This window comes from Pyrgilauda ruficollis, unplaced genomic scaffold (genome assembly GCF_017590135.1).
Source record: "Pyrgilauda ruficollis isolate IOZ18807 unplaced genomic scaffold, ASM1759013v1 scaffold228, whole genome shotgun sequence".
NCBI classification, from domain to species: domain Eukaryota; kingdom Metazoa; phylum Chordata; class Aves; order Passeriformes; family Passeridae; genus Pyrgilauda; species Pyrgilauda ruficollis.
The window spans coordinates 275246-344223 of NW_024522317.1; the positions used below are offsets into that span (position 1 = coordinate 275246).

General features: G+C 53.7%; 4 protein-coding genes across 5 annotated transcripts; all 4 read right to left on the reverse strand.

Annotated features, from left to right (window-relative positions):
* Nucleotides 1–720: 720 nt before the first annotated feature.
* On the reverse strand, nt 721–10696 carry FANCG (FA complementation group G). Its single transcript, XM_041468704.1, has 14 exons — nt 10556–10696; nt 10371–10452; nt 8732–8863; nt 7754–7947; nt 6973–7126; nt 5685–5815; nt 5186–5332; nt 4256–4416; nt 3962–4028; nt 3118–3455; nt 2905–2960; nt 2181–2318; nt 1248–1380; nt 721–978 (listed from the first exon to the last, which is right to left on the reverse strand). The coding sequence occupies exons 1-14, from the start codon at nt 10694–10696 to the stop codon at nt 861–863; spliced, it is 1992 nt and encodes a 663-aa protein (XP_041324638.1). The 3' UTR covers nt 721–860.
* Nucleotides 10697–11239: 543 nt separating this feature from the next.
* PIGO (phosphatidylinositol glycan anchor biosynthesis class O) lies at nt 11240–28195 on the reverse strand. Of its 2 annotated transcripts, XM_041468697.1 has the most exons (11): nt 28079–28195; nt 27125–27618; nt 25060–25203; nt 23828–23951; nt 22682–22841; nt 21331–21504; nt 17997–19566; nt 17283–17486; nt 16810–17012; nt 15979–16049; nt 11240–15385 (listed from the first exon to the last, which is right to left on the reverse strand). In XM_041468697.1, the coding sequence occupies exons 2-11, from the start codon at nt 27615–27617 to the stop codon at nt 15265–15267; spliced, it is 3264 nt and encodes a 1087-aa protein (XP_041324631.1). In that variant the 5' UTR covers nt 27618; nt 28079–28195; the 3' UTR covers nt 11240–15264. The 2 variants fall into 2 exon arrangements, with proteins under 2 accessions (XP_041324631.1, XP_041324632.1); XM_041468698.1 differs by lacking the exon at nt 28079–28195 and having other exon boundaries at nt 17283–17414; nt 27125–27688.
* A 544-nt stretch (nt 28196–28739) lies between these two features.
* Nucleotides 28740–36074, reverse strand: STOML2 (stomatin like 2). The gene is made up of 10 exons (XM_041468694.1): nt 35955–36074; nt 34125–34277; nt 33749–33848; nt 32789–32847; nt 32439–32540; nt 31680–31814; nt 30424–30568; nt 30021–30100; nt 29698–29826; nt 28740–29009 (listed from the first exon to the last, which is right to left on the reverse strand). The coding sequence occupies exons 1-10, from the start codon at nt 36003–36005 to the stop codon at nt 28878–28880; spliced, it is 1086 nt and encodes a 361-aa protein (XP_041324628.1). The 5' UTR covers nt 36006–36074; the 3' UTR covers nt 28740–28877.
* Nucleotides 36075–36208: 134 nt separating this feature from the next.
* FAM214B (family with sequence similarity 214 member B) lies at nt 36209–49500 on the reverse strand. The gene is given in 10 exon segments (XM_041468696.1): nt 36209–37957; nt 38257–38462; nt 38919–38965; nt 38968–38989; nt 40572–41831; nt 43421–43607; nt 44205–44297; nt 46510–46658; nt 48240–48331; nt 49134–49500. Coding segments are annotated over 5 exon segments (1524 nt in total). The 5' UTR covers nt 41667–41831; nt 43421–43607; nt 44205–44297; nt 46510–46658; nt 48240–48331; nt 49134–49500; the 3' UTR covers nt 36209–37803.
* Nucleotides 49501–68978: the final 19478 nt, after the last annotated feature.

Genomic DNA, 68978 nt, shown 5'->3' on the forward strand with positions numbered 1-68978 from the left:
CCTGCCCTGCTGCCCACGGGGCTCTGGATGCAGCCCAGGATATGCCAAGGTGTTTTCCTGTAGGAATTGCAGGTCGGAGCCCACCCAAAGCCCCTGTCTGTCCCTCCAGCGTTCACAGGAGGCTGCAGCAGCTCCTACCTCACAGAGTTCTGTCATGCCCTCTTTCCTCCCCCTCACTCCTTCGCCTTGCAGCTCCCAAGCACCCCTTCCTTCTTGTGGGAGGCAAGGCTTGCCAAAGGCTTGGGTAATGGGGTCAGGGGACCTTCCTCATCCAAAAAAAGCTCCACCAGACACGGGGCAGGGACATGTGCTCCTTCACCCCTGAGGGTGGGGGGCCTGGAGCTATGGCATTGGCACCGACCCTCAGGGCCACAGGTGTGGGTCTGGACCCTGCTGCTAGTGCAGCATTGTGAAATTTGGACCCCAGAGCTGTGTACCTCAGACAAAACCACTTCTCTGGGCTCCAAAGCACAGCAACCGAGCAAAGAGCTGGTACACAAAGCACAGGAAGGGCAGTCTGAGTGCAGAACCAGCCCTGCCATGCACAAGGCACAGAGGATGAAGGCACCTCTGCCCTTGATCTCTCACACATCCAGGGCACACAGCCCATGGGCTCTCAGTAGCTGGAGGCAGTGTCAAGGCCATGACTGCAACATTTTGCTCTGGAAAAAGAGCATGGAAAAACCCAAAGCTAAACTGAGTTGAGGTTTTTATTAGAAAAGGAGATCTATTCTGTTTCAGTCCTTTGGGAATCTAGCTTCATCACAGAGTAATCCTGAGTCTTGAAGGAGTTCTTAAAGGCCTTGTGCCAGCCAAGTGCAGGGAGACCTCAGCAGATGGGTATGGGGAGCATAACCAGGTCAGCTTGAGGTGTCGTGGGCTGCTGCCCTGAGGTAATCCTGTATGCTTCTGGCAAGAGGCTCACTGTCAGGGAACACTGCCTGCTCCAGACATGAAGCCAGGTACAAAGGGAGGGGCCTGAAAGGGAAGGGAGCATGGCAGCAGTGAGGACCGCAGCATTGCTTTGCCATGCCCTAACACATTTGTTCTGCAGGTCCCCCCGCTCTGCCTGCAGCTCTGCCCTGCCCATCTGGCTCCATGTCACCTCTTCTGTGCCCCAGGGAGTCCCAGCAGAGCCACAGCCTGCGGGCCCTTGGAGCAGTCATCAGGGGAAGCTCCTCAGACACCTCAGCTGCCCTTACAGCCTGACAGACTGCACTGCCGAGATCTCACCCCCCCCCACACACCTTCCCTGCCCTTGCTGCTGCCCATCCTCTCCAGGGGAGCTCTGCGAGAACTTCTGCCACTGAGCAGCCGCCTCCTGCTTCCGGTTCAGCTTCCACAGGGCCTGCACCAGGTAGGAGGCAGCAGCTGGGTCACCTGCAAGACAGGAAGAAGGATCAGCCCCTAGCAGAGGAGGAGTGGGTCCTCAGCACTGCTGTGGGTTGCAGGGTATTACAAAAGAAGCTGAGAAGCCAGACGAGGTCAGTGAGTGTAAGGAGAGGTGGTGTAATGGGGAGGAGGCTGTCCTGGCTGTGTCACAGGCTCTAATTAACCCCAGGGCTGGCAGCCAAGGCAGATGGCATCAGCCCTGGAGCACAGCCTGCCACACCTCTCTCTGCACACAGACTGGGTTCTCCTTGCAGGCACGTCCACACCCCCAGAGGGAGCAGCCACGGACACGACTGGGACCAGCAGGTCTGACAGATCCTGGTGAAGCTCACACCTCTTCAGCATGTCAGAGCACTCAACAGGAGAGAGCAGCCCTGTCAGCTGCACTAGCCATGGCTGAGCTCAAGACGTGAATGCTCCCTTTGCAGGCCTCTGTACTGCCAGGCATGCACATGCTGCTTCCTCAGGTAAGGAACAGCTCCTATACCTGCTGCTGCCAAACTGGGGTTGAGGCGGGAAGTTTCCAAGCTCTCTGAGGGCACAGATTATTGTCACGGTTCTGATACACTCCTCTGACAATAATTTTGGTTTGTTTCTCCATGGCAGTGAGCTGACCAGGCCCCACAGAAGGATCTCTTGTTTGTAACATTGCTAGTGGCCCTACTGTTGTTCTTGACACCTGAATAAATGTGGTATAAAGCATAAGAACTTCCTGCTGAATACAGCAAAGCAGCCCAGGACAAATTTGTGGAAATCCCTTGTGTTCCTCACCAAAATGAGCCTGTTACCTGGTGAGATCTGCAAACTGTGCTGGAAATCCAACAGGGCTTCTTTGTTCCTCCCCAGCTCCAGGAACTGCGTACCTCGCCCAATGAGAGAGAGCAACCTGATCTTCTGGAGCACCTCCACTTCTGGCTGGAGATTCTCTGCCACAGGAAGACACACACACCTGAAGACAGCATCCTCCAGACATTCTCTTCCCTGTTCCCAGCAGGCTGAGCCAGGTTAGCAGTCAGGACAGGCCAAGCTTTTACTTTGGGCTGCTCATCCTCCAGCTCTGGAGACAGATGGCAAAGCTCAGCCTCTCTGCCAGGCCGGAAGAGGTCGGGAAGCAGCAGAGGGGGAGAGTGAAGAATGTCAAGAGCCCAGAATGTTACATGGCTGTGGTGAACAGTAGCCTCAGCAGCAGCCTGGCCTTTGGCTGTCCCTTTGCACCACTGGCACGTATCTTTTCCCCAAAAACTGAATTGGAGAAGATTTCCAGTTCACAGCCCCTTTAACTGCTACCTAGGCAGTGAAGGAGGCAGAGCCAAGGCCAAACTCTGCTCCAAAAAACAACAGCCAGTCTCTTCAGAGGCTTCAGCATGGCCCAGAGCTTTGTACCCTGGGACAACTGCCTCTTGCCAGAGTGATGCCGTGCCCACCACCTTGGCCCTGTACCTGCTGCTGCCAAGCACACAGATCCTGACCCAGTCAAGGCCCCACACACGTCCCGCTTGTGTGGTGTCCTACCTGTCTGTTTGATGCCAGACCCATGAAGCTGGACACGCAGGAGATCACTGAGGCACCTGTGGGTGGGAGGCCAGAGGAGCTTTGGAGCCACTCCTGGGCTCTCAGGAGTGCCAAGTTATCGGGGCAGCCCCAGTGCCATGCTGTGTCCTGCCCTTGCCCCACCATCCACTGCTGCCTGCTGGGAGGCCCCTTCTCCCGGCAAGGCTTTATCACCTGCTGAACTGTGTTACAGCTTCCTTGCTCTCTCCCAGCTTGGCCCATGCCCAGCCCTGGTGCAGGTATCCAGCTGCTCTCCAGGCAAGGCAGCACAGGCTCTCCTTCTTCTGGGACAGGAGTGCACCCGCCAGTTCTGCCCCTGGCAACGAGGACTCCGGCTGCTCCAGCCTCTCCTCCACCCATAACACCCGTGGAATGAGGTCAGTTGTCTGGCTGATGACCTCCTCACACACAGTTATGGCATCCTGGTGCCTCCCAGCCTGCTCCAAGGCAGATGCTGCTTCCAGAAACACCTCTGGGATCCTGGGCAGAGCTGAGCTACTATCCAGGGGCACCTGGGGAGCAAAAGTGACATCAGTGCAGAAGTGCAGAGTTCTCTGCCAAGCAGCATGACTCTGTGCATACTGGAATATGGAACTGCTGCCCAGCAAAGCTCAAGGCCTCTCCCACAGTCATTGGAGCCTGGTGGAGCAGGCAGAAGATGGGAAGCACTCACAGCTCAGCAGAGTCAAGGCACCAAGTCCCTCCTCTGGAAGTGGAGGACATCCAAAATCAGGCTGACAGCTGCTCCCCAGAGGGAAGGGGAAACTGTCTCTCCAAACAGCAGAGGTGAGTGCCCTCTGGTGTGAATCCAAAGGCAGACATGCCACAGGTCGGGGGTGCCAGCCCCCACTTCATTTCCCTTACATCAGCCCCTATCTCATTTCCTTCACATCTCAAACTAGACACTGAAGCCTGGAGTCCAGGGCTGATGCCTGGGCCCAGCCCTTGGGACTCAGTTTGGATTCCTCCAACCCTCATCCTCCAAGTCACCAAGGGAGCTCTTTACCAGGACACCTACCTGCTGCTGCAGCCCCTCCTGAAGGAGAGACAGAAAATCCAGGTAATGTTCCACTGCATCAGCCACCCTGCAACAGGAACAGGACATGTGGTGGAAGGAGAAGTGCCATCAGCCAGGTGAAACCTGGATTGCCAGCCCGCAGTCTCTCCCCCTGCACCATATTCGCCCTGTTCACAATCTCCATGCTTTGAGCAGGCCTACAACAGCAGCACTGAACTGGATCATTTCCAGGAGCACAGGGAAAACTGCAGAGCCCAAACCAGCAGGGTGCAAGCAGACCAGAGGCACTGTTACCTCCCATCCTGGAGACACCGCTGTGCCAGAAGGTACTTCACTTCAGAGGGGTGGCGATGGCGAAGGAGGGAAGTGAGTACTGGTGTGTGGACAAGCAGCTCTATTTGCATTAGGAAATGGGGACTAGAGGAAGCAGCTGCTGGAGGGTTTTTTCCCAGAGCCTGTGAAACAGGAACAGAAAAGATGATCAACACCACACTGGTCAAGTCTCAGGCAGCTGCAATCTTTTGTCACTTCTGACATATGGAGATGCACACAGGCAAGCAGAAGTGCTGCACTTCACAAGCACAACTACATTGTTCTCACAATGGCTTCCAGCAAGAGCCATGAGAATCACACAAGGGCAGGCAGACTTCTGTTCTCCACATGGCACCAGGAGATATCCAAGATCACCCAGGTCACCTCAGTTTTTTAGCTGAGCTGCCTGGAACACCATCTCCCATTGCAGCCTCAGACCTAGTTAGACCATTTGTAAGGAAAGAGTTCCCTCTCCTCTCTGTATGTATCTGACAGTTTTCAAACAGCTGAAGAGATAATTCAGGGTCTACTGCTCTGTGTGACCTCTCCCAGGCAGGTTCACACAGCTAATGCACTCTGCCTCACTGCAGCCAAAATCTGCCCTTAAAAGTCTCTGTACTATTACATACTTTACTAAGAGATTGATACTTTCTGACCTGAGAGTATAACCTCCCAAGCCACCACGAACATGAACTAGGACCCAAGGTCTTGCCACATCCAAACGTGGTGCTGAGCAGGAATTTCAGATCTCATTGGACTCCTTCCTGCTCACTTGCTGAAGGCAGAACCATGCTATTTTGGGGACTCCTTCCAGGGTCAAACAGCCCCCAAAAAGGAAGAAGCCTGCTTTTGAAGCTCTGTGCAGACTCTGCTGGGCAAAACTCATCCCAGAACTACAGGAACCAGACAAACCTCGTAGAGTATGGTCAGGGCCTGCAGCTCAGCATCGGTCTCTCCCAGTTCATGGTACACTGCTGCCACGTGGGACAGGGCAGGAAGGCACTGGAAATCTACCTGGAGGGCCCGTTTCAGGTGCTGAAGGGCTGTCTGAGGCTTGCCCTAGGTGGATGGGAAGACATGCATGTTGAAAGCACATCCCGCTGAAGTCTTTACTGTTTGGTAGGACCCAGATTCTCGCTCTGCTTCCCCAAGAGATCCCCACTAAGCAGGGCAGCAATTTAGCCAAAAGCAGCCCTCCTCAGGTTGGTTTTTGAGCTTCTTTCTCTGCAGCTACACTTTGCAATCAGCCAAAATCTTGTCATGGATTTTGCAGCCTGTCCAAAGAGGCTGGGGCCACAAGGGCAACTTCTGCTCAAGGTCTTTCCTCCCTGAGAGGCCTTGGATCACACAGGCATTGTGAGCCTGAGCCTCCCCACCCCACAGCTGCCTTTCCCCTCTCTGCTGTCATTACCATTTGCTGAGCGCAGCAGCCAAGGCAGGTGTAGATCTGGGCCAGGATATTCTTGGAGCAGAATCCTCCTGCAGCTTCCTGAAGGAGGGAGAGGGCAGTGGGGAAATTCCCAGCCTCCAGCTCCTGCAGCCCTAGGACAGACCCAACATATTGGCTCTGCGGCTCACTTTTGTGTCCCACCTGGCCCCAAACAAGTGTGGTACCCTTTTCTTCCCAGAGCCATAGGGATTTGCCTGATCCCCTCCAAACCCAGTGATGCACAGCCCGACAATGCCAAGCTGCCATCTTTGCTTTAGTGGTTTTGCAAGAGAACAAGCCACTCAGTGGAAATGTCCAGCAGAAATAACAGCAGCTTCCAAGCCCAAGATGCTTCCTTTGGCCCAGAACTAGGACGGGGGCATGTGCTGGACAGGTTCACCTCTACATTCATCCACAATGACAGCAGTGTAGATAGGGAAGCACACACAGAACTTCAGAATTTTTTCAGCACATCTGGGTCATTTCCCAGCAGGATGCTTTGGGATATCAATTAATTAATATTTATTACAACTTGTTATTTGCCTTTTCTTCAGTCTCCTTTTCAGGCTTCCCTCTGAGGCTGCTCTCACATAGCAGCACCACACTCACATCTGCCACCTCCCTGCTGGAAGTGCTGGTACCACCCTTGACTAGTTGGCTCCAGCTCTGTGGGCCAGAGCTCCTGCCCTGCCTCCTGGCAGGAAGGCCCTGTAGGAGCCCAAGCACAGCAAGGCAGGGCTGGCTGTCCCTGGAGCTGCTATGGGGTTGTCAAAACAGTAAAGGAGAGAAAACATCCAGGATGGAACACAGCAGCCAGAGGAGATCCACTGCTTGCTGTGACACCGGGCTAGAAAGTCTCACAACAGCTTTGTGTGGCTCTTGCAGCACACAGTCTGACAGGAACAACATGCTTGCAACAAGACAAGTTCCAGAAGAAAAGAAAATCTTCATAAATTCCCTGCCAGCCTTCTGCTTTAAGGTCACTGCAGCGCCCAGACACCTCCCATACAGTCCCAGACAGGCAGAGGAACCCTGTGATAGTGCAGAGAAAGGATGAGCTGGGGAAAAGAAAAGCAGGGAAGCTTTTTGAATATGGAATGTAAAGGATGAGACTCAGAGGCTCAGCCCAGAACCTCTCCCAAAGGAACAGCCCGAAAAACCCCAAGGGCTAGTTTGCTTGGGAAGAGAAACCAGGATAAGGGCAGGGAAAGTGGTCCTGGGACACAGCAGCAGGAGACTATGCTGGCCTGAGTTCCTGCCCCCCACAAACCTTGCAGGAAGGCTGCTGCCGTGCAGAGGATTTCTTTCAGGTCCTTGGCGCTTTGTACAAGGGGCAGGGAGGCCCCCTCTGGAGGGACCTGCCATGCCTTGATCATGGAGAGGAGTTCGTTCTGCCCCTCACTGCAGTGAGCTCCTCCTGGGTCCTGTGAAGGAACAGAGGAGAGAGAGCAGGGAATGCTGAAGGGAAGCAGGAAACACTGGTCGAAGTGCACAGAGAAACAGGTCCCACCAAACCACTCAACACTGCTCCCTGCAGTGGGAGCAGACTAGGGAGCAATGTCCTACCATCTGTTCCTTTCAGCAACAACCCCTTACTGCAGTGATTCCTGCCTGCCCTGGGGCAGCACCTCCCCACCTCAGAGTGGGGTGCACCTCCAGAGCCGCCTGGCATGCAACAGAGAGCTGTTGGAGTGTATTCAGAAAAACAGGACCCATCAGCAGCCTTTTGATCAGCAGGGAAGGTTCTGCATCCCACTGCTGTTCCCTACAGAGTCTGCAAGTCCATCTGCAGCCCTCTTCCAGTGTGCCCAAGTCTCCTGTCTGACACACAGAGGTCCAGGGCCCACGCAGGCAGAATATTCTGTTATTCCATTAACACTCTCAGGGCCATCAGGCTATGCTGGGATGCCACGGGGCGGATTAGTCATGCTGACTGGGCAGCACTGATGGGTTCAGCTGTCCAAGTGCCACAACAGCATTTTGCAGAGTGAGTTTTATGACAAACATGGTATTTATGCCAGCTCTGCTGGCATCTGCCTGTGCCCAGTTACCTCAGCAGTGCTCAGGAGCTGGAAGAGGCCAGCAACACTTCCCAGCTGGCTGGCTGCCAGCCACCAGGCTGCTTGCAGGGCCCCGAGGTGGTGCAGAGGTGCCTGCAGCTCCTCCACTGTTACCTCCTGCAGCACCTTCTCCCACAGCTCCTCCGTGCCAAGATCCTGACCGCAGGCCCCACAAACCTCCAGAACTGAAAAAAAAAAAAACCCAAGCAAAAAGACAGCTGTGAGACAATGCGTTGGTGCCCTGTAACAGACACTCTGGATGCAAGAGGGAGAGAAAGCCTCAAGCAAGCACAGGCTCCTCATAGTGATGGAAAGAATGGGATTGCAGGGCTGGCCTGGCCTCAGCACAATGGAAAACAAGCTCTAAGAGAGTGGAGCTGACAGCAGCACACTCAGGAGACAACACACAGCACAACTCAGAGCTAGACTCCAGCTCTGCTGAGCCCTCTTGAAGTCATTTGCCCTCAGGTAAGCATGTGCCAACACTGCAGATCCACCTCTGAAGTGCAGCCTGTTTCAGTGAGCTTTCTTTGAAGCTAGCACACCATAATTAAAGAAAACAGTAATTTTCTACTGTCACTAAAACTTTGCTAGAGACTGGGCACCTTATACAGTAAAAACTCTTGTTTCCCTTGAAACCTCCAGCCCATCCCTGCAGGCAGGCAGCTGCACATTGTCCCTGGCCACATGCCACTCTACCTCCAGCTCTTACAGGCGGAGCCTGGATGTCTGCTCACAGTTCCCCCCATCTCCAGCCTTTCCAAGTGCAGCCAGGCGTGCCTGCCCACAGTTTCCAGGTGGAGCCAGGCATGTCTCCTCTCAGTTTCCCCCATCTCTGGCCTTCCCTAGCAGAACTAGGAGTGTCTGCTCACAGTTCCCACACCTTCAGCCAGTCACCAAGTATCTCCAGAGGAAAGAGAGTGCTCTCCGGACCCTGGGAACTCCCCAAACAAACCTCCATATCCTTACCCCTGAGGAGCCCCTGGCGTATTCCTTCTGCTTCTTCTTTGATGGCAGAGTCAGATGCTCCCACAGTGAAAAGCAGGGAGTTGTAGAGGACAGTGAGTTCCAGAGGCAGGGCAGGGAGGGCAGCCGGCAGCCCTGTGGGCACAGCCAACCCAACAAGAAATTCAGCTGGCTAAGAATAAACAGCTGTCCATGCTCAGGTGGCAACACCTGGCTTGGCGACAAGAGAAGTGGCTTGGCAAGAAGGTTTTAGTGACTGTGGTGCGATTTAGCCACCTGGGAACTGCAGCCCCAGACAGACAGCACGTGTCAGCACGCCAGGTGCCAACACTGCTTTAGACATCCATTCCCCATGCTGCAGTCCTCCAGGAATTAGGCCTTTCAGCTCTCCCAGAAGAGCATCAACAGCCTGCTCTGCTCCAGTACACAGCCACCCTTTCACACACTGTGTCTCTCTCCTTATCACAGAATCTCAGAATGGGTAGGGCTGGAAGTGACCAGAGTGGCTCATCTGGTCCAATCTCCCTGCTCAAGCAGGGCCGTCTTAGAGCACGTGGCAGAGGATTGCATCCAGATGGTTTTTGAGTAGTTCCAGTGAGGGAGACTCCACAACCTCTCGGGGAAATTTGTTCCGATGTGCAGTCACCAGGGTAAAGTTATTCTTCATGTCCAGGTGGAACTTCCTGTGCGTCAGTTTCTGCCCATTCCTTGTGTCTGCTGCTCAGCACCACCGAGCAGAGCCTGGTCCATCCTCTGACCCCTCCCTGCAGACACTCACAGGTATTAATGAGGTCTTCCCTCAGTCACCTTTGCTCCAGACTGAACAGGCCCAGATTGCTCAGGCTTTCCTTGTAGGAAAGATGTTCCACTCCCCTAGTTATCCTCATTTCCCTCTGCTGAACCCTCTCCAGGAGTTCTGTGTCTCTCTTGCATTGAGGAGCTGAGAAAACTGAAAGTAAAGCTGCCTCACATTGGGCTTTCCCTGCACCACACCTGTGTCAGAGCCTTTTCCCTGGCTTCCCACAGAAACATCTGTCTGACTTTTGCTTTACAGAAACCCCAAAGCTCTGCCCAGCAAGTTACGGTGCAGTCTGAGGCTGGACAGTAACCCTTTTGCTGGCCCAGGTCAGCATGGGGCAACAGAGATCATTTCACCTTGGCTTGTTTCCAGCACTGGGATACTGGAGCTGAAACCAGAGGAGCAATATCCATAAACTAAAACACAAGGAGCTCCACCTCAGCTTGAGGAAGAACTACTTTATGCTGAGGGTGGCAGAGCACTGAACAGCTGCCCAGGGAGGCTGTAGAGTTTGCCCCTCCGGAGACACCCAAACCCCAGCTGGATGTGCTCCCGTGTCACCTGCTCCAGGTGGCCCTGCCTTGGCAGGGGGGTTGCACTGGGTGATCAGAGATCCCTTCCAACCCTGATGATTCTGTCATTAACTCCTTTGCAGGCCCCGTTCAGCACTGGGCAGGGGAACCGTTTCACCCCGCCGCTTTTACGCGTTTGTTTCCAGCCCCGGGACACCGGAGCTGCATCCCGGTAAACAGAGCCGTCGGGGAGCCGGTGCTTCCACGCCCCCACGCTTCCGGCCCGGACAGCAGCGGGAGGCGAAGGCGGGGCACAGCGGTCGCCACTCACCGCGGATGCTCCGGAGCAGCTCCCGGAACTCGTCTCGCAGCTGCCGGCGCGCCTGCCGCGCCTCTCCGCCGCACCGCGCCGTCTGCAAGGGACGCACTTACCGCCGGCCCGGCTGCGCAGCGGCTCCGGCCGCAGCCCCGCGGCTCGGGGAGGGGGGGCGGGGGAAGGAAGAGGACGTGCCGCACCGTCCATCGCCCGACCAGCGCCCGGCTGTGGGCGGCCCAGGCCCGCAGACAGCCCTGCTCCGGCTCCGGCTCCGGCTCCGGCTCCGGCTCCGGCTCCGGCTCCGGCTCCATCCCGCGCCGCCGCTTCATGGCCGCCGCCATCTCCCACTGCCGCCTTTCCCGCCCTCGCCGCTGATTGGCGGGAAAAGCCGTCACCAAGGCAACAGGGAAGGGCGGGGCCGAGGGGGCGCGCGCCGGGAAGGGGGTGGCCGCGGACGGACAAAGCTCGGCGCAAGGCGAAGGCAGCAGTCCGAGCTGGCAGGGAGCGCCAGGTCAGCGAGTGGCAGCCCTGCCTCCGTGCAGGAACCCACAGGAACCACACACCTGCGCTGCCCGAGCGTTTACTGAACTCCGTCAGGCTTGTAGCTGAGACCCCTGCCCTGGGGAGCCTGTTCCAGTGCCCGACCACTCTCCTGGAGAAGTCTTTTCCTGAACCCGAGAGTCTCGGACCCCAGTTCAACCTAAACCTCCCCTGACGCAGGTTCAGGCCGTTCCTTCGGGTCCTGTTGCTGGTTTCTGCAGAGAAGAGATCAGAGCCTAACCCCCCATTTCCCCTCAGCAGGAAATTGTAGGTGAGGGTTCCCATGAAGGAGGCCCCAGACGGGGCGGGGAGTGGTTTGGAAGAATGAGACGACACAGCTCCCCTTGGCTCTCACCGTTTTATTTGCAGACATCATTCACAGCTGCCCAAGCCCCGTGCCACCCTTGGACAGCAAATCACGCCTCCCCGCTACTCCCGATTAATTAATTATGCAGTTTAACACCAGAGCAACCCCTTCCTGGCTGCCTCACCAGGGCACCAGGTGAACAAGCACAGCCAACTTGCCTGCTCTGGAGGGATTTTTGGAAAGAAGAAGGCTCTGCTTCCCTCAAGCAGAGACTGGAGCATGGCTTCCACCTTCCAGGTGTAGCTGCTGGATGTGAACGAAAGCATTGACAGCCAGATTTGCAGATACCCAGGAAAGTGTAGCACCATGCTGCATGCAGAGCTCCCAGGTTGCTTTCCACAACTGGGTTAATCCCCTTTTTTTTTTTTTTTTTTTTTTTTCCCCAAATGAGGGACTGAGGTACAAAGAGGTTAATAAAAAATTAAACAACAATCTTGCTCCAAGCCACATGGTGCACTGAGTCAGGGTTCAGAGGAGAGAGCAGGGCTCCCCAGCCCTGCTCCTCACACTGGCACTGCTGCTTCCTGAGGGGAAGGGGGGACATGCACACCGAGACTGGGACTGTGCCTTGGCATAAAAAAGCAGCCTGAAGAGTTGAGGGAAAAACAGGGAGAGATGGGACAGAGGAATGGCTGTGGGAACACAGCTGGAAAGAGCCCTGGGCTCCCCAAACAGTGCCATCCCTTGGGATCCGTGTTAGCCCCACGGACCAGAGCTGCAGGTGCTCCCAACACTCACAACTCTTCACAGTGGCCACAGCTTTTGGTCACTATTTTCTAGGCAGCAAAAAAGAGACACAAGTAAATTTTTTTTCTGTGCCAGGACCATGGGACACACCATGGGCCTGGGCCAGAGAAGTTTCCCAATGACTCTCCCCTGCCAAGAAACACATGCACAACACTTGCAAAGCCCAAAGTGCAGAAAGATTGTGGAGTGCAGGATGAAAACTGCTCAGCTGAGTACCCTGTCCCCTGTCACACCCTGCCCAGGGACACAGGGACCAGAAATAAACTGCCTGGAGTAACTTATCTAGGAGAGCCAAGTGGGACCCCTACAACAACCTCTTTGGAGGGATGTGGGGCAAAACCTACTCCCCAGCACTCCAGATTTCCCAAAGAGCCTTGGTTTGGACTAGGAAGCAACCCCCTCCTGGGGTTTTAAATCAGCAAACACAGCCCTGTCTGCTCCAGCATCAGCAGCATGATCTGCTTCCAAGGTTGCCAGGCCCTAGACTGGCATTAACTCTGTGATCCCCAGCAAGTTCAGAAGAATGGCAGCCAAATAATCAGCTTGAGGGCAGCTGAGGAAGGCTGACAAAGACTGAAACAGTCAATGAAACGAAGCAAGAGCATCTCCAGCCCTTGGAAAACTCATCTCCGTGAATCTGAAATCTTTGGTGTAGCAGCCAGTCTGCTGTATCCGAGCAGCCAGCACTCCATGGCATCTCTGCAGTGACAAGGATGCACTTGCAGCTCTTCTACTGCAAGTTTTGTTTAGTCTCTGGTGAGATAAGTGTGTCCTTTGATGACACAACAGCTCTGCTGTTCCTTCTGCTCTCCCTGGCCTCCTGGGACCACGAGCCCGCATGTGGCAGAGGGGTGGCATGGAGGGGTGAGGAGAGAAATCCCAAGCCCCGTGTGACTGCTCCAACCATGAACAGTGGGCATGGGAAGGCTCAGCTGCACTGGAGTGACCAGTGAAAAGAGAAACAAGTCCCAGAGATGGAAGCCAAGGGGCCTGGGTGGCAGCTGTGGGGACATCAGGGCCCAGTCCTACACTATCAGTGGCCACAGGGACTTCTGCCAGCACAAATACAGGCAGGCAGAAAGCTCCTGACCAGGTTGTGAGGTTACAACAAGTCCAATTTGAGCTCCAGCCTTGAGGTTTAGCAACATGTGTTATCCAGGTTAACCTCACACTAAATGAAAATTTACTGGGTAACTGCTACCTCCACCCCCTTCCTCCTCCCCCCACTGATGCACCCCTTGTTCCTTCAGAAGCACATGGCCACCAGGGAGTCAGCTTTCAGCAAATAACCTATTTTTAAGGGTGTGACTGCCTAAGCCCATTTTAATTGTGGGCTGATGCATTCCTGTAGCTTTCAGCTTCCCTCACTGTTTGCCCCTACCCCTTCCTTGTGCTAGCACTGGTGGTGTGCATCCAGGCAGCGAGGCAGGCTAGGGTGTGATGCCAGCTACAAACCAGTCCCTGCTTGTGACAGGTGAGATTGAGCAGGACCACAGAGCAGAGGACATGAGAGGCTGAGGTAGCAGAGCACAGCCAGCAGATCAGGAGCAGGCCAGGCAATGGAAACCTAATATAAGAATAGTTTAAGCCTTCCTGGAATTGCATCTGAACAACTGAGCAGGCATTTTGCAGGGGTAAATTATAAAATTCCACCTGCCCTCAAGAACCACAGCAACTGGGCACTTGGGAAAAATGGCAAGAAATGAAATAATGAGAGAGATTTTCCCTGGGACTCTGCAGGGCAGAGGAGAAGAGCCTGGAGTTATGCTAACAGTCTGCAGTAATGAACTCGAACAGAGGCAGTCATGGTGCATGAGTTAAAAATTAATGGGATCAGGCAAATATCATTGCAGAACTCCCAGGCAAGCAGTCCTTGTCTCTTTCCAGAGAGGAAAGAGACAAAAGTTTCATAGCACCAAGTAATGCCACACAGTGGTTCAGGGCAGTAAGGAACCCCAGCTCCAATGGAAACTGCAGGAGGAATTGAGCTGGGATGTGGCCAGGCACCATGGTCACCACCCTCTACCTATGCCCATAAAGAAAGAAACACCATGCCTCCTGACTGTGAGCAGTCAAGAGCATGTTTGGCATAGCTTACTTGTGACATGAAGTCTCACAGAGAATGCCAAGGCCAAGAGGGAGACAAGCCCCAAACATGGGATCATGGATGTGATTGACTGCATCTAGTCCACAGCACACACACACAGACACCAGTTAAGTTAAACCACTTCCCAAAAGAATTGGTGCCAGCTCCAGACTTTCAAGTAGCTCTTCTCAGGCTCTGGAGCTCACACCAAGGCTACTCCTGCAGCTGGGACACCTACTCCAGGTTCCCCTTTCCTGCTGGCCAGGCCCAGCATGGGTGTGAGCCCACATTCTGTCACTACATCCTCCTGCATCTTAACTGCTCACAGCCAACAGCCAGCATCCAGCAGCACACAGCCAGGAAGAGATCAAGAGCCTTGGCTGCTACCACCCAGCCCACAGGGACCCTGACAGGTTGAGAACAGAAGTGGAGAATTTCTTGGTCGTGCACACAGCTGTCCCTGCTACCACTGGCCCAAGCCTGATGTACAAGGCAGCCCAGAGTGCTCCCCACTGCACTTCACAGGGCTGAGGGGAACCAGGAAAGTGGGACTGAGTGTAGGGCAAGAGAGGCCTCACTACAGAGCAACTGACTGACTTTACAAAGGAGTAGCTGCCACCGAGGCTCCAGGAACCATCTGCATGGAACCATGTGCAGTGTGATTCCAGCGTGAAAACCGAGCATGTGAAAACAAGTGGAGGCTGTGGGACATTCCCTCCCCTTCCAACCTCCTCTCCCCTCCTCAGCTGGCTCCATCCTGTGAGTCTTTGCACAGTCAAGGTGACACCTTGCTGGCCACTGAAGCCTACTAGCTGCACATTGTGGCAGGTGTCAGGAAAGTACCAGCAAGATGCCCGTTGGTGTTTCTCCAGAGGAGCACTTCAGGACTCTTGCTTCTTGGGCTCCTGCAGCAGAGTCCTCCTGCTACCAGCAAAGGCCCAGCAAGAGCTCTGACCTCCTCTGCTGAGAAACACCATCCCCATGAACCAGGAACAATTGGCTCCAGTCCTTTTGTTCAGCACAGCAGCAGGGAGCTGGGCATAATCCCTGACTGCTGTCGGCAGGCACTCGTTTGCTGGCGGCTCGTGTGTCCCTCCCAGCCCGAGGGAGGCAAGGAGACAAGCACAGCCTGGGCCGACGAGCAGATCAGGCTCCCCACGTCTCCAAGGCTACCTCAGCCGAAGCTGGCTGAACCAGGTGCTGACGGCACAGTCCACACGCATCACCAGGGAGATCCCCAGCAAGAGGCAGATGCTGCTCACCACAAAGCCCAGCGACTCAAAGAGGAACCTGCAGGCACAACACATGCAGTTAAGGACACAACAGCCAGCATGACTACAGAGACAGGCTGCTACCCTCCAGCTGACTGATTTTCCTGACAATGAGAGGCCGGTAGCATCCTGCATCCTAAAACCTGAATTACATTCACTCCTCAGCAGTTGCTGCCTGTAACCTGTAAGCCAAGCACTCCTCTGATTTAGAGGCCACTCAGGACACATTGAGCCAGGATCGTGAATCCCTCAGAGGCTGAGGCCACCCTTCACACTGACTAGTTCAAAGGTTTGCTGGTTCAGCATTTCTGGGTTTATCACTTCTGGTCTGGTATCCTTACCTTTGACTCTCTGACTACAACATTCCCAGCTTCCTGGGGCGCTCTGTGTGTCCTTGGAAATTTAGATGAAGAGAAACTTCTAGGCTCTAGCTCAAGTCTAGCTTGTGAATTTCAAGAAGGAGTTAGTTAGGGATATTCCTACAACCAGTACTAGGCAACGAGTCAGAAGATCAGTCACAGAGTCTCTTCCAAAATTACTGTCTGTGAACTCTAGTCAAGGTGTCAGGGACATGAGTCTTAATCCAGCATCAGAGCAATTTCTGGGACTTACTTTGGGGCAAAGACCTTCCAAACCATGAGGTGTCTCCTGAGGATCATGGCTGCACAAACACAGGCCAGAAGCTGTGGGGAAGATCATGAAAAACAAGTTACAGGTGACTCTGGAGAGACCTCCTGGGCACTAGGTTCACATCTGAAGGTGGTACTAAACTGCACCTGAGAGGCTGGCACAGCACACATCAGGAATGAGCATCCTAAAGAGGACTCCCTTCCATGATGTCCTCAAGTCAGGAAACACAAGCAGCTTGAGTACGTGAAGGCCTTGTGGGGCCAGGCTGGGGCAGCACAGGGGAGGGTTCACACCATAGCTAACCTGACCTGTTTCACTGAGAGGGGTGCTGCTGCTTTCTGCTGCAGGGCTTGCCCCTTCCCTTGCACTGTCTCTGGTCTGACAACATAAGAGAATGATTTGAACAGATAAATCTCGGAAAACTATTCACTTCTTTCACAGGATTAAAATTTCTGGTGTTTAGCTTCCTATATAATCACAGTACATATGAAAACCAGAGCTGCTGTGAGATAGGAAGACAGGGAGTAGGATTACAACCCTGCAGCTCCTGTGTAGACATTCCCACTCTGGGCATATGGGTATGAAAAGCATCCTAATCCATATGGCAGCTTCCAGGCTGGAGCCCTTCCCAAAGCTCAGAGCAAATGGCATGGCTGAGAAGGGACTGCTCTTCCACCTGCAACCAGACACTCCACCCCAGGGCCTGTCTGTGTCCTGACGGACCCCTTTCTCTCATCAGAACGCCCCACAGTTGTCACAACACACCAGTTTCCTCCTAGACCTTTCCCACAGCCACCCTGCCTCTGCCCGTACCTGTGCCCCAAGGACAAAGAGATACTTCAATCCCAGCCGCAGCAGAGCAGTGGAGAACTCCTCTGGAGACTCCCGCAGCCTCATTTCCATCATGTGCTCCTCCACCTCCTGCAGCGCCTCCCGGGACTCCTTCTTGGGCTTCTTCCTCTGTGAGTTGGACATCTCACACACAAAGGGCCACAGCAGGAGCAGCGGGCAGCCAACTACCTCAAGGACAAAGGCACATGAAGTTATCAGAGCCCAGGAGGAGAGGAGCAGTCTAGGCTCTGCCATCCTGCCCTGCATGTGCAGGAAGCACATACCCCAGCTCCAGGCCAGGCTGCTGTGGCCCCACAAGGGGAACAGCAAGGATGCTGTTGCTCAGCTGGTGTGAAGCCTTTACCGCCCCGTGCTCAACCTGCAGAGCCCCAAGCAAGGCACTGCACTAATCTGTGTCTGCTCAGGCTCCAGAGCCCAGGAAGAAATTGATTTACCTGCAAAGAGGATATGGGAGGCAAAGGTGTTGGCTCCCACCAGGACAGCAGGCAGGACGTTCATGCTGTGGTCGAGGTGGAAGCCAACAAAGGCTGCATTCCAGTGGATGGCTGGGAAGATAGGCTGGTGGCCTGTGGAATAGAAGAACTGTGAAGCAGCAAGGAGCCAGGAGATCACTGCATACCACGGCACTGAAAACAGCTCTGAGAGAATAAAAGACAAAAACAGAGCAGGGGATGGGGATATCAGCATCAAGGAACAAGACAAATCCATGGTGAAAAAAAGCCTAGTGACTTTTTTTCCAGGTTCCCTTTTCATGTTGGCTCTTTTAAGAGACAAGAAACAGTCAGCTCCCCCCACAGATACAGCAAGGGGCCAGCATTCCCTCTGCTGGTGCCAGTAGCCTTGCTACTGCACTCTGTCAGAACCAGTGGAGTTAGGTGACTGTTCACACCCTGGGAAGAAGAGAGCTCCTTTCCCTGACCCAAGACACTCCTCCCCCTCCCATGTTCACATCCCTGCTGTACACATCTTTCTTCTACCAGAGGATTTAAGCAGCTCTAAAAAAGCTAAGAGTATCCTGAGGATCAGTGCACCACTATTTCCCAAGACTAGAAACTAGATCCTGTTTCTCCCACTGGAATTAAGGCAAGGTCACTGCAGGTTACCCCAGGTAACACATCCAGTGGTTGCTCTACTGAGCCCAGACTCACCAGCATCTCCAGCAAGGCCTCTGGCACATGTGTGGATGTGCAGCAGCACAAAGGCCTCCACGAAGAGGAGCAGGAAGGCAAAGCTCAGCCGCTCGCTGTGCAGAAGCATCAAGAGGAAGCCCAGCAGGGTGAGGGCTATGACCAGGGCTGCTGAGTACACGCTGCCCAGCCCGTATGCTGCAACAGTGGCCCTGCAGCTGCCCCGCTCCAGCCGGCTCTTCTGAGACTCCTGCATCCTCTTGTAGATCTGAGGGATGACGTGGAGGAAGTCGACTTCAGAGCCAGGGACCCCCAGGTAGGGAGTGACAATGGATCCTGCCGACTCCCGTGTGTCCTTTGCAAACACCGTCATGGGATTGCACAGCAGGAGCAGCAGTCCCACGGATGCTAGTCCATAGACAGCCCTGGGAAAGACAACAACTGCAACCTGCACCAGCTCCTGCAGCTTGCCAAGAGAGTCATCAGCACTGGAGGCAACGGCCCAGTAGCAGGCAATGCAAAGGACCACCAGTGGGAAACCCCAGCGCACGAAGAGCACGAGGGGGTCCGAGCTGTTCAGGTTGCCATAGTGCCTTAGCCAGCTCTGCACTGCATACACCAGCCCAGCCAGCAAGGCCACGCACAGGAGGTAGAAGAGGTTCTTGGCCCGCGTGTTTCTCAGGCTGGCAAGTGGGGAGAGGAAAACAGAGGGCCGGCACTGAGGGATTTCTTCGCGGCACTGGTGGAAGAAACTGGAGAGGCGCACGCAGACCAGGAGCATGGCCACGAGGCACAGCAGGTACCAGATCTCTCTCCGGTAAGAAGAAACGCCAAGGAGCTGCTGCTTGGGACCTTCTGGCACAGTCAGGTGGCCATCCCAGTGGAGCTTCCCTACTAGCAACATCACCAGGGAGGCCAGCAGGAATGGAGCCACCCGTGCCTCGGCCACAACAAAGCTGTCAGAGAACATAGCTCCACAGCGGAAGAACAGAATGCCCATGGGGAAGGCCAGCCCCAGCCATGCTCGCAGCCTCTGCCTGAGGCCACCACTGGCCAAGGGTGGCTGACTGCCTGTCAAACGGGCTCTCTTGAGATGCTGGCCCCACCAGTGCCAGAAAAAACCCAGCTGAGAAGCAGCGGCTGCCCATGACGACACCAGGAGCAGATCCAGCTCCTCCTGGGTGAAAACGTGAACCAGCCATAGCAGAGCAGCCCCCACAGGGCCCCAGAAGAGCGGGTACAGGAGGCAGCTGTGACAGAGAGATTGTGAGGACACGGCCAGCTCTGAGGCCATGTAGCAGAGCAAGCAAGAGGAAGCAATAAGGACGCAACCCCCCACCATACGCAGGGGGTGGAAGCGGGCCCAGGACTGGGTGCACACAGCCCGTGCCTCCCGCAAGTAGCGCTGGAAGCGACTGATGAGGCTTCCCAGCCTCGCCTTGAGCTCCGGAGGCACTGTCGTCCCCTGCACCTGGGTCAGGAGCTGCATGTGCTCCTCCACAGCACTGGAGAAGAGCTCCTGCAGGTGCTGGAGCTGCTCTGCTGGCAGGTCCTGAGCCACCAGAGAGTAGGACTGCAGGAAGCGATCCACCTACAGGACAGAAGACACAGGATCAGACAGCAGCACTGGAAAACTGGGAATGGGATTCAGTGCTTCACACTGCCCTTTCATAATGGAAACAACTACAATTTACCAAACCCTGCCAGGGCAGGCTTGTCCCTAGCCATATCACCCAAGGATGTCACCATCAGGAAATTCTGCCAAATCTCTCTGCCAAACTGACGTTCCTCTCAATAGATGCATCTTTAGTGACAGCCATAATGACTCCTGCAGCTACACCTCTGCTATTGCTGTGCATCACTAAGGGCTTTCATGGAGTCTTTAGCAGCAATAAGGCAAATGTCCTCCAGAAGGCCAAGTCATTACTATTAAAGACTTGTTGATCTGCGCCCCATGTTGAGTTTTATGGTTTTGTGTGAGGAAAAACATCACATTAAAAAAACTTATAGTGGATGAAACCAAACTGCTTCCCTTTGTTCAATAATAGCACGTTAATACACTGCACCATAGTGTAAGAAAAACTCATTCTTTTTGCTTTCTACTTCAAGATGACATGAAGAGAGGCAGCTATGATCCCAAAGTCAAGAAAGAAGTGTTACAGGGGCATTAGCAGGGCAGAGAACCAGCACACACATCCATCTGCTTAGATCTCTCCAGTCCTGAATTGCACCCGTAACTTCACACACCTTCCATTTGCCTCAGAGCACAGTCAGAATCAGTCTGCCCCTGCCCATGGATGGCACACACCTGCACTGGCTCTCTCACAGGCCTCCCTGGAATGTCACGGATTCTTCAACACCACTGTTATTGAGCCAGAAACCTCCTCAAACAATAAGTGCAAATATTTAAACAGGCACAGCTTGATAATGCTAATTCCTAACAAATGACAATTGATATCCTCAGTGATTAATGGACACTAACACACAGTATGATCTTTAAATGTCAGAGCACTCTGCTGCTCTATAATTACAGAGCTGAGTATTTCTGTCTTCCCATCAGCAATCATTCTCTCCAGCTCCTCACCGGCTTACACCAGTGGTGTCCAAGTGGCACTCCAAGGAGCTGGTTGAGCACTGGAGGAGTTATTCCTGTACTCTTTGCAATCCAGAGCCCCTCAAAGGCAGACTGGCCCTTAGCTGAGATGCATGCCTTGCAATGCCTGTGGCAAATTTGGCTCTGTGGCATGACCAACAGATGGTCCTCACATCATCCATAGAGGCTCTCACTTAGCCTGCTCCACTGCCTAGGCTTCTTTCATACCTGATGTAGAGACTCACATTCAAATTTTGTCAATTTTCTCCTGGGGTTCTGTATTTTGTTGCACTTTGTGTGAATTGTTCCTTCAGTATCCTACTTTAGTATTACCTGTTACATGGTTATTTTTTTTTATTTGGTCTTTCATTACTGTTTTCCTTCTTCCACTAATCTAGAATAGTTTTTTTTTTTTTTAACACTGTTTCCTCTTCAAAACTGAAGCAGCATCAAAATCTCCACTTTTACTTTCAAATCTCCAATCACAAGACTTGCCTCTGGTCATTTTCAGACTTGAGGAACCAGCATCCCCTATTACTTAATCCACTTCTGACCATCTGGGTCCAGCCACCCTCCACCTTCCCAGACAGTATTTTCCATACCACAGCACTAAACAGGTGGCTCTCGTTTCTCTTTAGGGAAAATGGGGCTGTCTTTTACTGGTGCAAACACTGCAAGGATGTAATGCTTCAAAATACCCCATGCTTAAAAACCCATTCCTTTTCCCCTCTAGGTCAATGGGAGGCTTACCACAGACCATACCTGCTTGGCATTGATGTGATAGACTGAGAGCTGCTGTAAGGCTGCAGACACAGCGTCACCGTCCCCAGCAAACAGCTCGGCCATCACCTCCCCAATATTACTGTAGGGGATGGGCACCCCCAGCAGCAGGGCCACAGTGGGCACCAGGTTCACTTGGGGAATGGTTTCAGGCTCCTGGAGAGACAGGGAAGGAATCAGAAATTCAGAGAGAACACAGCAATGGAGTTTTTCACTCATTTGAGAGGACAGTGGGGAAGACATCCCTGTTCAAAGGTGAATCCAGGCAGAGGCGCAGCTCTACTCTCCCCAAGGGTCCTCTGGTGAGAAGCATGCCTGCTGGGAGCTGCAGGTTGAGGGGGAAGGCAATGGCTGTCCAACAGCTCACCTAGCCCCACACAAGCACCCCTCACAGCTGTAGTGCATGATCTGAACACGCATTCCAAACACTTCAGTCCTCTGTATGCTGTGTCAGTCCTTCCACTGCTCTACAGACAAGGTGACAGACCTCCCACTCCTCTCAATCAAGGTGAAAAGGCTGCAAAGCAGCACCACGGAAAGAGACCAGGAGGTACTGGTTGATGGAAAGTTCAGTGTGACTCAGCAATGCCCTGGCAGCCAGGAGGGCCAACTCTGTCCTGTGGGGCATCAGGCACAGCATCACTAGCCAGGCAAGGGTGGGGATTGTCCTGCTCTGCTCTGCACTGGCTTGGCCTCAAGTGCTGGGGGCAGTTTTAGACACCAGAATATAAGAAAGAAGTTAAGCTATTAGGAAACATCCAAATGACAGCCAGGAGGCTAACGAACAGTCTGGAGTGGAAGCTGTGTGAGGAGTGGCTGAAGTAATTTGGTCTGTTCAGCCGGGAGGAGACTGAGGGGGCACCTCCTGGTGATCTTCAACATCCTAACAAGGGGAAGAAGAGGTCAGGCACTGATCTCTTCTCTGTGGTAACCAGTGACAGGACCTGAGGGAATGGTCTGAAGTTGTGTCAGGATAGATCTAGGTTGCATAGTAGGAAAAGGTTCTTCACCCAGGGGATGGCCACGCACTGCAACAGGCTCCCCAGAGAAGTGTTCACAGCACCAAGCCAAACAGAGTTCAGGATGTTTGGACAATGTTCTTAGGAACATGGCACGACCCTTGGGGGCGTCCTGTGCATGGCCAGGAGTTAGACTTGATGATCCTGATGTGTCCCTTCCAATTCAGCTTATTCCATGATTCTATGACAGACTCCCCATCCCTCTCAGTCTAAAAAAAACCCAGTTAACTGTTACTCTCTGTAATCCTCTGTAATCCAGAAAGCAGTTTTCAGGCACCAACTCAGGCAGGGATAGCGAAGAGTCAGCTCCTCACCTCTGGAGGGCCACTGCCAAACAGGGGTGTCCTGCTGTACACAAACAGTGCTGCGTTGACTTCCTTCTCGCTGTCACCACCATGGTCTCCAGTTTCTGTCATGCCATGGTCCCCAGCCACCAGAAGAAGAGTGTCATTCCCCAGATGATCCACCAAGGACCTACCACCAAGATAAGCAAGGTCAACTCCTCCCTGGGCAAGGGCCCCACTAGCCTAGGTGGAAGAGGATATCTGTCCAGCAAGACTGCCTGCACCACAGAGGTGAAGCTCACAAAAGGATATGAGCAAAACTGAATGCTGATGCAGAACTGTAACAAGCCAGCGTCCAGGGTGTTTTAAATTGTTGCTTTAAAACCAAACTAAAAATTCAGAGCCCTAAGACAGAGTGGACCAATCTTGCTTGGATCCCCAGCAAGCAATGCCTTCAGGGATCGCAAAAAAATGCAACTCAGAAGAAAGGCTCCTGATAAAAAAACAAAATTCTAGGCTGCTTCTATTTGGGTTATGTATCATGTTATGTGAGCCATCTTCCACTTCAAAGGAAAAAAGCAGGGATTAGTTCCCAAAGGATGCAGTAGGTATGACACAGTATATGCTGCACTCTCAGATACAGCAAGTTCCCAATTCCTTCTAGCAGCAAAACTTAGAAGCAGCCCTAATCAAAAGCTGCAGCATTTTGGGCTGAGAAACATCTGCATGACTGAAATTCCTGTATCCCGTCCTGTCCTCTGTCTCAAAGGTACAGCTTATGGTTCTGTGTGATAAATGCAGCAGCACTCATTTCCTAGCCAGGGTCCTCCATCTGCTTCTCAAACATTAGCCAGAACTCAGTGGGACAATGTCCATGTTAAAGATGGAAAGAGAGAGGGTCAGTTACACTCCAGCTGCACTATCATCTCATGGCTTGGTAGAGAAGTAAGACCTGAGGGCAGCCTTACTTATGAAACCAAACCTCTCAACACTCTATGCAAGCAATACTGCCCATAGCTGGGGTTCCAGCTGCTGCTGGCCAAAGCTGTTTTCCATGTTAACAGCTCAGTAAGTATTCCCTGTTGCCCTCTGCATCTGTCAATGCCCTGGGAAGGTGCCACCAGCCTGGCTGAAGGAAGAGGCCAGCTAGCAACCCCTCAGTGCCATGCTGATCACCTGAGCATCTCATTCATCTGGGTGAGCTTTTTTGCCATCTCGGGGTGGTCGGGTCCGTGTTTGTGCCCGCAGTGGTCCACACCAAGGAAGTGAGCAATCAGCACATCCCATTCACCGCTGTCCACTGCAGAACAAAAGCAAACTTATCAAGCACCAGCCTCGAATTCTAAGCCTGGATCCTCCAGACAAAATTTCCTGGTTGCCTCTGGATATTGCTATTTCTTCCCCTCCTGCCACTGCCAGCTCTCAGGGAAATAAAATGTAGACTTTAAGTCAGGCATACTCTTGGCCAGAGGTTCCTGGGTGCAATGGCACAGGGACCTCAAAGCCTTGCAAACATCCCACGATCCCTGTTTTTTCTCCCCATCCCTCAGGAGGGGAACAGTACAATGTCACCCAAGTCATCCTGAACTTACCTCAAACTGCCACAGACTGAGCCAAAACAAAGATATGCTCAGAAAAAGGAGAACCCAGAACTCCCACCCTTCCCTAAAATATCTCCATATTTTAAGTTGGACCCATCAATATGCCCCTCTGCATCCCAGTAATGGGCATGACACACCAACATAATCCCTAGTTAGAAAGTTACCCTGGCCTCTCCCCTTTGCTTTAGGGCCTTGACACATGAAAACCAACATATTTGAAGTTAAATGATGACCTGTAGCTCTCATACAAGGCACACAGACTTGCCTGTGAAAGGCCACCGCACCCATGATTTGTTTATATTCAGACACAGAAAAATGAAAGAGCATGTCCCTTGGTCCCAGGACCTCAGGGAGGTGGAAATAACCTATTTCATGCTTCATCTTCTTCCCATGACTAGGGAGCACCAACGCTTTGCTGCAAGCAGTGCTGTGTCTCAGGCTCCTAACTTGTGTTTCCTCCAGAGCACTGTGTGCCTGCCTAGGCAGCCACGTGTCAAAGTTAAGGTGCTCCTCTGTCTCCATCCCACCAGTATATTTTGTAAGACATGCATAGAAGTCTAACCTCATCCCAAAAAGCTGAATTTTGTCCCAGACAGAGGAAAGGTACCTACAGAAATGGTCTGTGGGCTCCAAGAACTGGCTTATCTGTGGAAATACAGCTAGAGCACTGTAATCCTAAGGCAGCAGTGTGTAACTGCCCAGTGCTCCTTTGTAAAAGGAAAAATCCTCCAGTCCTACCTCAAATTTGCGGTAGATCTACCATATTAGGCCAAGGTTTATCCATGCCCTGGTGAAAGAGCTACTTACCAGTTGGATAGAGATGCTGCAGGATCCCATCATCCACAGTGTGAAGATCCTTTACATTAAAAGAAGGGAAGAAATAGGAACGGAAGAACTTCTTTGGGAAGAGTCCTTCCCACGTGTCATCACCCATGAAGACTACTCTCCTTCCTGAGCCAGAAGAAAAGAAGCAATGAGATGGAGCCCTCCTGGGTCATGCTGTTACCACAACAACACAAACAGCCTGAGAAGATCCAGGTCAGGATCTGGAGCAATGGCTCCTGTCCAACCCACACTCAAAACTAAAGTTTTTACTAAAAAAATACCATCTGTCTGTAAATGACATTGAATACAGGGAGGAACCAGCCAATGAGTATCTGTAAGCCCATGAGTGCCCCCCACACCAAAGTCACTGCATAACCTCAGGACTTATTGCTGATCTGACACGTCACCCCTGCAGGAAGACTCCTGGGCCACCACAACACAGGGCGTGCACAGGGCGCAGCATGAAGCAGACAAAGCCTCACCCGAGGCCTGTGACACCACTGCAAAATGCAAGGCAGCAGCTGATGGAGAGAAGATGTGAGTCCTGAGCTCTGGCTTTTAAACACAATGGTGATGGTGTTCCAGACATGGAAAAGAGAAGGCAAAAGCACTGATGCTTCCCTCTGCCCTTGCTCTCCTTGCCCTGCCTGCCATCAGCTGCTGTGTTTCCACAGCACCTCTTCAGCCTGGGAGCAAGGAACCGTTTTCCCTGAGACTGCTGTTCTGCCACAGGATATACTGTGATCATCATTTTGCCTCAGATGGCTCACTGCATTTGCCCACCTTGCTCACACAAAGTCATGTTGCCTTAGCCCACTCTGAGCCTTGGAAGGAAGTTTCTCTGGGTAACAAACCACTGTGCCCTGTCCTCTTCCCTCTACTCCATTATCCCACCATAACAAGCCCTTTACAGCTGCACTAAGCATCCCCCAGCAGCACCAAACCACAGTGAAAATGGGATGAGGTTGCTGCCTCATGGCTGCAGGCAGCTGTCCAGGCAGGCTGGCTGCCTGAGGGACACCCCCACAGCACACCTGGCACCACCTGGCACACCTGGCTCCTCCCCTGTCACGTGCCTCACACAACACAACCTTGGCAATCCTACAGGCATTCCTGGGGGTGACCTTGGGACAAACACCACCAGTGCAGCCACTTTCACCTGCTTTCTTGTCATCTTTGAAGATGATGAAGATGAAGTCATGGTCACAGCTACTTCTCACTCAAGTTGGCGACGCCCTGCCTGCATGACAGCCCTGCCTTGGGTAACTGTCATTAAGCAGGGAGAAAGAATCAGCTCACAGGGGGGATCTGTGGCAAGGAATACCCTTCCCAGGGAGAAAATAATCAAGGTTTGGAATACAGGTTTAACTGAGCAGAGGCTTGCACGTGCCCTGTCCCAGTGGGCTGCTGCCCTGCCCACACAGAGTCATAGAACCATAGAATGTTAAGAGGTTGGAAAAGACCTCAAAGATCATCCAGTTCCAAGCCCCTTCCCATTGGCAGGGACACTTCCCACTAGGTCAGGCTGTTCAAGGCTTTACTTAGCATGGCCTTGAATGCTACCAGGGATGGGCCATCCACAACCTTCCTGGGGATCCTGTTCCAGTGTCTCACCACTCTCATAGTAAAGACTTACTTCTTAATATCTAACTTAAACGTCTCTGTCAATTTGTACCCATTGTTCTTCATTCTATCACTACAGTTCCTGACAAAGAATTAATTTCCAACTTCCCTGTAGGCCTCCTTCAGGTACTGGAAGGCTGCTATGAGGCTGCAATACAACCTTCTCTTCTCCAGGCTGAACAGCCACAGTTACAGAATCATGAAAGTTGAAAGAGACCTTCAAAACCACCCAATCCAATCACCCACCCACCACTATAAACCCTAAAGCACACCACCCAGCACAAGATATGAAAGCCTCTTAAGCAATTCCAGGGACAGTGACTCCACCATCTCCCTGGGCAACCTATTCCTATTCCTGTGAAAAAAAAGTTTTTTTATATCCAGCCTGAAACTCCCCTGCCTGAGCTAAAGGCCAGGAACTCACCGTTCTGCACCAGCTGTGCCAGCAGGTTGTCCTCCTGGATGGCGTAGGAGGCAAAGTTGTTGCCCACGTCGATGAAGGTGGGCAGCGAGCCGGTGGTGAGGCCCTTGATGCGCTGCATGGTGGCCGTGGGGGGGTCGGCTCGGAAGCGGTAGAGCCGGGCATGGCGGGGCTGGGAGGTGGCCAGCTGGTGCAGGACACCCAGCTTGTTCTCGTAGGGCAGCGGGCTGGCCTTGGCGGGGTCAAAACGGGCGAACTCAAAATGGAGGGCGTCGATGATGACGAGCACAGCCTTGGAAAAGCGTTGGGGAGCCCAGCAGGAGCCTGGCGGGAGGCTCTGCCTCTCCCAAAGCGGAGGCACGAGTGGGTCTGAGCAGGAACTGCTGCTGGCAAGCTCGATCCGGGTGAGCAAGAAGCCGCTCATGAAGAGCCCGATACCAGCAAAAAAGAGAAAGCAAACCCAGGCCAGGAAAAGCACCACTGGCCACCGCTGCATCCTAGAGGGAAGGACAGGCAGGCTCAGCCCGCAGCGGCCCTGCCTGGGCAGGCACCACTCCCTCCCTGCCAGCACCCGTCCCTGGCCCAACACCTCCCACACCCACCCGTCCCGCAGTCCCCCAGCAGCCTCCTGACTTTACTTGGTCCCACTCCGTGTCCGGCAACTGCCCCACGCACTTCCTTGTATCCCCTCCTGAATGGGAGCCGAGTCCTGCTCCCTCCCGACTGCCCAGCGCTGTCTCGGCACCCCCAGCCCTTCCCCGGTATCCCCATCCGCTTCCCGACACCCGCATTCCCCTTCACACACCCCCAGCCCCTCCCCTGCACCCCCGACTCCCGGTCCGCCACCTCACACCCGAGCCACCCTTGTGTCGCCCGTGCCCCAGACTCCCCTCCCGGTCCCCCAGCCCCTCACAGCCCCTCTTTAAGCCCCCGGACCCCGCTCCCGTCCCGTCCCACCTGCGGCTCCCGGCGCCCGTCGCTCCCGGAAGCGCCGCGTGTGGCGCCGACCGCGCTAGAGCGGCACAGAAGGGAGCGCCATGGGGCGGCAGCGTCTCCTGGCGGCCAGGAGGTCCCAGCGCGCTCCCGGCAGCCGCGGCACATTCATAATGACAAAGTGTTGTTTTAATTAATCAAGTAATTAATTAATCGACAGAAGCGCTCCCGGCCCTGTGCTGGGCGCTGTGAGGAGCTCACTGTAGAGAACGCACAGTCACGCACTGTAGGGCAGCTTCTGGGAGCTGACAGAGGAGGGGATGATGAGAGCAGCTCACGTTCCCAGAGAGGTGACGCTCTGGGAGGGGTATCCTTCGTAAGAGTGGAGTCTCCAAATTCACAGAATCATAAAATGGTTTGGGTTGGAAAGGCACCTTGAAGATCATCTAGCTCCAACCCCCCTTCTGTGAGCAGGGACACCTTCAACATGACCAGGTGGCCCAGAGCCTCATCCGCAACTTCCCAGAACAGCCTGTGCCAGTGCCTCACCACCCTCACAGGAAGAATTTTTTTGTAATATCTAATTTTTCACTCTTGTATGTCACTGCATGTCCGTGGCAGGGAGGGATGATCCCCCTTTGGCACTGAATGCTGGGGTCAGGCACCCAAGCACGAGGGAACGTGCTGCAGCAGCACTGTTACCATTTATTACATGATTTAAATCCAATACAAAATAGGGACTAAGGGAACAAGAGCGACTGCCTGCAGCAGAACAGGACTGCTCGCAGGCCTCGGGAGAGGGTATGAGATCCTTCCAGCCCTGTTAGCTGGAGCTGCCCTTTTCTGCCTTCAGCACCTCCGTGGCAGGAGAGTGGGATTCCTCGTGGGCTGGGGGCATCTCATCTTGGGTCTTCACAGCTTGTGGCTTGGTCAGTGTGGTGTAGATCCCCAGGGCCTGGAGGGAATAATACAGTCACAGGGAGGGAAGGAGAGGAGAGGGCCAGGCCCCAGCATGGTGCCCTCTTCACGTCCCTGGAACAAGACTCACTTGGGTGAGAGCCAGAACAGCTTGGGTTGGAAGGGATCTTAAAGATCCTTTGTCACACCCCTCCACACCCTGCACTTGGAGCAGGTTATTCAGAGCACCATTCCACCTGACCTTGAACACTTCCCAGGATGGGGCATCCACAGCTTCTCTGCACAACTTGTGCCAGGGCCTCACCACCCTCAGGGAAGAATTTCTTTCTAAAATCGAATCTCAGCCTATTCATTCAGTTTAAAGCCATTCCTCCTCATTCTATCATTACATGCCCTTGTTAAGCATCTCTCCCTCTTCCTTGTAAACCCCTTTTAGCTATTGGAAAGTGCTACAATGTCTCTCTGGAGCCTTCTCTCCCCCAGGCTGAACAATCCAAATTCCCTCAGCCTTTTCTCATAGCAGGGGTGCTCCATCCCTCTGATCATCCTGGTGCCCTCCTCTGGGCTGGCTCCAGCAGGTCCCTGTCCCTCCCGTGCTGGGAGCCCAGCTCTGGATGCAGTGCTCCAGGTGGGTCTCAGCAGAGCAGAGCAGAGCAGAGGGGCAGAATCCCCTCCCTGCCCTGCTGCCCACAGGATGCAGCCCAGGACACACAGGCTACACTGACCTGTGCGACCATGTTGGTGACATCGCCGGTGTTGGCGGGCAGCAGAACGGTGTTGGTGTCTTTGGCAATCTTGGAGAAAGCGTTCACGTACTGCTCTGCCACAGACAGGGAGGCAGCAGCATTGCCGTGCTGGGGACAGAGGGACAAGTCACGTGCCACCAACAGCTCATCCCTGCCTGTAACCCCAGCCCACCCTCACTCCCTGCTGCTGCCGAAGGTGTCAGGGAGTGTCCAGGAGAAAGCCACGTGCCACCCTGCCTGCAGTTTCACCTCCCCCAGTGCCAGCACCAAAACAGAGGCTGCTCCAGGTAGCCATCACTCACCTGCTGTGAAAGAGCAGCTGCTAGGAGCTGAATTGCCTCTGCCTTGGCTCTGGCCTTGACCAGCATGGCGTTGGCTTCTCCTGCAACGAACCACAGCAGGGTGCACATCAGTCACGACAGAGCACTTGCAAGGATTGAATCCCGACCATTTCAGGGAGTGAATCAAGACAATTTCAATGCATGCGTGGTTGTCTCTTCCCGAACAGCAACACTATCACAAGCCTCCTGCTCCCAGAGGCTGGGGCAGGGCAGCAACATCAACTGGAGCCCAGCCTGAGGCCCCAGCAGGGAAGGATCAGAGTGGCTGAGGAAGCCTGGCTCACAGTGATGCAGCCTCTCCCCTGTAGCACCACCCCTCAGTCTAGAGGGCTACAGAACCCCATGTTTTAGCCCCAGGCAGTACCAGCAGCTTTGTTGATTTGTTCGGCCTTCTGAGCTTCTGATGCCAAGATCTGGGCCTGCTTCTGGCCTTCAGCCACATTGATTGCTGACTCCCTTGTCCCCTCTGACTCCAGCACTGTTGCTCGCTTCCGTCGTTCTGCTTCCACCTGCGAACACAGGTCAGACATCAGCCTGCCAGGCTGTGCTGGGGAAATCCCATCTGTGGGGCAAGGACATGCTCCTCTGTTCTGCTGGGGGGAGCACGGCTTAGCAAAGAATGAAAATACAGCTACAGAACACTGTGTGGTCTTGGTGAGGGCTGGCTCTGCTCCTCATGCCACACAGCCCTTCCCAGCCCCATTCCCACCTAAGTGGGCAGTTGCTTCCCCCTCCTCCTCTTCCAGCCCAAATATTTGGTGTCCAGCTTTTCTCAAGGGGACACCTTCAGCTCTGAGATTTGCTTCTCCAGAGCCCAGAAGGGATTTTCAAGGGACCTGGCAGGGCTTGTATGTTGCAGGCAAGGGCCACCACCACAAGAACTATGACAGGAGTTACTTATTCAGTAGCTGTATGTCTGCAGCCAAAGTGTCCTCCTGATGTAAGGGCTGGGTGCTGCCAGCTCTGGACAGGTAACAATAATGAACCATAGCCTGTATCAGCAATAGTGTGGACAGCAGGACCAGGGAGGTGATTATCCCCTTCTGCTCAGCACTGGTGAGGCCATGCTTCAGTCCTGCATCCAGTTCTGGGCACCTCAGCCCAGGAGGGACATTGAGGTGCTGAGTGTCCAGAGAAGACCAATGGAGCTGGGGAAGATTTGGAGCACAAATCTGATGAGAGCTGGGGCTGTTTAATCTGGACAAGAGGAGACAAGGTCTTGAGAGACCTTATCACTCTCTACAACTACCTGGAAGGAGGTTGCAGTCACACAGGGGTTGGACTCTTCTCCCAGGCAGTCAGCAACAGAATGAGACAACACAGTCTCAAGCAACACAAGGGGAGATTTTGGTTGGACATTAGGAAGAATTTCTTCACAGAAAGGGTGATTAGACATTGGAATGGGCTACCAGAGAAGTGGTAGTGACACTGTGAAGATCTTTAAGCAAAGACTGGACATGGCACTTGGTGCCATGGTCTGGTTGACAAATAAGCGTTTGATCATAGATTGGATTTGATGATGTGAAGTCTTTTCCAACATTACTGATTCTGTGATTCTGTAATGCAATATGGAAAGGATGCTTCCCTCTTGTTCCAGACCTCCCTCCCAGAGAGCCTCACCTGCATCTGCATGGATTCCTTCACACGTGGGGGCACGTGGATGTCCTTGATCTCGTAGCGCAGACACCGGATGCCCCAGCAGTCTGAAGCCTGGTTGATGGCATCCACAATGCTGGCATTGAGGGACTCCCGCTCCTGGATGGCACAAAAGAAATGGCAGAGAGCAGAGAAGAGGGGCTTAGCATGAGAGACGTGTCAGGAGGGAAACAGACACCTCCCTCGGAGGCCAAGGTCTGCCAGAAAAAAACATCTCCACAGGTTTCGGGAAGGGTTAGGTGCTTCCTGCAGCTGTTGAAGGGTCACCATCTCCTAGGGAGAGCAGTGACCCACACTGAAGCTGCTGGGATACAACATTTGGCATACATCTGGATACAAGAGAATGCCAGCATCTCCAGTTTCTTCCCAGCAAATGAAGTACAAGGATTACAGTACCCTATGACACAGGTGAGGGATATTCACCACTGGGGCTGAGTAAAGAGTGACTGACTCAAGAAAGGCAGCTGGACCAGCTGGGTCTGGGCACATACCACCCATCAACCCCTCCAAATAACCCAGGGCAGGGCAAAAAATAGCTCCTGTTAAAAACACAACTGAAAGAAGACCCATCTCCAAGGATTCACCAATAGGTCAACTGAAACAGAAGCCATAAGCCCTGTAAGCAAAGGGCATTTTGCTGTTAAGCACATCAGCCTGGCCATGCAGGCTGTCCTGGGATTTTGTGAGACACCGTCAGCTCTGTGATCCACCTCCCCAGCTCACCCGGAAGACTCTGTCGAGGGAAAGTTTGCCAAGTTCAGATCTCATGGTAGTCTGGGCCAGCTGGGTCACTGCATACTCAGGATCTTCCACCCCATAGCTGGCCTGAAGAGCAGAAGCACAAAACAGAGTGGATAGGAATGCCAAGAGGGACCCTGAACAAGACAGGAGAGACAGAGAGCGCTAAAGAGAGAAATCTGCCAGATTTCTCACCCCTGCTGAAAACATGGAGTCTGGAGCCTTGGGAGTGCCCAGCCCACCTGCCAGGCAGGACACAGAGGATGGAACAAACATTTTGGGGAGCAGAGAGTGGGCAGAGCCAGGAGAAAGGTGGCAAAGGGGCAGGGATGTACCTTGTAGGGGTCCATAACCCGCAAGTAGAGCACACCATCGATCTGCAGGGTGACATTATCTGTCAGGAGAGAACAGAACCTGTTCACTGAAGCAGCACAAACAAAACACAGAAACCCCCTCTTCCACAGCACAGCTGGGCAGGCTCATCCTTTTTCACCCTGACACAGCTGCATGGCACAGAAGAGGATTGGCTGAAATAGATCTTATCTAAAGGCTTTGTAAAAAGGACCTTACGTTCCCTGGACAACATTGTAATGTTTTAACACACAACAGGTCTTGACTTTCCCAATAGAAGCAATTTCACACTGTAGCTCTTGTAAATAAAGATTTAAGCAGGGAAAAAACAGAACAAACCACTTAAAACTAGAAATATAACAGAGCCGTCCATTAACATCACATCCACTAACATGTTCTAAAATGTTTTTAACAGAAACAGAATTTTCTTTTGTGCTTCAATACAGGAAAACACCTGAAAAATTTATTTCTGGCCAGGTACATTCAAGTTAGCAAGAAGGGGCAGCTGCAGCCCAGAGACAGCAGACACAGAGGAATGGGACAAGGAGGAATGGCCTTAAGCTGATGGAGGACAGGCTTAGATTAGATGTTAGGAAGAAGTTCTTTACTGTGAGGGTGGTGATGCATTGAAGTAAGTTGCCCAGAGAAGCTGTGGATGCCCCATCCCTGGAAGTGTTCAAGGCCAGGCTGGACAGGGCTTTGAGCAGCCCAGCCGAGTGGAACATGTCCCCTGTCCATGGCACAGGGGCAGGAACAAGACAAACTTTAAGATCCTTTCTAACCCAAATAATTCAGTGATCTTGTGATTTTATAGCCAAGCCTGGGTACCAAGGGACAGGGCTGAGTGCAGGAGCTTGGGACAATTCCACTCATCCTCACATTGTCCCTTGCTCACCCCAGATGCAGCAGAAGGAAAGGGGCAGGACACAGAAGCCGTTCCTCACCCAGTGTGACAGCTGACTGCTCTGGGACATTAATGACGATTTCTTTGAGACTCTGGACATAACGAATCCGATCCAGGAGAGGGATGAGGAAGTTCAAACCCTGGGAAAAGGGTGGGATTAGATGGCTGATACACTAGAGAGAGTCATGCAAACAAAGCCCATGCCACACACTACAAACACGTTTTACACACAAGGAACTTTAGTTACTCAGTACTTTTAACACCCCACCAAGGAAAATTAGTCCACAGGCAGCCAAAAGGATTTTGGCCTGGGAAACTGAGCCCACCACCCCTCTTAGATCCTCGTGCAAAGGACGCGCCTCGCTACAGCTTTAGGAACCTGCTGAATCCAGAAGGGGAGAAAAGCTGCTCCTTACAGGCTCGAGGATTCGGTGGAACTTGCCCATCCTCTCCACCACCCAGGCCTCCTGCTGCGGCACAAAGAGCACCCCGATGTTCATGGGCAGCCCGGAGTTCCAGCGGCACGGAGCCGGGGCCAGCCGTGCCGCATGCTTCAGCTGCTGGGAGTGCTGGGGGAAGGAGAGGGAGCAGGACTGAGACAGCTGCTGGCATCTCAGAGCCCAGCTCCACACCTGCTACCCCATCTGGGCTCATGACCAGGAGACCAGGGCAGGAAACAATGCCCCTAACAAGCCCGTGCTGTAAGGCTTTTCCCACAGGGATGAGGCCTGGGCGCCAGGGACAGTCTTCTCCACTGGTGCAGGGGGGATCACTCCCATGCCAGAGCTTTCTGCATGTCTCCACTCCTCTCACATCCACCCTGGAGTGGGGAATGAAGCCTCTCTGCCACCATAAGGGCAACAAAGGTGTGTGCATGTGGGTCTCTTCTGCTCCACTCAGCCCCTATAACCCATTCAGGCCCACTCCCCCACCTCAGTCCCAGGCCACCCCTTTCCAACAACCTGTCCCTCCCCAGTTCTGGCTGCCTCCAGGGCTTCCCACAAAGAGCTGTTTTGTCCAGGCATTCCCCCACCCTCCTCCCCATGGACCTTCACTCACACAGCTTCCCTCAACCTCTCCCCATCCCAACCCAGCTCACACCTCCACAGCCCCACACATCCATTTCTCCTACAACAACCCAGACCCACGTCACCACTGCCCATGTTCAGCCACCCCCCACTGGCCCTCCCCATACCCATTTGTCCACAGCCTCCTCTGAATGCCCCCCCGTACCCCAATCCCTGCCCAGTTCACCACCACCATCCCAGCATCCACAGACCCCCAACACCCCTCCAAAGACCCCTCTCTCTCAGCCCTCCTTGTACTCCCACTTGTCCTCTGCACCCCTCCTGCTCACACCATGCATGGTGTCCCCCAAAACCTCAACACCACCCCTCCACTGAACCCCCACCTCCGGAGATACCTCCTCATTCATTTGTCTTCTGCACCACACCCCTCTCTCTCCTTACTCTCTATCCCTGTGCATCCCGCTGCCCACATCGCAGCTCTTCCCAGCCCCAAACACTCCCTTACTGACCACCCTCTTCAGCTTCTCTGTACCTGTCTGTTCTCTACATCACCTCCCTGCCCCTCACCTCTCTCCCTGCCCGGCTCCCCCCACTCTGCCCCTGCTCAATCCCCGTACCCGTCTGCCCACTGCACACCCCGCCGCACCTTCCCCCGTCCCTGCCCAGCTCTCCCGCACCGAGCCCCCACACCGCCAGCCCTTCACCGGACCGCAAACACCGACACCGTGCTCCCACCGACTCTCTCTCAGCCCCCCCGTACCCGTTTATCTTTTTCACCCCGCCGTGCCCACACAGCCCTGTTCCTGCCCAGCTCCTCACCACCACCCCACCACTCTGCCGGAGCCCCAACACCACAGACCGCGGGTATCTCCTCAATCCCCCACACCCATTTGTCCACAGCCCCCTGTAACCCCAACCCCTGCACAACTCCCCCTCGCCTCTTTCTCGGACCCGCGAAACCACCGCCCCACCAACCCCCACCTCCGACCCTCCGTGCCTGTCCGCCCTCTGTCCCCCCACAGCGCTTTACCCCATCCCTGCCCAGTTCCCCCCAGCACTTCCCAGACCGCCAGCACTATCCCCCTCATCCTGGCGCCCCCAATCCAGATCCCTTCTCCGAGCCCCTCCAGCATCCGCTACCCGGACCGTCCCCACGTGGGCACTCCCCGAACGGGGAGTTCTCCGCGTTCCCTCCCCACCCGCCCTCATTGCCCGCACCTGCAGCAGCCCGAGGCCGGGCCGGGCCCGGATCCCCGCCCGCGACAGCATCGCCCCCTCCGCCCGCCCCGCTCGGCGCCGCCGCTCCCGCACTCCCGGAAGGCCCCTGCGCCGCGCCGCTTCCGGGTGCGCCGCCCGGATCGGTCCCTCTGGCTCCTCCGGCCGCGGCCCCCAGTTCCGCCCGCCCGGCTGCCCGCGATTCTGCACCGCCCCCTTCGGGGCGCGGCAGCCCCGCTCTCGTTCTGGAGCTCCAAACGGACGTTTATTAAATTAGAAACGAACACGAAAAGTACCGGCACGGCCTTCGCGAGCCCGCAGGGCCACGGCGAGAGGGGCAGCCCCGGTGACCTGGGGCGAGGGGGACTCCGGTGTCATGGCGGCCCCCGAGAGCCGCTGGCCAGGGCAGTGGGGGAGCGGCGCCCGCTGTTTGGGGGATTCAGATGCACGGTTTGGGGGGAGCAACCCCCGGTGTTCAGGCCCCACTGTGGGTATATGGGCAGGTTCAGGCTTCCTGACCCCAGAGCAGCAGGGCCGGAGCCCCTCGGCCGCCCCCGGGCAGCCCCCTGTCCTGGCCCATCCCCACACTGAGTCTCAGCCCCAGGGCTATGAGTTGATGGGGTCGGGCCTGCCGCCCTCTTGTTCTCTCTGACGGAGGGGCTGAGGGTCCCCACAGCCTGGGCTGGCAGGGGAGCCTTGCCGAGACCCTCAGAGGGCAGGGAGGTGATACAGACAGGGAATGTGCAAGCTTGTTTTACCATTGGCCCTGTCCCTCTGACTGCCCCAGTCTGGATTCTCCCAGTCCTGTTCCTGAGGAACCAACCCAACTCCCAGAGTTTGATTTCCTCTGTTGCTTCCCCATTTCCCTATTTTTCTAAGCTGGGGCTCCTGACCATCCTCCAGCCCCCAATCACCCTGCCGGCAGACCCTGCCCAAAGCTGCCTCCTGCATGGGATTCACCCCCAGCCACAGACAGTGCAAAGTTCCTTTTTTTTTTTTTGGCAATCTTCTCAGATTCACAGCTCACGTGCTCTGGAGGCTCTTGCCCAAAGGGCTATCCCCATATTCCTGCAAAGAGCTCCAGGTCCCCATCCACGTGGCAGCTGTGTCTCTTACCTTCAGGAACCTGGCAGTGGCCACTTCCTTGACAGCCTTAGGTCTCTTGGGGTCTGGCTTACCCTAAAAGTCTGAGAAGATAAGGGCAAGCCTCTCCAAGCTGCTTGGAGTTGGGCTGGCCCTGCAAAGCTGGTGCCAGCGAGGCTCAGCCTGTCACTGGGCTTTTAATAGACCCCTGATCTGGGAGCTGCACCCTGTGTGAGCACTGGGTCACTCCCCCTTCCATGGGCTGAGGCCTCATAGTCCCCACAGCCCTGCCCGAACACAGGCAGCATGGTGCAGGCAGGGCTGAGGGGAAGAACAAGCACAGCACCTCTGATGCTCTGCACGAGCCTCCTCTGCGCTCCCAGCAACAATAAATACTAATAAATACAAACTCTTCCACGCTTTCTGCTTCCAGACCCGAGACCAGTGTGGGTGGTCTTGCTCACAACTCCAGTCCAACTCTTCACTCCACACCCACCCACCTCAGCCACAGCCAAGTCTCCAAGCTGGGAGCAGTGCCAGCAGAAGGCTTGGACATGTCCCTGGGGTGCCAGGGCTGTTCCTCAGCCCCTGCCCCTCTTGGTGAAGGCCCCTGGGTGATCCCGGCCCTGCTGCAGAGCGTGGTGTCCGTGCTGGTCAGGAGGGGTGGGTGATATCTCAAAGCAGTGCTTGCTGGCCCTTTACTCATCTCTCCCCAACCTGCTGGGCTGGAGGCTCCCCAGTGGCCCTGGGGAGCGGGGAGTGAAGAAGGTCAGGCCCGGGGTGAGTAGCAGGGGTTCCGCGGCATCTCTGTGAAGGATTTCAGTTCATAGGGGATCCCCGAATCCACCTCGATCGACTTGCGCGAGAAAAGCAGCCGAATGTCGTCATGAAGGTAGATCTTCCCTGACTTGGAGCTGTGAAACCTGCGTGGAGACGAGCAGGGCAGAGGGACCTCAGGCTCCCCAGGCAAGGGCAGGACATCCTCAGTGAGGGCACAACCCCCTTGACTACTTTGGCCCCTGGTCAATGTGGCCACCCTCTGGTTGCCTTCAGAGGGACACGGACAGCTGCCCTTGGGCAGGGTGGCAGCTCCAACCTCTCCAAAGGAGTAGCTGGTCCCTGCTCCTCCCCAGTCCCTCCTCCTGTCTTGGCTTGGGACAAGACAAGAGAGGAGCCGAGGGATGACCTTGGGGCAGATGCCCATCCCCCTGGCATGCTTTACCTTAGATGCATCAGGTAGCAGAGGACCCTGCGGGGTGGGTTGGTGCCCAGTGGGTCACTGGGGGCCACTGTGCACCCCTCTTCCTCCCCCACGGGCACCAGGAAGATGCGATGGCGTAGGAAGGTCATGTGGTTGGCTGGCATGTCCTGGAAGTCGTACGTCACCAAGAACATCTTCACCACAGTCTTGTTGGGGTTAAATAAGGTCTGGGGGCAGAGGGGTAGGGGGTGAGACTGGGAAGGATGCAGGGCAGAGTTGGGAGCAGAAGCTGCTGGACCAAGGATCCAGAAAGCCCCACACAAGTCCTAGAGGGCTTAGCCTGAGTGCCATAGGTCAGTTCCTCCCACCCACCTTCACACCTGTGCTTCTTTACCCTCACATCCCATTCCCACTGCACATAAGCACTTTCCTGCCAAAACCCTCACCCACCTCTTCCTTCCCTGATTCTCCCATCACCTTGTCTCCCTGACAGCACCCTAGGTACCCTGTGCTCCCCTCTGCGATGGTGTCTTGGTGGCCATGTAACCTCTCTGCTGGAGACACCCCTTCCAGCTGCTGCCCTGCCTAACAACATCATGGAACATATCCTCCCGCAAGCAGGGCAACCAGAGCCCAACCAGCCCCATCCCCACAGTGCTACTGCAGGCCAGGGAATGACTCACCACTTGGATGGTTCCAGCTTTGGGGACACTGTAACCCTTCTTTCCCAAGGCGCAGTGCAATCCGAAGAGCTCTGCAGAGTACACAAAATGGAGAACCGTGTTAGGGCAGCAACCAGGACCCACACACCCCTGGGAGGTGCCATCATCCCTTGCCTTGCCCCATATTCCCATGAGGGTCCCAGCAGATGGAACAGGCTCCTGTCCTTGGGCAGCCATCAGCGGCCTCTGGAGGAGTGGCCAGCAGAGCAGCACAAGGACTGGGGTGTCTGGTGGGGAAATGGGGCTGCCCAAAACCTGAAGTGGCTCAGCTGGGAATGAGGGTGTTGGTACCCAAGGGTACAACACACTGTTCCTTCTTTACAAAGCAGGTCTCAGGAGCAGCTCCAGTGACAAGACACCTGTTGACAGAGCCATGCAATGACACCTTCTTGCATCTCCCAGGGACTGGTGACACCTACAAGGACACTCCCTGACCAGCCTCTGAAAAGTTCTGTCCCCTGGTGATTCATGCAAAGTCCTTAGCAGTGCCACCAGGCAGAGAGGTGTGTTGCCAACCCCCACCCACAGCTAGGATCCTACAGCTGTGAGGTGGGGGGGTTAAAGCCACAGTCACACTGCAGCCTCCTTTTAAAGATGTCCCTTTTTCAGGGGCTTTCCCTTCTGGAAGCCACACAAAGGGTAGCACAACACAAAGGGATGATGGAGCTGGCTGGCATGACCGGGCGGGAAAACCCAGGGAAGCTGCTGGAGGGCTTCACTCTGCAAGGACAGTGCTGGGGGCAGCTGGGCTGGGGGACAGTCATGAAAAAGGCAGGCAGCAATGGAGCTGTGTGCCATGGATGGTGTGTCCCAGCTCCAACTGCAGGAAGCCAGGGTAGCTCTGACATCAGTTCCTGTGGGTCCCCACACCATGGGATGCCCCAGAGGAAACAAAGAAGGTGCCAGGTCTGGCCTGAGCCTGCTGCAGCCTCAGCTGGCAGGACAGAGTGAGGGCAGGGGGCTGATAAGAAGGGCAGGGTAACAAAGGGGGAATCGGAGGCAGTTCCTGCGCTGCTAGGGAGGGTTGCAAACCTCACGTGTCTGCCCCATTGCTGACAGCTCGTGGCACCTTGAGAACACGCCACAAGCACCTCAAAATGACAGAAAAGCCAGTGGCATCTCTGTACACAGCACTGGGCTCCTTGGTCAAAGCATGTCCAGTCCCACTGCCTGCCACCTGTCACTTGCTCTAATGGGCATCATGGCCAGGAGTTCAAGCCATCCCACACATCTGCCTTCCTCCTCATCAGGCAGGCAGAGGCCAGCTGTCCTCCCAAGCTTGCTTAACATGAAGCCATCAGGCACCAAAAGTGGCTTCATGATATGTCCAGCTCTCACTGCCATGGAGAGGTTGTCTCCTGTCCAATCAAGGCTCTCCAGGAGAAAAAGCCAGTTGTATACAGAGGATCCAGTGACTACAAGATGTCAAGAGCTGGTTTAAACAGACCATGTGTGTCAGGGCTGACTGTCAGCTGCTGCCTTGCTCACACCAGTATCGCAACTCAGGGACAGGACAGGGTGTGTGCCACAGTGGACCACACTGCCCACAAGCACAGTCCTGAGCTCTGGGCACCCCCAGGCCATTCCCTGCTTTCCCCCACGAGCAATGCTCACCTTGGCTGCAGGAAGCAGGTGATTCCAGAATGGAGCTCCCTTGGCATCAGTGCTGCGGCAGGCTGTGGGCACAGGATGGCATGGCAGGACCCTCTTCTTCCTTGCTGGTGGGGACAGGCTCTCATCCTCAGAGCAGGAGTCGGCCATAACCTCACCAGCAGGCAGCAACTTCCTTTTGGCTGGGCAGGTGCTGCTGAGCTGGCTGCTCCCACAGGGTGTCATCTCCTGGGAGCTCAGGCTGCTGGGCTCAGGGCTGAGCGCTGTCTGCGGAACTGGGGACTCCCTGCACCCATTGGCCACTGCTGGCCCTTCCGCTTCACCAGCCCTGCTGCTGTGAGCTGGGCTGCTCCCTGGCTTGTCTCTCTTCCCACCAGGGTCCAACTGGGTTGTTTGTGCAATACTGTGCAAGTCAAGGTGAAGTACATTGTGGCCACTTGCCGGCTCCCCATTCTCTCCATAGTCTATGGGCTGATCCCCTGATGAGACAGGGCAACTGTCTCTCATGTGCAAAGTACTGCAAGCAATGTGCTGGGGCCAGGAGGAGGAGGAGGAAGAGGAGGAGGAGGAGAAAGAGGAGAAGGAGACATCCTGCGACTTGTCCTCTCTGCTGGCCTTGGGGCTGTGGCTAGGGCTGCCCTCACAGCGGTGCTCCACCACCCGCAGCCCACTGTGGGAGAAGTGCTGGGCAGAGCCACAAAGGGAGAGCTCCTCCACCAGCAGACCATCCTCAAAGGTATCGTCATCATCCAGGGAAGGCTGCCCAGGGCCCCCATCCACCCCCCTGTCACCCCAGTGAGTTCGTTTGGGATCTCGCCCCCCCTCCAGAGTTCTCTGCTCAGGGTATCCCCTCTTGACAGCTGGCCGGGTGCCTGCCCGCTGCTCCATGCTCTCAGAGGAGCTGGAGAGATGGGAGAAGATGGACACCTGGTAAACCTTCTGGCGCTTGATCTCTGTCTCATTGTAGCCCATGAGGATGCTGCGGTGGGTGCAGCACTGTGAGGAAGGCTCCAAGGGTGTCTCTCCCCTGGGCCGGGACAGGCTGGGCTCTGTGCTGCGCTCCGGGGGCAGAGACGTCTCTGTGTGGATGTGCCGCATGGAGCCTCACTTGCTGGGACTCCGAGCAGAGCCCATGCAGCAGCAGGAGGGGGACTGTAAAGTGCCACAGGTTAGGGTGCAAGGGCAGGGGGTGGAAGCTGGGCCCCCTCTCACTCACGATCTCTGTGTGAGCCCTCTACTATGAGGTGCTCTGCAGCATGGCATCTGGAAAAAAAGAGAGCAGAAGGATGAGGATCAGCCACGGATGTCCATCCTCATCCAGGCTTCTGGCTGCAAGGGACCACTGGGACATGGCTCCTTACACAGTCCACTTGAATCTCCCTCTCCACGGACAGAAGAGGAACGAGGCTGATGTGCCTCTCTGGGAAACCCTGAGGTATCACCCAACTGCAGGTTCAGCATGCACTTCCTGGCTCAGGCAAGGAGAGAAGTCTCCAGACAGGCAGGATACACCTGTGGACAAGTCTGGACAGGTGGGGAGGAAGAGGCCTGCCCTCTGCCAGGGACACGCTTGTGCTGTTGTGCAGCACAGGAGTCAGGCAGGTCAGACCAGTCCCAGGGGCTCAGGCCTGTAATCACCCCTTTGGGCAAGAGCAGCAGCATCTCCCGGTGCTGGCCAAGACATCCTGCCCTGGCCATGTGCACAGAATGAGGCAGGGCTGGTGCCAGCCCCACGACAGGGGGGACAGGAACCTGGCCTAACATCCCTGTTACCTCTCCCAGCTTGGACCAGGCATCTACAGCACCTCAGTCAGCAGCTGGGAGGTACCAGGGTCACCATCCACCCACTCCTGCCAGCTCCAAGGGCCTGCCCTTCTCTGTGCAGCATGGTGCCTCACTTTTGATTTTCAGTCCAGTTTGAGAGCTGTGAGAATCCTGTCCACATGTTGGTTTGTTTCAGGCATGAAAAATACTGAAATAGCTGCAAGAGCTGAGGAGATGCAGGAAAAGTCACCAGCAGACTGAGGACAAACTGCCCGTGCCTGGCAGCTCTGCCATTTGCCTATATTTGCAGCTGTCCTGATCTTGCCCTGTGGAGCAAGGGCTTAGGGGCAAGTGAGCAATAGAGAATTTTCTTCTCCACGTGGATCAAGGCTATGTGGAGAATGAGCCTGCATATGCTATTTTGACCCTGCTGGGATGTGGATGTGAAAATGGCAGGCCAAGGTGCTTGAGACCAGGGAGTCTGTTTAAAAGGAGTGATAAAAGGTACAACCATGCACCAGGATACATTGGGGACTGACTGGCTGGAAAGCAGCATAACAGAAAAGGCCTTGGGTGTCCTGGTAGGTGCCATGTTGACCATGAGCCAGCAATATGCCCTTGCAGCAAAGAAAAACAATAGTGCACAAGGCACAGGAATAACAGCAGGTTGAGCAAACTGATCCTCCCTCTCTGCTTTGTGCTGGTGAGGCCACATCTGAGAGAGTGCAAAACAGGGACACTAAAAAAATTGTGTGGAATGGAGCATGTGTCCTATGAGAGCTGGGACTGCTCAGCCTGGAGAACAGAAGGCTCAGTGAGATCTAATCTAGATATCTAGATAAGAAGTTCCCTCTGGATATCAGAAACACCATTTTGTTTAACTGTGACCAAGAACTACAACCAGTTATCTAGAGACACTGGAGAATCTTCATCCTTGGAGATAACCAGAAGTCATCAGGACAAAGTCCTGAGCAATGGCTCTAGGTGGGGCTGCTCTAGATAACCTACAGATGTCCCTGCTGACCTCAACCCCTCTGTGTAGCCCCCACCACTGCAGCCCTTCCTGGCTGCCTCCCACACTGACTTACCCCTGCTTGTGTCCGGATTAGCCCACGTGCCCCGCAGCAGGCGGTCGTTGGCACAGCTCGCTGAAGACGCCTGCCACTCAGGCACCCCCCAGAAGCGGCGTGGCTGCCGTGGAATGGCTCCCACCATCACGGTGTGCCTCCGAACCTCTGCAACGTCCTCTCCAGCTCTTCAGTGTCCACAGTGGCTCTGAGGGCAAGGAAAGGGGCAGATGCAGGACTGGGGTGATTCAGATGCTTCCTGGGAGAAGGGCAGGAGGATGCTTCCTGTCTGCAGGGTCACGCAGGTAGGGAAAGCAGCATTTAGGCTCAGCCTTTCCCAGCCTCCCAAATCAAAGGCCACATACATCTCAGCCACCTCAGGCAGTGCTAACACCTTGATTTCCATTTAAACCACAAATATTTTAAGCTAAGCTGTGAACTCTCATACCTGGCTTGATTTTACATCCCTTTTGCATGCCTTCCTGTATGAAACCCTGTGCAAAGGAACAGATTCCTCTTTCTTTCTGGCGACCATTTCATGCCTTGCTTTCCAAGACACTGCAGCAACCTCTGGGCCTCCAGCTAGTTCCTGGTCTCATGTTCACCTCCTCCCCCTTCCACCCACAGCACAGGACACTTTCTGGCCCTACAGATAAGGAGAAGAGCTTGGAATTGTTTTCTTTCAGTATGAGATGCCTGTCAGGGAAGGCAGAAATGAGGAGCCTGACAGCCCTGAGCCATAATGGCCCCCCACCAGTTTTCCCCAGCACAAAGACAGCAATCCTTTCATGTGCACAGCACTCACCTGTTCAGATGTGCCCTTGATGCACAACAGAGATTTGCAGATGCAACACAGCTCCCCTGTGGTCATAATCCACGGGCACTGCAGCTTTGATGCCTGGAAGAGGGTGTGGAGAAGAGTCAACTGAAGCAGCAGCTCATGCTGCAACACCTTCAGAGTGTGCAGGAGCCCTTGGGCACCTCCACCCTCAGCACCTCTGTGGCAGAGACAGCTCGTGGGCTTCACCAGCCCAGGCGCTTCCAGCTAAAGGAGGAAATCGTGCCTATCCCTAGGGATCATACCCTCCCCACCTCCCTCCTCATGCATCCCTCAAATGGGGACTCACTGCAGCACCTATCCAGCAGGACATCACTGTCTGGGCACCCCAAGCCAGCAGTGAGTACTGCTCTGAAGGCTGGAAACAGCAGGGCCAGGCAGGTGAACAAAAACCCCAAATGGATGCTCAGAGGCAGCAACACTCAAGTGCAATCCCCTTCTGGCATCCTAGTCTGGTCTGGCAAATTCTGCATCCCTGCAACTTGCACGTGGGAAGCCAGCATCAGCTGTGCTTGCTGTCTGATCTCACCTGCCCCAGAAAACAGGCTGTTCTTTCACTACATTTCCAATAAGATTTGTAATTACAGGCTGTCATGACCAGTCTCTGAGAGCTAGACAGCTCAAAAGCCACCACCACTGCTGGAGAAGGGCACTGCCAGCAACCAGCCAGAACAGGACTTGTTGCGATACAATACAACTGCACCCAAGGAGCACTTGCAGCAGGGTAAATCGGTGCTGCAGCATGACAAACCATAGGTCTAAAACCTCAACAAAAGCTTTTTGTAAAGAACAGCTCCTCCTGGCACCCCATGAGGTCTGCACCAAAGCAGATAGGAAAGCAAGTGAATGCCCTCAGTTGTGGGTGGATGCTGAAGTGGTAACATGCTGTGCTCTGCCTGCCTCGAAGGTTGCTGTGTCCCTCCTCCATCTCTGAGGGACACTTGTACCATGACTTGTGTGGCACTGTCAACCAATGGGAAGCAAAATCAGCAACCAACAGCAAGAATCAGCCTGGTGCAGTGAAAGAAAGAGTGTGTCCATGCCAGAACAAACACACAATTTTCACCTGCGTCCTTTCATTCTCTTCCCCGTGTCCCACTGAATTCACAGCCATTTTCTCCCTGGCAACAGCTGCCTTTCAGGAGAATGGATGTATAAGGACAGGCTGACCTGCTAGCACCACAAACCCCTCCCAGCTGAGCTCTCAACGCCAGTCATCAGGTGCTGCCAGCACCAGTCGCTAGAACAAGGGGCTGCACCACCTTTTGCCAAGCCCAGATACTGTTGTTTGAAGCATCGTGCTGGAAAATGCCAGCCCCATGCCAGGGACAGGAAAGTATCACCCAAAGTGTCTCCAAGTACACCCTAAGATCTCCTTGAATATCCTCTGGGAGGAATGCCCAACAGCCTGGGATGGGCAGCAGCTGGGGCATAGCTCTGCTTCTCACCCTCCTGGAGATGCAAGGGGCTGTACCCCAGGGAGGCTCTCTTGGCAGTGTCAAGTGCCTCCCAGGGCAGTTCCTTCCTGCTGAGAGCCCATCCAGCTCACAGTAGAGCTCAGCCTCTGACAGCACCAAGGGAGCCCACCACCTCCCAACAGAACAGCAACCCTGGGACCACAGTGTCCTCCACTCCAAGCAGGCACGGGCAGAAAGCACCTGGTCACCTCTGCCTTCTCCTGCCCTTGAGCCAGGCATTGCCAGAGCCCTAACTCTGGCCACATGGATGGGACAGAGCCAGGCCCAGGGCTTCACCAGCTCAGCTGAGCAGCACAGGTACCATCCCTGTGGACACAGCACATGCGGCTCCATGTGCCCATACCAAAGGTTTGGCCCCTCCTAAGACCACATGATGCTGATTTTTATTTTTTTTTTGGACAGTGTTTCAGTCTGTGCTGGTGCCCTAAGATAAGACTCAAAGAGCTCTGCCTCTTAAGGGAAGCCTACTCAGAGCTCTTCCACTCTCTGCCCTGCTCCTGCCAAGGCCCCCTCACTGCTCAGAAAACAGGCAGGACCCTTTGCTTTTGCCAAGATCTCCCAGCACCTGGATCTGGAGCTATGTCAGGCACAGCTTTCCTCTATTTCTTTGCCTGGGGAAGGGCACCACGCTTCAACACCCAAGAAATACCCAGTGCCAAATGACCTGCAGAGAGGGAGTATGTCCCAGGCACTGGGGCAGAAACCCTGTGTTCCTTGGGGACACCGAGCCACCAGAGCCTGACATGGAATAACACAGCCAGGCCTGGTGGGGCTGGGTCAGGGACTTGGCTTACCTGCTGGTTCCATTCCCATTAGCACATCCAGGGGGAAACCAGGATTAACAGACCATGGTCTCAGTCTGGAGGCTCCAGAGCAGGATGGCGAGTGAGGATGGGTTCCTGGCTGGGCAATGCAGCAGCAGTAGCACATGCCGGGCTGCAGCCTGCAAAAGGATCTGATGCTGTTCGAGCTGTACTGTGCCAGCCACAGAGAAAGCTGGATGAGTGTGGGGCAGGGAGGTTATCTGTCATGAGGCAGAGCCCTTGGGAGCCTGGCAGGGCTGGTAGCACAGCACCAGTGCAAGGAAGATATCAAGAGCTGTGCCCAAAGTTGCCACCCTTGTCCAGGGGAAATCCAGTGGCTTCCCAGAGCAGCACTACCTGCCAGTCAAAAGGGACACATGGCTATTGGACCCTAAGAAGCTTTGACCTGGGCACTGCTGCCTGGGACAGAGCACCAGCCTGGTGGCTGGCAGGGCCAAGAGGGATCTGCAGAATTTAGACCACAAAAAACCCCAAACCAATGCCTAAGTGGCTTTTGCTGCCTTCTCTCCTGCTTCCTCTCATGGGAAGTGCTATGGAGAGACTCTGGTGGCCTCATTGGGTGTGAAGCAGGAACCACACAGCCAGGAAGGAGAAGGGGCGTCATTAGAAGAGGCCAAATGATCATCCTCAGAACAAGCAGAGTACAAGGCAAGAGAAGAGGCAACAGAAACTGCTGGAAACAGACTGTCTGGAGAATAAATCATAACTCTATTGGTCCTATCTGAACCCAAGGAGAAGAAAGGAAATCTAAACAGTGTGAGCACAAACCCAGGAGCTCCCTGGCACAGGCTAAGAGCAGAGCTTGTGAAGTGCCAGCAGGCAGAAAGTTTCTGTCACAACCCTGAAGGATGGCAGCACTAACAGCAATGCTGCCACCAGAGAAGGGTTCCTGCACAGTCTGACAGATCAGGCATCTCACCATCAGGAGAGAGACAGACACGTGAGGCTGGGGACTACCTCCAGCACTGTAGCAGAGGTGGCAATCCCAGGGAGAAGCTGACTGGTGAGATACTAGAGGAGCAAACTGTGCCTGAAGGGAAAAATGACCACTGGCCATGGCTCTGGCACTATCCTGGAATTCAGGCTGGGGAGGAAGGAGCTGACACTTGGGAAACAAGAGAGACGAAGAAGGAGAGGGAGGGGGAGTGGATACAGAGGGAGGGAGCTTCCTTGCCCCACTGCAAGGGCAAATGCTGCTCTCGAGGGTTCTCAGGAGGCCTCCTGCCATGCCAGATTTATGCAGCTGCAGAGCTTCATTCAGTGCTAGCCCCTGCTAGGAATGGAAAGGAAGCCCGAGCCCAGAGAGGAAGGATTGGGCAAGAGGTATTGCCCATGTCACAAGTGCAAGCTCCTAGAAACCACCAGACACAGCTTTTACAGAGACAGAGACCCGACACCTCCCTGTGCCCACAGCACCGTGTCCCTGAGGTGCTGCTGCTCCCTCCCATCCCTCGGGAGGCAGCACTGATGGGGTGCAGAAGCCCCCAGGGACAGAGCAGCCCTCTCTGCGGTGGCTCCAAGCTGCAGCAGCCTCCTCAAGGGCTGAGCTCTCCCAGCCACATGCAGTGTCTCCCCAGCCCTAGCACCACGCAGGTGCCGCAGGGACTGAGGCTTTCCGCTCGGCCAAGTCAGGATAACACAATGAAACCTCTCCTGGGAGCTCAGGGAGCCGGAGCAGAGCTCCCACCCCAGGCACTTACCCCTTCCCTCTGACGCGCCTCGTCCTGGCACGGATCACCTCCGCACACCTTTCCCAGGTGCCTGGCTTGCACACGGCGATGCTGACAATAGCCTGCGGCCGGGAAGGGGGGTTTACAGGGTCTGCAGGCAGATCCCACTATGCGACAGACACCTGTGTAAAGCTTTTCCCCATGTCCAACCCCCTCCCCGCCAACCTCCCCTCCACGCACGGCTGCCCCTCTTCCCAGGAAAGCACAGTCAAAGAATGAAAAGCAGCTTAAAATCCGGCAGGACAATCGGGCAGCTCTCCAAGGCCGGCAGCACCCCCTGCCCACCCAAGCCCAGCAGGTTCAAACCTCTGCGATACAGCCCACGGCCGCCCAGCTCCAGTGCTCGACCGGGAGCCCAGGAAACCTGCAGCAGGCAGGGCAGGGAAATCCCATGCAGCAGCCGCTTACGGGGAGGACAGCCCAGGTTGAGGACAGACCTTTGTCTCTGCCTGCCTGTCTCGCTCGCTCGCTGCCGGAGGAGGAAGAGGGGGGCGGTGGGGGACAGCGAGCAAAGATAACACCCCTAGGAGGGATGTCACAGCCACGTTAATCACTTGGAATTCCAGCCAGCCCGCCGCAAATATGGGCAGCAAATGGAGATGCTCAAAGCTCTAAAATAATTGGATCCTTTCACAAGAGCCGAGCCCAGAATCCAGCACAGGAATTCAGTCCCCGCTGGAAGTCGAGAGATCAAATACATGGAGAGGCAGGCGCAGCACAAGCAATCCTCAGCCACCTCTGTATCCAGCTCTATAGCCTTTGGCGCTGCTTTAATCTCAGGTGCCTTCCCAGCGGGAGCGAGGGAGGACCACAGCGGAGAGCCCGGTGCCCAGCTGAGGACCGGCCCCTTCCCAACCAACTTACTCGACTTGTGGCAAGGTGCAGAAGCGCTGTCAATGCAAAAGAGGGTTTTGGGAGGGAGAGCAGCTGCCTCGAAGCCTTGCTCGACCGGAGGGACGGTCCATGGGATGGAGACCCCTGGAGCTGCTGTTTGGCCTCCGCTGCCCTGCAGGGGATTTGCCTGGCCCGGCAGGATTCCCAGCCCGCATCACATTCCCGGCGAGACGCACACGCGGCACATGTAGGCTCCTGCTCGGCGCCTCAACGGCAATGAAAAGGCACAGAGGCTTCTGCCAGAAAACAAAGAGGCAGCGGCAGAGCTGGGGGTGGGGAAAACTCTCCGCTGCCCAAGAGGATCCCTGCAGAGGCAGCAGGATGCTGCTAGGCTCCACCGCAGCTATTCACCCCCGTTAGCCCGAGGTGGCACCCACTTGCCTGGCACAGAGTCGAGGGTGGACAAGCCCCTATTTCCCTTCCCAAGGCAGCACCGGGTGAGAAGTGCTGGAGGACACAAGCCAGGCCCAGGACAACAGCTGTCCACAAGCAGCAAATTTCTCTGTGCTGGCTCACATCATAAAAAGCCATGTCTTTTCACCTCGGGGAAGCTGCTGCACAGGGGAGGGTGCAGCCAGCACCGCACCTGCAAGCCCTGGGGAGCCCCATGGCATTGGACTTGGGGCAGCACAGTGGCCTCAGCAGTCACCTTGTGGCAAGAAAGAATGTAAAAGCAATCCTCTGGCCACTCAGGCACTGGGACATGTCAGCCAGCTCCCTTCCAGCCCTCCTGTCCCTCTTCACAGGTGGTGGCCTGAGGAACAGGCCCAGGGGACCTCAGCCACTGATGACCCTGCAGACTGGATGTTCCAGTCCAGAGCTTGGTGCCAACTGAAACCAATGGAAAATTTTCCACCGTGTGATTACCAAATCACATGCCTGTGCAGCCAGTCATAGAATGGCTTTGAGAAGGCAAGTGGATCTGGCCAAGGGCAGGGACCACTTCTGGTCTGCACTTGCTTGAGACCCGAGGTCTCTGGCCATGACCAAGGCACCAATGCACTGCCACAGTTCAACTTCAATAAGGATGTTTGTCCAAGGGACGCATTCCCCAGACTCAGTCTGGATGAGGCCCTCACCATTCTGAGTGATCTACAAATTTTAGCACCAAGAGTCCCTTTTATCTGATTTCCCAAGAGGAAGAATAACACCCTGCAGCTGATGCCTGCATCAGAAGCCCTGCAAACCGTATACTAACCTGTTTAACTCAACTCCAGTGGTAAGACAATCACTTGCAGTAACTCCCCTCCTGCCAGCTCCCTGTCCTGGGCTGGGCACCATGGGCCTGATTAGGTGTGCAGCCTGAAGAGCCCAGCCCCTTTACCAGCACTATTAGCTGGGTACAGAAACAGGAGCCTCTGACAGAGAGCTCCAGTGGTGAAGTCATGTTTTGCAAGCTGGGAGAAGACAGCACAGATATCAGCAGGTGATGGCAGCCCTGTTGCTCCCAGCTCTGCCATCTCCTCTTCTCCCTCTGTTACCACTGCATACAGCCACAGGCATCCAAAGCCTCCTTACCAAGCCACCTCCTTCTGTATCCTGATGCCCTGTAGCCATTCACAGTGCCTAAACCCAGATGTACAACACTGCCCCTTCCCCACATCCTTCATCCTTCCTTCCCCGTGGCAGCTGGGCTCTGTATCCCCACAAGTATGCTCCTGCTCACTCCCACCTCACCCTCAACCACCATCAGACCCTGTCCTGTTTCCACAAACCCCCAAGGCAAGCCCCCAGCTCTCACCTGTGCTGTGCTGCCTCCTGATTGCTGCAGTTCATACCTTAACTTACCCCAGGCTGCTCCCATCCCCGACAGTCACACACACAGCCCCACAGCCCAAGACTCCTTGCACACACTCCCCTGATGAGTCCCTGACACCCGACAGACCCACAGCACCATCACCTTTCTGTACCTCCCCAAACAGTCACCAGGCACCTCAGGGCAGTGGAGATAGTCCCAGGGATGCTGAATTGCTCTGATCAGCTCTGGGTGTCAAAGCTACAAGTTTGAAGAGGGAGTAAGCAAATGGCTTGCAGTGGGGAGGGCAGCAAGGATTGTGCACTGCAGCATTTGCCCCGTGGGAACTGCCCCTCCCCAGTGCAAGCCCTCTTGCAATACACTTCCCTTTACTGTAAGAGCCCTCCAAGGGAGGTGCTTGAGCACAGGCACTCGGGTCTCCTGCTTGGTTACCAAGCTGCAGCCTGCAGATAAGGCTGCAGCAGCTGTGGGGACATCCAGCATCTTTTCCACTCCCTGTACTAGACATGTACGTGGCACAGGGGGAGGAGATACCACACACACACACGGCTGTGCACACCCACCCAAATCACCCATTTCCAGCTGCGATTTAGAAAGGCTCAAGTCTAGCACAGGCCAGAGTGATGACACGTGCTGGGCAGGTATTTGGGCCATAAGGGTGAGGCTTTGTCCTTGGATTTTAAGAAGATTGACACAATCACGGCTACTGCAGGGAAGGAGTATTTTCACATGACTTGAATGTCCTGCACCTCGTCATAGAAAAGGAAAACCTCTCTTTCCTGTAGGACTGAAGGTGAAACACCCTGCTGGATTTAGGAAAAGGGGGCCACAACCATCATCTAAACATTCACAGTGTTGCCCATAATGAAGCAAACAGTGTGAGCAGAAGGGAAACTGTGAGCAGAAGGGAAACACAGGGGTTAAGAGGGAGTGTAGGCATATCCATATGAAAGGCAGCAGGAGACATGGTCCAGCTCCTATTACACCCCATGAATCTGCAAACCTCCTGGTCCACACAGAGTGAACCACCCCTGGGGCCCCACACACAGCAGAGGCAACTAAGTCAAAAACATCTTCAACCTGGTGGTTGATCCATGCCCTGAGGACACAGATGTCCCTCTAGACCTGACCCTCCTAGGGAGACAAAGCCTGTGAGAGACCTAAGAGCTTTCCATGGCCTACCAGAAACCAGCTCATCCCCCACTACACAGCATTTGCTCCTGCAGCTGGGAACAGACCTCAGGGACCTCTTGGCCCAAACCACCAGATCCTACTGCTCCTGATGTGCAGGAGAGTACTGTAAAAGGGATATCCAAGTAAAGCCAGCATGCTCAGAGCAGTATTGAGTTACGTGGGCTGCCAAGGAAGGGAGAGCAGAGCGCACAGGGTGATGGCAGCCCAGTGTCACCAAGCCCAAAGGAAAGGCTGAAAGGAGCAACTTCAGAAGGGATCTAGGAACTAACATGGTTTTTGAGAATGTTCTAGACCTTGAAAACTCACATAAAGGGATCCAAACATCCACCCAGCCACTGCCAGATGAGAAAGCAGATGTAGCTACGGCTGCAGGTCAGCTTAACCCAGGCACCAAGGCTATGGCAGACCCCTTTGCTCTGGTTCATTACTCTTGCAGACAGGATGGGCCAAACACTGTAAACACCCTCTGAACACTTACACACCAGACATGGGCTTCTGCAGCATCAGACACCAGGTCAAAGCTCAGAGACACAATAAATCACACAGCAAAGTTGTTCCTGAAGACAAGGCTCATAAGACTGCCAGCAGCCAGCCTTGCAAAAGGACAGGATCAGGAAAAGAGCAGCCATGAGAATAAAAGGCTGGCAAAGAAACAGAAAACACTGGGAGCAAATAATTCTTTCCAGACAGTCCTTTGGGCTCATCTCAGCGTCCATCTGCTGAGGATGGTCAAGCAGCTGGAACCTTTAAAAAAGCTACCAGTGATTTCCTTTCCAATCACCACTATCTCTGGGACAGGCACCATGGGGAAGATAAACTTTCCATCTGGAGGGCTGGAGGCCAGAATCCTCATGAGCCTTCCAAAAACATCAGCACCCCCCTACACATCACAGCTCTGTGCTTCCAGCAGAGCAAAGAGGATGCTTTACATCCTGTGCTTCACTGCCCACTGGTTTCTTGTGCTCATGTGGGAAGGAAATAATGCAGACTTACAGAGAGATGGGTGCTCCAGCTAAGAGAAGCTGGGACAAGTGAATGAGTTGAGGAATGCTCCTAAGTGCCTCCATCTCCCACCACTGCTAATACCATACAGATGAGTCCCAGTGAGAAGAGGACAGACAGAACAAGACCCTGAGCCCTTCATGTACTTCCAAGATGGTCAATACAATAGTCCATGAGATATGACATTGCCAAGCAACCTGAGAACTGCAGATCTGAGAAACAACAGTGGGAAGGGACCTCAGAGAGTTTGGGTCCAATTGTGCTAACAGCAGGGCCAAGTTCAAGCAAACTGCTTGGGGTTTGCACATGCCAGGGGCTGAAAGTCACCAAGTGTGGAAACTGCCTTCCTTCTCTGGGCCCTACTCCTGAGTCAAACTGCCTTGCAGGGAAATATTTTTCCTAATATCTAATTGGAATTTCCCTCGTGTGCTATTGCTTTTCATTCTGCCCCTGGGCACTTCCCAAGAGAACCAAGCTGCAGCTTCACTGCAAACCCACAGCTTGCAGCAGCAGTGAGAGCCCTCTTCACTGCCTTCCCTCCCCCAGGCTGCACAAGCCCACCCCTCTCAGCCTCTGCCCACTGCAGCACATAAGAAGCCAGAGCTCCATCTCATCTCTGGAGACTGTTGGAGCCTGCTGGGCTCCATCCTGCCCAGCCAAGGGTGCCACCAGGGAGGATGGGAGGTACCTGCACTTGCCTACCTTGGGGATGTTGAAAAAAGAGACTCAACCTGAGATCAGCAGAAGCTGCTTGTGTTCAAGTACTCATCTTTGCTCTGGTTGGTAGCAATACCACTGCCTGCTGCAACACACCTACGTTATTCCAAGGCAGAATTCCCAAGCACCTGCTCCAAGAAGTTTGGCCCTAGACACAGAGAGCTTTGGTTGTGCTGCTGTAGCTCTGATACCAAGGCTGCCTCCACCACACCCATGAGGGACCTGTCTGCAGGAGTGATGAGCAGGACAATTAGGAGTCCAACTCAGCAGGGACCAGCTGTGCTAGATGGAAACCCAGCAGTCCAGAGCAGATGAGAGAAGCAGCCATCTGCAACTCTGGCAATACCCTCAATACCCCTCTGTCTGCAGCAGAGCTCAGGTGACACAATGGGTTTTGGAGCCAACAACCACCCATGTCCACAAATCTCCAGTGTATTATCTGCATCCCAGCTCTTCATCCATGCTGTCTTCACTCAACCAGCTATTTTTTTATCATTCTCTGCCCCAACAAGTATCATTCATTTTCCCATACTGCATGTGCTCTCTCAGACAACTGGGCAGGATCTGACCAGTACACAGACTTGTTCAGCTTGCCTAGGGTTGGCTGGACACTCCACTGCCTCTGTGGGGATGAAGATCCACCTGATTCACTGGAGGAAGGCATACCTGATCCCTGCATTCCCTTGCAGTGCTCCTCTTTGGGAAAGCCTCAGCACCGAAGATGTCCCAAGACTTTCCAGGACAGCAACATACCCACAGCTGGAGTTCAGCATGTAGCTAAGATCCTGGCCTGTTCTCAAGGCACAGGCATTGCCTTTGCCTGCTAGGCCCTGTGTCTTTCCCAGCTCTCCTCTGGCAAGCTCAGCCCATCTCCCAGGCACTCAGCATGAGCTGCCAGACCCTTGGGCTCCCTTGAAGTCCTGTCCTGCACAAGCACCTGCCTTCTGCTTCGCACTGATTCATTCCCCTGTGATTCACCCCCTCCTGACTAACTCATTTCTGCCACAGCCCCATGCACAAAGGGAGTGAGAGTGTGTGTGTGTGTGTGTGTGTGTGTGTGTGTGTGTGTGTGTATGCAAAATGGGCAATCTTGCACACAGACAAAAACACACAGACTCTGCAAGGCAGCAAACTGGTCAGGGAGCCTGGCCTGGCCATGCCAGAACCCTCGACCCCACAGCACCCAAGAGGGGCAGAGGTGACACCACTGGCTCAAGTCCATTTTGGGGAGAAGGGGCAGAGGCAGGCTGGGAGTGCTGCCAAGATAAGGAGCAATGCTAGGGGAGGGCTTCCTCCATTCTCCGAGGCTGCCTTCCAGGCAAACCCATTCCCTTTATCAGCCCAACCTGCTGGCTGTGGGAGGCTTACCCAGCACTGCCACAGCTCAGATCCACAGGCAAGATGTCTGCCAGCTAAGCTGCCTTTGGGTACAGCCAAACATGCTCCTCCAGGCTGTGCCTCTTCCTGGTTTCACTCTCCAGGGTGGACAGATTTCTGGGAGACATAAATTATTTCTTCTAAGTATGGCTACAGTCAGCTGGCATCAGCTAATGCTGCTGTGCGTGCAGGGCCCACAGGCTTGGCCAGTTCCTGAGTGTGGACAGTGCAAGTCACGCACATGGTCTGCGTACGCACAGATCCTCTGCAGGCTGCTCCTCTGACCAGCAATTCTCTAATGCTTGGGGCTGAGGCTCAAACAGGCTTTGCCCCATATCCTTTCCCTCCCCTCTTTTCCACATCCTGGCCTGTTCCCAAGCCACACACACTGCCTCCACCTGCTAAGGCCTTCCAAGGGCTGTCCAGGTAACCTCAGTCTCCTCAGAGGGACCAGAGCAGAGGTGACAAGAGGAAGATGGCACTGTGCAGCTGTGCCAAGCCCAGCGAGAGCTGCGGCACACACAGGGGCTCTGCACACCCCTCTCTGTGTGAGCACAGGAGAGCTGTGGTGGGAGCACGAGATGCTGCTCCATGCAGCACACCCGGTCACAGCCCTGCGCCTCTGCCTGCCAGAGCTAGAGGATCCATTTCCTATTGACTACAACAGAAAATTACAGCGTCACACAGGCTCTTCTCTCACTCTTTCCTCTCCGCATCACATGGATCACAGTCATGCTGACAAGGGACTCTGGTCCCTTCCACCCAGGAGCCCTTGGCCATCTGCAGCATTTTGCCTGCAGCCACACACAGGGTACTTGGGCAAAGGACACTGCAAGAGAACAAGTCAATCAAGCATTATGTCTTGAACAGGGTCACGCAGCCCCAGCTTAGACAGAAAGCCCTGACAACCAGGAGTTAAGGCCAATGTAAACCATATTTTGGCCAGAGAGCAAGGGACAACACTTTGGGCTGGAATGTCACATATTAATAGGCACAAAGAATGATTTTGTGCCAAAGCTTAGGATTGTATGCCAGAACTGCTGCTTCTCCCTGGACTTCTAAAGTTTTGATCCTTACTATGTGTACACAGAACCTCTTTTCTCTTCTCAGGACAACATAATACAAGTTTTTGTCTCATGGCATCCTTATGGGCTCCTGCAGCTTCCCCTGCACAGCACCTCTCCTCTCATCAGGATGCTCCGGTACTTCAGGTCCCTTCTAGGGAAGCAGGGGGGAGATCCATAGTGCTCAGCATGTGTCAGCAGAGCCAACACCATGGTCACAGTGTCACTAAGGTCACAGCAACTGGGCAAGCTCCTGAATGAAACTCAGGAGCCACCAGCAGGATGGATCCAGCAATTTAAATGCACATGCTTAAATCAGCCCACCACCACTGAAAAGATGGGCTTGTCTACAAACTCTGGGAGCCCCTGAGAGAGCAGCAACAAACCTATAGGAGCTCTTGGACATGGTCAGCTCCCTGACATAGCCCCCAAGCACAGGGGAAGCAGGACTGTCCTACATCCAGTTAAGCAGCTGGGGACTGATCCAGTTTAAGCCAGACTGACTGACTTTTGAGCCAGACTTTCCTGCCACACCCTTCTTTGTGACTAACAGAGGGGCAACATCCCATCTGCAACACCCCTCTGCAGCTGGGATGGGAGAAGGAGCAGAGCCGAGACAGCAAAGCTGTTCTTGATTCTGACATTCTTCCCACACCAAGGGGAACTCTTGCAAGTGTCTCGTGTTCCCCTTCTGCAGTCCAGGTGGCTGAAAAGAGTGGAAGAGTGTTCACCCAAAATACAGTGAGTAGACTCTGCTGTCTTCAAACAGCACATTTCAGGTCAGCAACCTGGAACTACCAGCAGAGAGGAGCTCAGTTATCCACCTTATGTTTGATAGTGGCAAGCTTCTGCAGCACAGGTGATGCCAAAGGACAGGGTGAGAAGAGAGGATTTGGAGCAACAACAGGTGAAGGAATTCAAAAGGCCTTCTCAAAATGAATGCTAAACAGCAACTAATCCATGAAACTGATGCTTCTGCTGAAACGGTTCCTGGTTACTGGGACAGATATACAGAGAATGACCCCAGTAATAGGCTGGCTACCAAGGTGAATGGATGTTTGGGTTTCTGAAAGCTCCAAACTAAGTCTCCCTTCTCATGCAGCTCTGTGCTCTCACAGTCCTGTCCTTCTAGTGCTTCAAATGTAGAGAAACCTCTAGGCTGCTGACTTAAATGGTGGCTGCAGAGACCCTCATGGGATATTAACTGGAATCAGCTTTCATCTCCCAGGCAGAGCCCAAACAGTCCTTTGCTTCAAAAATCACACCTGAGGTCACCTGATCCAACAAAAAGATCCAAAGTGGAATTACTTTAAATAAAATATCAGATGGGGGAGCACACCTCTGTCAGCGGATGGAGCTGAGTGGCCAAATGCCTGATAAGCTGGTACTTAAAACCTGAAAGTTTTAAGGATTAAACCACTAAACCACGTTTTTCCGTATGTCTTGGGTGTGTTGGATGGATGGTTTATCCTATTCAAAGCTCAAGATGGAAACTACCTGTATCCACTCTTCCTCTTGCTGCAGGAAGAGAAACAGAGGTTTCTGCCATCCATCTTTTCCCTAGCTCCTTTTGCTGGACCCTCTGCTGCTGTGCTCCATGGGACATACTGAGCAGACAACATTAAGAAGAGGGGCCTGGAAACCAGCTAGAACTGGGCTTTTCTGCTTAACTACACATGAAAAATCCAGGTCTAGCTCAGATGGGTATGACGCTTCCTCTTCTGTCAAGGCAAAATGTCCCTGTAGGCACCAGAGACTCTCCTCTCCTGCATTTTGGAAAGATCCTCCCTTACAGGCACTGCCTTTAACCCTCTGCTGCCTTCACCAGCCCTGAGCAGGCTGGAGAGGCCCACCCAAGTTCTGGGTACACCAGAGGTGCTGCTTATTCAGGTGCCACATGTGGGGCAGCTGTAAATGCAATAGGGGAAAGGGGGTGGAGCAAAACCAAACTACCCAAAAATCCCAGGGAGAAGGTACCCAGCCTTGTGTTCAGTCATTATTTACCCCAGGATACAGTTCCAGTTTTCACCTGGTCATAAAGCTCTCCACTAAGTTGCTCTCACTGACTTTCACAATTTCTTTTCTCTCTTCCCCACTTCCAGCAGGGACCTCAAAGGCTGCTGCCTCCCAGCAAAAGGGTCTCCATGACCTTTGTAATTCAACACACTGGGAAAGGCTCAATCAACTCCCTCTATTCCTAGGCCAGCACAGACCTTAAAAGCCCCTTTGTTCCTGTTACAAACCCCATCCCACAACCATGGCTTAACCCTTAGGGCACTGCCTCAAATGAAGAGTTTCACAGAAGCAGGGCGGTTTGCAGCATCCAGGGGAAGCTGGACCTACCCTCCACTTACAAAAGAGCTGTACTAAAAATCTGCTGGTGGCTCGAAGGAAGCATCAGACACACACAGCAGTGTGGGAGGGATGTCTCTGGTCACGCTCATCATCACTACAAACTACTGTGTCTCACACTGCTGCAGCAACACAGGCAAGTTTTGGGCTTACACCTCTTCATAAGTCACCTGGTTTTGCTCTGCCTGCCCTCAGTTCAGCAGATTTATTACAAAACATGCTCCATGCATGCAGATTTGGGGTTACACAGAGGAATAGGGATGAGGAAGGAAACAGCTGGGACTGGGCACCTCCATTGTCAGTCTTACAAGGACTCCTCTGCTCCTGTCCCCAGGCAGAGCCATTGCTCCATGATCAGGAGCAAATCAGAGCCAGCAAGGGATGCCAGGCTGTCACTACACAGCCTGCACACTGATTCTTGCCTTGTCTGAGATAAGCTCAGACCCACATCCAGAACAGCAGCCCAAAGCCACAAGCTGGGGAAGCAGTGCTATGGGATGTGCATAATTATACACCCTGGACATGGGAATGCAGAGGACATGGAAGGTACAGCCAGGTCTCACTTCCTAGCATGATCCCTGGCACAGGAAAAGGCAGTATGGAGCAAGGGCTGCCAAAATCGCCAGCTCTGCAGCTGGAACAGAGCTGCACAAGCACATCCTGAAACACCAGTTCCATGGCAGACAGAACCAGCTTGTACCACTGCACCCCAAAATACCACCCTGGCAGACAGGATGGGGTAGGGCCACCTTGCAGCACCCTAAAATGCCATTTCCTATCAGCTGCTGTAACTTCCCCTCTGCCCCTTCCTGGTCCTGCTCCACCCCCTTCCTTCTCCTCAGGCTTCAGGGAAACTGAGTCACAGCATGTTGACCTTGACCTGAGGAAGGAGATGGGTGGGCAGCCCCGAGCCCCTGGCACAGCATGGGGAGTGGAGCAAGAGTGGTACCAAGACCTCTGAGAACCCCAGCAATGGGGAGGGATAAAAAGGTACCCACATATTCTACATCAAGCGGTTTTCCTAATTGTGAATCTCCTCTATTCCCACCTCTCTTAAAGCAGGAGTTGGCCCCAATCTGCTGCTGGCCACATGGATTGCACCCAGCTCTGTGGGCTACACAAACTGACCCACAGGCTCTCTGCCACCAGAAGGGACCAAGACATGCAGTAGCTTAGCATAGCCCAGGAAAAAAAAAAATAAAGACCTGGATAGAGTGTTCTAAATCAGGAGAGTGCTGTAGGTCTCAAAAAGCTGGTAGGGGACTGGATGCTTCATTAAGAACAAGTCATAGCATTCTCTACCTTAAAAGATTCATGTGTTTGAGTAAAGACTTGATACTCTAGGAGCTGGTAGGCTTCCAGGTACTGACCTCAGGCTCTCTGTTTTTATCACACACCTACAGAAACCCTTTTGAGAACCTGCTAACCAGTAAAGCTTCCCAGGACCAGGTCTACAGCAGTGTACACCCACAGCAGAACCCTTTAAAATCCCTGACTGGTGCAGTAACAAACCACCACTCATCTGTCTGCCTAGAAGACAGGTAAGTTAAAAATTTGTTAGTTCAGGCTCTGGGACAAACGTATCACGAATGTTATTAAAGTTATGGTTTCTTCAGTATGTTTCTCAAGATTGCAGTGAGGTCAAGAGCCAGCATTGCTCAGTTCAGTGGGGACGAAGAATGGGAAAACTGAACTCAAGCTGCAAAAAATGCACAGCTATTACACACTGCTCATCTGTAAGTCTCCTGGCATCTTTTCTCAGGCTTCTGTCTTCTTGATTGCCTCGCTCCACCTTCCTGGGGACTCTCTGAAAACTGACCCTTTCACCCTTCCCCGGGGAAGTGTGTTAAGGTGGTATTTGCTGTTATTGTCATGCAAAGTATAACATTATTGCAATACCCTTGCCCCAGCTCTATCTCCCAGGACAACATAATACTAGATGAAATTCATTATCCCCTATCACTTTATGGTACTATCTTTTAATTTCTCTGTTAACACACATTAGAGACGTATCAAGTTTCAGGCCAGCTCACTCCAAAGGAAATTCTCTCTTGCCTGACAGGGATTTGCAAAAACGATTCCTCTTCAGTACCAAAAAAAGCCCGAACCACCATCAAAAAGTAATTAAAAAACCCCAACCCACAAACCAAAAAAAAAAAAAAAAAGAAGAAAACCTACACTCCGAAAATAGCACTTGAAGGTTCACTTAAGGACAGAATTTGCCTTTTCTCTCCAGACCACCACTTTGGTCAGACCTTTCCCAGGCTCTGGAGGGCAGCATTCTCACTGCTGCTCAAACAGCTTTATCAGCAATGTTCTGAGTCCTGTAGCGAGGAAGCTTTAAGGGTGAGGTGCCTGTTTCTTCCCAAAAGTGCCCAGTACATGAACACAGGCATTTCCTGGTAAACTGTTCCTCCTTGCTTCCAGCCTCTGCTACAGGGGTGGCCTCTGATAGCAGCCTTCCTGCGGAAACATCACTGCCTTTTGCTCAGCTACTCCAACACTGTCATATTGTAGGGAAACAGAATTAAACAGCTAAAATCTGTAATAAATCGTTCCTACTGAGTTGCCAGGAAAATTGCTGCCCAGAAGAAAGAGAAGAGCTGTAAGTCTGTTTCCTCAACAAATCCAAGCCACAGAACAGCCTTTGGTTACAGGGAACAGGCACAGCAGCAAGAGGAGCACTTTCAGAGTGGCAGATTGATGCCACCAATTTTTCTGTTCTCTCTCTCCATATTTATTACATGGCCAGAACAGATCATTGCAAATACCTTAAGATCCCAGACTGTCAGCCTAGGAAAGAGGCTGGCAGACCAGATCTAGATGAAAAGCCTGAGAATATTCTAGTTCCTCAAAAACAGCTTATATTTTTAGCTTTTGCTGCTGTTAAAAGATGAATTGAAAGCAAAGCTCGGACTCCCTACTTGATGCCATAACTGCTTTATTTTGCTAGCAGCCACAGCAGAGAGGATCTTGAGAATTACGCCCTTTGTCCACTGCTGGCCCAGCTATGCTAATCTCATCAGCAATGCAAACGCTGGTATAGAAAGGGCTGAGTGGCAGTGCTGGCCTGACAGCTCCAGCGGCGCTGACTGGCAATAAGCGAACCCTGGGACATGGCATCCAGGCATTTTCTCCCAGCCTGAATGGAGCTAAGGGTTGGCTCTTGCAAGCTATTCTTCATGCATCTTCCGGACAATTTGTACAGCACAGCTGGGCTCAGCTACCTTCTCACAATTTAGGGAATGCAGGTGGAAACACCCACAGAGTCAAAGTTTCCACTTGGTCTCACTGATCTATCAGCTCTCTGCTGAAATCCCCACCACTCTTCCCACAGCAGCAGCAGCATGCAGGTTGGTCCTGATGTCCCACAGGGCACTGTCCAATTTTCCAGAGTGACACTGCTCAGGATGGTGTCCCCACCTGATTACAAGTAGGCATGCAAGTCCTGGACTTGCCTCAGGTAATGGCAGAGGCAAAGCAAAACAGCATGTAACCCACACATGGAGTACTCTCCCAGCTTCAACACCACGGCTCAGCCAGGGGGAAATCTCTCTTGGCTGCCTCTCCCTAAATGTTTATTCCAGCACTGCCTATCTTAACTCCTCTCCAAATTGGCAGCAGAGTATATGACCCACTACCTTTGGGCTTTTTTGGTACTTTGTGCTTAAAACTGCGTAGTGTGAACAGGTAAGACAGAAAAAAGGGGGGCAGCACCCCAATGATGACATAGTTCTAACTCATGGGGTCACAGCACCCAAGAGACTGAGCCTTGGGCAGCAATTTTGACAGGCAAGGTGTTTACAAATGATAAAAGAGGAAACATCCTCTGGCCTAGAAAATGGCAATTCTCACCCCAAAACACACATATGACCCAGAGCCTCATCTACTGGGCTCTCCATCACTCCATGATATTCCACAGCACATCTTAGGGCCTTGGTCAAGAGGAAGGATGAGAAACCACTGTCTGTGAAAGTGGGGTCAGAGGGAAGTACAGTGTGGCTCAATGGACTTTTACCATGCTCTGCCACCACCTGCACCCATAATATAATGTAACACCAACTCTCACACAAGTGCTGAAGGTCACATATATGGGAAGCAGCGCTCAAGCTGTTGACCAGTGTCAGGTACCAGTGTCCCAGATTCCTTCATGGGAAGGAAGCTCCAGCCCCCAGTGCAGAGGAAGCTACTCCCCTCTGAAAGCAGAAGGAACCTGTTGAAAGTGAGAGGGAGGAAGCACACTGCTGTCCACCATGGGCGGCTTTCCCAGAGCCTCCGTGTTCCAGGTTCCACCTCCTTGTTTGCTCTCCCTTGGGAACACCAGGGTCTGGAGTCCAGGGAACATTGTGCAAACAAGTCTAGACTATTTGGGTGTTTTAAGATGACTGAAACTGCAGAACTGGAGAGAAGTGGGCAGTCCATACAGATCTTACAGTAACCCTACATCACAGAGGGACACCAGGGCATACTGGAAAGGGTGAAATGGTTTCCAGGGCAATACATGAGGTCTTGTACCCTGGAAAGGAGGGATCACAGCTCAGGTAAGGATTATGACATTTGTGAGTACAAAGCTACTTGGGTAGCTCACAGGCATCCTTTCCCATCCATTTTTGACTGAACACCCTAGTCCCAGACAGACTCTAGCCACAGGCACCAGAGCAGTGTGTGCCACCCCATGGCAAGCTCACGCAACCAGCCTCCATACATCTCCAAGAGCATTGTTCTCCTCTCACTCTGGGCTGGGCACGGAGCTGTGGGCAGGGTGTTGTAGCTCGCTGCCAGCAGTGACCTTTGAGAGGTGTAATGAGAGAGGTTTACAGCTCACACAGCCATCCATGTTGACACGAGCAAGCTGTGCTTGCTGCCAGCAGGTCCTTTTCCCTGGCTTACATCCAGGCCTTTAGGCATATCATGGATGACAGGTCAGGTCTCAGTCACACTCACATTATGGCCGGGCTGGAAATGGCTTCCTGACCCATTCCCTCTGCTAGTGAGTGCATGATTGCCCCTTCACCAACAGGAGCCAGCTCTCTTACCAAGGGGTCTACCCAAAGGCAGCTTCAAAAATGTTTAACTTCTCCTCTGCCTGCCCCAGAGGTCGGTCTCAGACCATATCAGAGGGATCACAAGAGTGTCTGCTCTCCCTGAGTACAGATACCCTGGAGCAAGGCAAACTGGCTGTGCAAGGTGGACAAAACAGCACAGCACAGGGCCAGGCATCCTGGGAAGCTGCAGTCCTGGCTGGAGCCACTGACGTTGATTAACTGGGGATAAGCAAGTGCAGTAGAGTGACTCGCTTTCTTCCATGGTACAGTGAGAGGGATCAAGAGACTGGTTTGTTCCTGGCTGGGCCTGCTCTGCAGCTCAGGGCTTTAAAACTAACAGGTCTGTAAATGGGAGCTGTCTGCCCACAGCCCAGCAAAGGGGCGAAAGAGGGGAGAAGATGGACAAAACACCCCTGACCACTCACCCTGAGGCTGCTGCCATAGGAGAACAGCTCCAGATGCCCGACTGTCAGGCAGGAGTCCAGAGGTGCCAGTCCCATGGCACAGCTGGGATTGGGCTGCACTGAGGGCTGTGGCACCTCCCACATGTGCCCGACTGCCTTTCTGCCTTGTCAGTGACACTGCCTGTGGCAAGCTGCCATAGCAACACCCTCCAGCATGCTCCCCTTTCTGCCCATCTCTGTTCCCCTTTGCTTGTCCTCTCCCCACTGCCCCATACATGAAACACCCAAAAGCCTCAACATACTCCTAAAAGGCAGCACCTTCACCAAGGAAGGAAAGGGGGTACTTGTGGAAGCCCACTCTCACAAGCCCTCATCCCTGTCCGCCTCAGGGGCAAGGACCCTCCTCGGGACCCAGGTGCATTGCACCCCACCTTGTCTGTTCTCAAGGCAAGGCACAGGAGAGCCACGCTGACAGATTTGGGGAACAGAGGCCTTTTTAACTGCATCTCCTTCATGCTGTGGCAGGCAGGGATGCTTCAACATCCTCACCTGTCCCACAGGGCCTGCTCCATGGGGGTGACATGCAGCCCCTCTCCAGTCCAGCCCAACACAGCTGCCGGCAGGTCAGAAAGCCCCAGGAGCTCTTTCTACATTACAGTAGCACCAGATCTAATGGGAATGGAGGTCTCAGACTTTTTTTGCTGCATCCTGGCAGGCACCTCCTAAGCCTCTGCTCTCCAGTTCCAGACAGTTTCCACTTCAGGCAGGTCTGTACTGCTGCACCAAATCTCACTGTGGCTTGAATTGGAGACAGGACCCTGCTTTTGTTTCTTGCATTAAAAACTCTCTCCTACCATTGCTATCTGCCACTAAACAGTTAGCCAGCCTGGGTGGTAAGCAGAGCTCTTCTCCCTTTCACCTCTCTCACACAGGCACAAGACAAAGGACCCTCTTGAACCACACTCAGAAGTGCTACCTGTCAATATCTTTCACCACGTAAATTCAACAACTTTGCAGACAAGGAAAAAAAAACCCAAAAAACTTCTAAAAGCTCTGCTTCTCTCTCTGTTCTGCCCTTTCCCACAACCAGTTACATCACTTGAGGGTTATAGCAGAAGCTAGCAAAGCCTCGGTCCTGATCCAGGATGAGTCATGGAGCTCCGGAGGCCGTGCAACTTCCTTCTGATACCATCAGCCATGCCTTACACAGCTAAAAATAAAGATGGGCCAAAACTGCAGAGCCACATCTTGCCTCAACATGAAACTCAGCAATGCTCAGCACTGCTGAAAAATTACCTGAGCAGGTGGAAACCAAAAGTGCAGGGAAGCCAAAAGTCTTGGGTGTACCGAGAAGAGAGAGGGCAGGAGGCCCCACCCTGTGCCACGCTGGAGCATGGTGGTGGCAGATGGCAAGTAGCCATCCAGCCATACAGAGAGGGCCAGAACCAGGATCTCATCACACTCAGCTGTGGGCTTTGGAGTATTTCCACACCTAGAGGTTTTGTGAAAGATTGTTTTCAGCAATACATGCTCCCATCTGAGGCAACAGGAATCAACTGCTGCAAACAAGAAGGACGCACATTTCTGGCAGGAAAAAAATTGGGAAGCTGCAGCCTGCTTCCCACCAGGCAACATGTGGGCATCTGCAAAGCAAGGTCCAAGGGATGTTTGGAGCTAAAGGTTAGAAAAAGGAGTCACAGATACAGTTGATATGGGTTAGATGTTGAGGTAAGTGAGGAATTCAAAGTTCTTCCTAATCCCTGGGACACTGTGGCCAAGCAAAACCTTCACACATGAGGATACAGGATTCTCACACAGATCTTAGCAGGAAGCTGTAGGATTGCACACAAATAGGAGCTCAGAGGGACACCGGCAGCGTTCAGAAACCTAAAATAGCCTCAGCAGATGATCCTCTGCTCCATTCTGGGGAGCAGCAAGAACTGAACAAGGATCCAGCTGTCCCAACACTCCCATGAACAGGATCTTTGAATGCCCGACCTATTTGCAACAGAGATGGTAGGGCAAATAGGGGATTCCTTGCATAACTCCAGTGCCAATATCCGCAAGGAGCCCAGAGCTCCAGTTCTGAAGGAGGAAGCAGCATTTTCTTGTGGTTTTCAGTGGAAAGACGATCTAGTGCTACATCAGTTGATCAGACTCTGGGGCAAGGGCAGCCTACACACACCAAGAGATGGCTGGAGGATGTTAGGCTGACTGCTTTCTGTTGAAGATATAAATAACTCCACTTTGCCCAGTAGTTAGGTTTCCCAGCACAGGGTTTCATCCCATTCCCAAGAGAGGCACTGCAATTCTGTCCAAGGGTCTGCAAGTTGTACCCGTTTCCAGACTACCGCCAGCTGCACTAAACTGAACCAAAATTGCTAATTCAGCACAAATATAAACTCACTGATATCACCTGGGTAAGGTGATATATGAACCAGAGAACAACTTCATGCTGTGGCCAAGAAACAGGAAAAGCTGCTGCTTTACACAAAAATGGGAGATTTGCTGTCCATGAAGATATTAAGCTAATTGGTTAGCAAGGAGGGGTGGGAGAAAAGTGGATCCAATACCATGCCAGAGGGCTGTGGGGCACTGGTAGAGGTGGCTCAGAGAAGCTGTGGCTGTCCCATTCTTGGCAGTGTTCAAGGACAGGTTGGATGGAGCCCTGAGCAACCTGGTCTAGTGTGTGACTCCCCTGGCCCATGGCAGGAGGGCTGGAATGTGATCTTTACAGTCCTTTCCAAACCAAGCCTTACTATGATTCTGTGGTGTGCCCTGAGTTGAAATGGCCCTTGTTAACAAGGCAGGGGAGCCCTGAGAGGATGCTGTGAACTGGGATCTACAAGCAGCTCCAGCAGAACTGAGAGCAAACCTTTTCTCTGGTCTTTGCTGTGTCTCTCGCCACTAATAGAGATATAAAATCCCAGCATGGAAGAGGTACTAGTGACTGCCACAACCCTGCTGGATAAAGGGGCTGCTCTGCTCTCACTGCATTGTGTGATTGCTAATCTGCAGCACAGGGCACTGGCATGAGCAGAGGACTTCTTCTTTCCTTCCTTTCACCTTCACAGGTAAATCTATCCCTGCCTCACTCACTGTGGGTACCACTGCAGGATCAGGCTGAAGGATGAGGTGGCCTGAAGCCCAGTTTCCAGCTGCCTCTGGATTGGTCCCAGCTTCCCTGGCAGACACTTCAGAGGAAGAGCTGCAGAGCCTGAGCAGCTATGCATCCTAAACTATGTCTTCCCCATATAATCTCTCCTGGCCAAATCACACCTGAGCTCTGGGGTGAGAGAAGGGTTCATCTTACCCTGCCATAGGCACAGTCCTGATGAGGGCTCCCTTTCAGGTGAGAGCACACCTGCAGGTGGGGCAAGCACTGCTGGATTCTAGGCAGGCACACAAGCATCCATGGACAGGGCAGGAAGTCCACAGCCATCTCAGGCTGTTCCAGGCTGGCTGCCTCAGAGCAGGTAATATTTCTTGCCAATGGCAATACAAAAACTGCTGATCCTCCTGAAATACTTCCTCTGAGCCTCACACATCAACCAAGCTACAAAATACTGGGAAAATGCAGGAAAAACCCAAATGCTGCTAATAGAAAACACGATTACATCTGCCACAAGCTCTGGGTAAAGTCTCAGCTGGGTTCAGGTGAAGGACAGCAGGGGCCTGCAGCTGGGAATGCTCCCAATTCAATCCTGCTGGCATGCAGAAGAATGAGTGTGGCCAACACCACAGACCTCAAGTCCCCAAGAATACATCACCCTTGAGCTCCTGACAACTGTGTGCAGGGTTCAACACTCTTAACAGCACTGGTTCCACACATCCAGGTTCCCTTTGCCATGATGACAGCCAGGTGGGATGCAGGAGTCACCCAAAAAACCTTGGCTGTGGGAGAACCCCTCCTGGGTGACATCTACTTTACAGAGTTATCCCTGTGAGCCAAGGGAAGAAGAGCACAGAGTTCCCTGTTTCTTCACACAGTCCTGATGAGGCAAGGGAAATCAGTGATGTTTGAATGTTGCTAACCTCAGTGTAGGGCTGAAGCAGACAGAGAAGGCAGCTCTCAGCTGTCAGCCCTCACAGTGTGGCCTTGAGGTTGCTTGTTCTGGCTGTCTTGGGTCACCTGGAAAGACAAGTCCACATGCACAGGTTCAGCTGGAACAGTGGGTGGGCAGTAACTGCTCATCCAAGCCAAGTGAGTTAGTGGCCTGTGCACAGAAGTTGAGAGACCTCAAGCACCCCACCAGCTCAAAGATCCCACCACATCTTTTACCAGTGCTGAGGCTGCCCCTCCAGCTGCAGCGACCCCCTCCTGGCTTCCAGCTACCCTCAGTTCCTTGCACGACTCCAGGTGGGTGCACAGTTCGCTCTCCAGAGAGAGCCGCTAAGGTCACATCCACGATATCCCTGCCCAGATTTCACTGGAAAATAAAGGCCTTTCTGTGCCTTTGGCTTTGTTCTTGTCCACCCACACAGCTATAGGTCTCTCCACCACACAGGCTCTGCTGTACTTGAGTGGGTGCACTGGCATATGGTTTATCTGCAAAAACAGGCGCTGGCTGTGGTCCCCACAGGCCACCTGCTAAGCCACCCCATGGAGACACAGAGCCAGGGCAGGGAGGGACAAACTCCACTGCTGGAGAGACACCCCTCCCAACAACCCAAACAGACCAAGACAAATCCAACACCGCAGCGTTTCCCAGGCTACAGGGAAGGGAGAAAACGACAATTGCTTAATAGAAATCTCCGAGAAGCCTGCCAACACCATCACAAAGATGTTGTTTAAGTCTCCTCCCCAGGATCCCAGTGCTTTAACTGTAGACCACTGGAGATCACATTTTGTGGGAGCTAGGTCCTCGTGCAGAGCAGGTCCTGAAAACCAGGATGGTATCAGA

Bases quoted from the DNA above. Each gene is read 5' to 3' on its own strand.
- FANCG (XM_041468704.1), bottom strand. From the start codon at position 10,696: ATGGCGGCGGCCATGAAGCGGCGGCGCGGGATGGAGCCGGAGCCGGAG. The intron at 10,453-10,555 runs GTGCGGCACGTC...CGTCCCTTGCAG, and splicing joins CGCTGGTCGGGCGATGGACG to ACGGCGCGGTGCGGCGGAGA. The intron at 5,333-5,684 runs GTAATGACAGCA...CCATCCACCTAG, and splicing joins GCTGCTGCGCTCAGCAAATG to GGCAAGCCTCAGACAGCCCT.
- PIGO (XM_041468697.1), bottom strand. From the start codon at position 27,617: ATGCAGCGGTGGCCAGTGGTGCTTTTCCTGGCCTGGGTTTGCTTTCTC. The intron at 19,567-21,330 runs GTATGGTCTGTG...TCTGTCCTGTAG, and splicing joins ATCACATCAATGCCAAGCAG to GTGGATCGCTTCCTGCAGTC. The intron at 17,013-17,282 runs GTAAATCAATTT...TCCTTGAGGTAG, and splicing joins CTCCCATATCCTCTTTGCAG to TTGGCTGCCCGCTGCTCCTG.
- STOML2 (XM_041468694.1), bottom strand. From the start codon at position 36,005: ATGCTGTCGCGGGCGGGGATCCGGGCCCGGCCCGGCCTCGGGCTGCTG. The intron at 30,569-31,679 runs GTGAGGCTCTCT...CTGTGTTCGCAG, and splicing joins AGGAATCCATGCAGATGCAG to GTGGAAGCAGAACGACGGAA. The intron at 30,101-30,423 runs GTACTGCCTGGG...GGTTCGTTGCAG, and splicing joins ACAAATCAACAAAGCTGCTG to GAGAAGCCAACGCCATGCTG.